The sequence below is a fragment of the Sphaeramia orbicularis genome, chromosome 19 (assembly GCF_902148855.1).
Source record: "Sphaeramia orbicularis chromosome 19, fSphaOr1.1, whole genome shotgun sequence".
In the NCBI taxonomy this organism is placed as follows: Eukaryota; Metazoa; Chordata; class Actinopteri; order Kurtiformes; family Apogonidae; genus Sphaeramia; species Sphaeramia orbicularis.
This window is the reverse complement of record NC_043975.1, coordinates 27,987,789-28,059,877: the sequence shown is the minus strand read 5'-3', so window position 1 is coordinate 28,059,877 and position 72,089 is coordinate 27,987,789. Positions and strand designations below refer to the sequence as shown.

General features: G+C 36.4%; 1 protein-coding gene across 2 annotated transcripts; it reads right to left on the bottom strand.

Annotated features, from left to right (window-relative positions):
• Window positions 1-16,644: 16,644 nt before the first annotated feature.
• On the bottom strand, window positions 16,645-66,195 carry LOC115410400 (SH3 and cysteine-rich domain-containing protein 2-like). 2 transcript variants are annotated; one of them, XM_030122037.1, is made up of 12 exons: window positions 66,016-66,195; window positions 65,743-65,846; window positions 42,456-42,837; window positions 41,205-41,299; window positions 27,349-27,433; window positions 27,032-27,144; window positions 26,855-26,918; window positions 23,445-23,500; window positions 23,181-23,269; window positions 20,346-20,397; window positions 18,903-19,040; window positions 16,645-18,658 (listed from the first exon to the last, which is right to left on the bottom strand). In XM_030122037.1, exons 2-12 carry the CDS (start codon window positions 65,830-65,832, stop codon window positions 18,560-18,562), a joined length of 1,263 nt encoding a protein of 420 aa, XP_029977897.1. In that variant the 5' UTR covers window positions 65,833-65,846; window positions 66,016-66,195; the 3' UTR covers window positions 16,645-18,559. The 2 variants fall into 2 exon arrangements, with proteins under 2 accessions (XP_029977897.1, XP_029977896.1); XM_030122036.1 differs by having other exon boundaries at window positions 65,743-66,195.
• Window positions 66,196-72,089: the final 5,894 nt, after the last annotated feature.

Below are 72,089 nucleotides of genomic sequence, written 5' to 3'. Positions count from 1 at the left end.
TCTTCGTTGGGCCTTGAAGAATTCCTTCTTTTATGATCCCCCGAGAAGGTGTGACTGAAGTGTTGGCAGATGCAGCTGGCTCTAACCAGGACAGACAAGCTGCCGTGTGTGTGTCTGGATATGAAATTGAAAATTACTGGGAATCTTCTCAGCTCACCATAATATATTCAGAAATTCAGATCATTTATGAATGGCACTGTTTTTTAAAGTGACCTGAATTTAAAGAGGCGCTTAAATATGATCGGTGAAACACTGGCTTAAGGTCTGTTTACCTTAAATTTGATGCATATATGAATATGATGCATACTAATAATGTAGGATATTGGAGTCCATTTTTGGATGACTCTAAATAAAAGGGTTGAAGCTCATCTCCCATTATTTTCCCTACAGAGCTGACTTCCCATTCGCTGTTTTAAGTCTACGTTGAAGTAGCTGCTGCTCGTGGATCAAGCACCATCATGCATAAACAATCGGACATCCAAAGCTCTACAGCCTGGCAGTGAAATTTGGGTTTCAAAGGCCTTGAGGAGCTGGGATGAAGGCTTACACAGCATAATGCATCTGCTTACCCAGGCATCCTGATTTAATTTTCATACATGGAAGCTTCACACCCAGCACACTCACTAATATGCCATTTAAATGTATGTAATGATTATTAAATGGATCTGCTGTATATATAGAAAGACAAAACCATCTAGATGAATAAATGTGAGATTAACAGCAAGATGTCACAGGGATTAGTGAAGGAGAAAACAGGCTTTGTGCAGCGAGGCCATTTTGCAGCTTGGTTAATGTATTTCTTCATTACCAGGAGGCACTCCTATTTCCTGAAGCGTGAGTCTTAATGGGATTAGATAAGGAGAGGAATATGAGCAGAAATGAAGCAGCGCTCTTTATTACAGTTGGCCTTCAACCTGAGCAAAACAAATGGACCACACTCAAGAGTTCAAGAGATCTTTACTAACAACTGAGATGGGGAGATGAAAGTCATTAAAAGATTATTCTCAAATTTGAAAACAATTACCTAACATCTAAAAAAGTTAACCCCGCATTTACCAGTTTGATAACATACATTTTATGTTGCGCTGCTGCTTTTTTCAAGGCTCGTAATTAACTGTTGTTCGTCATTCCACCGGGTGCATTAGCCTCGTTTATGACACTTTTTGCCTGAACATGCACAAAATAATTAAGGTCTGCATATTACCAGGTATCATGAGACCTTTTTGGGTTCACATTTTGAATAATGGCCTGTTAAATGTCAAGTGGAATATGAATGAGATGCAGCTGCGGTCTTAACCTAACAAAACAGCCACCTGCGTAAAAACTAACTCTACATCAACCTCCCCTATCATCACCTAGTTGTTTGCTTTATCTCATATTCTTATTCACGTATACTTTTTTTTTAATGTGCATTTCACTAGCGTCTATCAGATTTAATTAAGGTGAGTGAACCGTGCAGTGCATGTGAGGAACGTAGATGTAGTTCCCTCTCTCAGGTTTCTTTCAAGTGATGATTGGAAAAAGGGATTAATAGCGTTCAGTGATAAAGATCATAGAACAAGTGGATAGAGGTCTCTTCTTCATACTTTCATCTAAAACACATCAAGGAAAACATATTAGGTGTTCATATATGAGTCAGCTGAAACAAAGGTTTATATAACTCTTGATTTTATGAACTCCATACAATGTGAATGTGGAGTTTTGTACATAAGGTTATAAGCTGACATGAAATACCTTGGTCAGCTGATGGTCTTAAAAGAGGCAGGTTAAAGGTTCTCATCTATCAGGTCACAGCTCCTTTATTCCACCTCAGGCTACTGTCATTTCTTGTATTGTTCTTCTCTCTTTTCTGCTTGTATGTATATGAAATTTGAAGCTATAGGATAAACTGAAACCAAGATCATACCTAGAGATACTGTCAAATAAAATGATATATCCCACAACATGTAAAGCTTAAGACTTGAGGACAAATGTGTCTTCATGGTGCCCAATTTTCAAATTCACATCTACAGTCACGGAAAAAATTATTAGACCATCAAAAGTCATCAAAATCAATGGTTATGCAATCAAGTACTAACTCCTGTGTGTATCACTTGACTAAAATAGATGGAAAAGAAAACACGGAATGCCTAAAAGCACTGTTTGGACAAATATACTGATAACAACAAAAATAGCTTGTAAGAGTTTAATTTCAGAGCTGATATCTTGATTTGATTTAGTGATTTATTCCGAACATGCAATGAAATTTAACACATATGCACTAGCAAAACATACATAATAATACAAATATCTAGAATTATAACAATCTTAGACAGAAGAAAAGCACAATAGTTCCATTTACATGCCCAAAAAGGGGTGGGAAGAAGTGCAACTTATTTAATCCCACCCCCTCTCCCTTCAATATTATTAATAATATATGTCCCTCTTCCTTTTACATTACTCCTCTATATTTATATATCTAACCATTTTCCATGGTTTTCTTGATAATAACCAAAATCACTTCAGTTCTTACATCAGTAGCTATGGCATTGTACTGACAAAAACAAAAACAGTGAATCATTTTTTCCATGACTATGTCCAAAAAATGATGGAAATAAATGTGACGTTGCATTGGCTTAACAAAACGCTGCTGCAATCAAAGCTAAAGGTGCTGGTGAAATATTAGACTGTGGAGTTTTATATTTTGGCCAGGATGTGTATTATAATCTGCCTGTTGTCACAACCTAATAAAAGCAGCTCCGTAACACAGGCTGCATTAGTGGATTAGATCAGTGAGAGATTTGATCAACAGGTCATTTGTAAAGGCATCTGTCCATTATGTGCTACACCTAGGCCTACATACAGAATATACAAATACTACTCAATAACATGACCTCATTGGATGGTTGTCTGCTTATTAAACACATATCCCCTGTGTTACTGCTACTAACCCACCTGTTGACCTTTTAAGATGTCTGACAACTCCAAAAGAAGACAGAGGGCAAATAAACATAATACTGATTACCTCTAATAACACATGTTTTTATGTTTATTATGCTGCTCTTACAAAATATGAGCTGAAAACTTTCCCTCCTGTGTTGATGTCGGTGTTGGATGACATTTTGCATACTCAGGTGTCCAGTTCAAGGTCAGTAGGAGTTACATGATGCTGACTTAAGTGAAATTTGATGTGGAACTTGTTTTTCATGAAATAATGATATCCCAGCCCTGCGATAAACTGGCGACATATCCGGGCTTTGCCCTGCCTTCGCCTGCTGGTAGCCAGAATAGCACCAGCACCTCTATGACTTTCTTGAGGACTAAGCAGTTCAGAAAATGACAGCAAATGAGACCAAAGATGTTGTATGTGCATGCAGGGCAACTGCAAACAGCTCTGCTACTTAAGAAAAAAAAACAAAACTGTCTTTCTGCATTCAGTGGACAAGGTCAGTGTTCACTTTAACCTTATAGTGGGGGCAGTTGTGGCCTAGATGGTTGGAGAAATAGCTTATGACTGAACGGTTGTTGGCCCAGTTCCCCAGACGACAGAGAAATTGTTGGCTGATGATGATGCCCTTGAGCAAGGCACTCAACCCCCCTTGGCAGCCCACTGCTCCCAGTCTGCAGTGTTGCAGTGCAGTGTTGTGCCCCTGCATGATCAGTAGTGGTAAGTTGAAGGTAGAAATTCAGTTTCAGTGTGTGTTGCAAGTTCAATATGCTGACAAATCTTCTTCTTCTTCTTCTTCTTCTTCTTCTTCTTCTTCTTCTTCTTCTTCTTCTTCTTCTTCTTCTTCTTCTTCTTCTTCTTCTTCTCCTCCTCCTCCTCCTCCTCCTCCTCCATTCTTTAGTCAGGTAGTATAAACCAGGTTCCTCTTTGGATAATGTATCTGTCCTCTTACATTAACAGGTCAGTTCCCCTGTGGCCTGTTAATGCTCTCTCCATTCAGGATTAACATATGAATTTTAGTCCTAAAAGGCTTAGTCTTATATGAATACCGCTGTCAGTTGTGATTTTGAAAGCACCAGCAATTTTTTAAAGGAACAAGCCAGGCTTAATGGCAAACACAGCAAAACAAATCAATACAGCTATATTCAATGCCAGATACAGCAGTAAACGACAGTGAATGCTTCATTTAATAATAAATGAGTCAGCTAGACTCATTCATCAATAACAAATTAAAATGCTAAACGAATCTCTTTCCCCCTGCATGATAAGATGATTCATTTTCTCACTTTTCGCAAAAAAAGTGTGTGAAATTGATTAACATATTCAGTATTTGGATAGAAGATATAGAAGAAATTAAACTGTTTACTGTTATTCTTTTTGTCAGCCATGACTGACTTGTATCTTTTGAAGTTTAATCTTCAGTACACAAGCCCCGAGCATCCCTACTGACGCTCAGGGTTACTTTAACATGCACGTAAAAGAAAAAACAAACAAACAAAAAACTTTGTTTACGTGGTAGATTTCATTCCAGGGTATCTACAGTGCACTCCATCACAAAGTATATAAAAGCATACGTTCTACTTGGAATCAAACGGCAGAGATAAAAAGACATAAAAGTTGCTGGAGAAGGAAGTGTAGGAAAGCGAAAGTTGAAGAAGAGGCCAAGCTCAGGGCTAGATCAGAGAGCTTAAGTTCATGGTTTAGATAAAATACATCATCAAACACATTTATTTGCAGTGTAAAATCAATTTCACCAGCACAGAACAGAAATACAGATACACAGTCTTACTATTTCAGTTAAAATTGAGTTGAGAAATAAACATAAACATCAAAATCACATTTAACCCATACAGACCCACTTCTACATTTGTGGCAGTTCCCAAAGGAATTTTTCTCTAAATTTAACCTTTCTTAAGTGATTTATCACCATTTATTATAATATTATCCTCTGTATTTTGTGTTGTTTTTTTTTCAGTGTAAATCAGATATTTCCCTCTATTTAATTCACTGATCATGTAGATGTTCATGAAAGCTCAGATTAAAGTTGAAGGTTATTATATCAAAAACTGAGAAAACTGAAGAACAAGTGACTTTTTCGGGAAATATATAAATAACTGAACATAAACCAAGTGTCTCCAACCACTGTCACTGATCAAAGTCCATGGGTTTTAATGTTGTAGAACAGGGATGTCAAAGTCATTTTAGTTCAGGGGCCACATTCAGCTAAATTAGATCTGCAGTGGGTCGAACCAGTAAAATAATAATATAGATAATATAGAAATAATGTCAACTCCAAACTTTTCTCTATGTTAAGAGCGAAAAAAGTTAATTTACATTATGAAAAGGTTTACATCTACAAATATCCTTTCAAACAATGAGTAACATTAACAAACTGAAAAAATAAGTGTAATTTTAACAATATTCTGCTTGAGTTTATCATTTGCACATTTACATTATAATATAAAAAATACACAAAACATTTAGTAACAGGCAGAATCTTGTTAAAATTGTTCTTCTCTTAAGACATTTCAGGTTGTTCATATTTGTTCAGGTTATTCAAAATTTTTGTGAAATTATACTTTGTTTTAGTGTAAATACATGAAAATATTTACATTTACAAAGAGAAAAATTTGGAGTTGTCATTATTTATATGTTGTTATGTTAGTATTTTACTGGTCCTGCCCACTGGAGATTGAATTGGTCTGAATGTGGAACCTGAACTAAAAGGATTGTTAACATCTTAGTGTAATTTTTGTATTTTACAAATTCATCCCAAGGGCCGGACTGGACCCTTTGGCGGGCCGGATTTGCCCCCTAGGCCACATATTTGACACCTGTGTTGTAGAAGATTAAGGTGTTTCCATTGTAACTACAGAGCTTCTTAACGTAAAATGGATCTTATCAGACCATGAAAAGATGATAAACTGTATTTTACACCAATTATTTACATGTTTTAAGTTATTAAACATTTTAGATCAGTAGATGGTTTTGGTCGCCGATGGCCATTTGGGTCTTTATGGGTTAAACAACCTGTATTGTACATCATCAGTGTTTTCAGGTAGACCGCAAACTGGATGGACCGCTTCGAGGCCAGATGGGTTTCAAAGTGAAAAATATCAAGCAAGTAAAACCAGTCTGATTCATGGAAGGCCATCTGGTTGACATTTTCTGTTTTTACTTATTAGATGAAACCGCTTTTAATCATTAGCTAACACCAAGACTCATGGAGGTGTAGATTTTAATTGCAATAAAGTGATTTTCTTGAAAGTAATGGCAGCAGGTTCAGGATGAAAAGTGTATTAATGCAGCAGCACTTTCTGTTGTGTCCAGGAGCAGATGGAGAAATAAAACATTCATTTCAGCTGAAGAGGCACTGTGGTCAGGTACAGTCAGTTCTTTTATAGTATTCTCTCTGTATGCTGTGCAGACAGTTTCATCACTGCCCCATATCGATATTTTAACTGTGAGAATAGAACTTTTTTTTTTTTTTAGTCTAATCTTTCTGCTATGTCTTGTTACTGCATCTTTCTTTTTACATCCTCTCCTCCTCTGTGCTTGTTCTCAAATGCTTGCACTTTTCTTTGTGATACCCAACCAGCAAGGCAAGACTTATTACCCACTCCTTCCCTGTCTTGCTGATTCTTCAGTATGTTGAATATTCGGCCTTTTTCATCTCTCTATTCATAACAGAGTTGTTGACTTGGGCAACATGATAAAAAAAAAAGAAAAAAAAAGAAAAAAAGAAATGTCACTTCAGCTGATAGCAAGCAAAGCATCTTTTCCAAAACAGAGCAGACGCAATTATCCTCTAATCCCTGCGCCTTGAAGGCAGAGACCCCAAAGTGTACGACACAGTTCAAGCTGAATAGCTCAGTTTTGCATATCGTCGAGGACATTTGAGAGGGTCCTTTTGTGGGAAAGGAAACAAAAGATGCAAGCACACAGTATGGGCAGTACATATAGGCTGAGAGTCGAGGCAAAACAGCTGAAAAATTAATATCTTCAGATCCACGAATGCCCTGTGATACGAGAGTCGAGGAGCGGGTGTAAAGAAAACCTGTCCTGTGGATTTCAAGTTCTTTTCTTAGCGACTTAATGGATTTCGAAGTACGCTTTCAAGATTTTAGAGCATGTTGGATTCAGGAACTATCTCAGAGTAGGAAGGGATGAGGTGAGGGAAAGATGGCCTGAGGCAACACACTCTGTGATCATGTCTGCCTCAAAGGAAGGATCTGAAAGGATCCAAGAGCAAAGAAACTCTTAACACTTATAAACAGCTTCTGATATATTATAACACATAAAACAGTCAGCAGGTGGTAAAGGATCTTGTCATGTAACCTTAGCCTGTTTTGAGACTAAGTACACAGTATTAAGGAGTAGACTGAGTAAATGTGTAACAAGGAACCGCCAAGTAACCAGGAAACGGGCAAATGTAAGTGACAAAAAGTCTGTTTATTCACAATCAAAAAGATGGAGGCTCTGTCGTTTGGTACACTGAACACTACACTGTAAAAAAAAAAAAAAAAAAAAAAAAAAAGAAACAGTAATATTCCGGCAGCAGGGGTGCTGAAAAATTACTGTAAAATAACGTAAAATAATCATCTCATAAAAATACGGTAATTTTCCATAATTAAAATACAGTTTTTTGCCCTAACTTTACATGAGATTTGGCATATGTTTTTGACTTTTTAATGTTTAATAAAGAATATTTACATGTATTAAAACAATCAAATTACCTGTAAATATATATATAAATAAGTTTCAATGAGACTAAGTTGTACAATCCACTGATAAAAACTGTATTCTGACAGTTTATCAGTGCTTATACATGTTATACATTCACAAAAACATATCTATTCTACATTTTTGTTGTGAAACATCCCGTAATTACACAAGATATTTGTCAATTAACAAACAAGTCTTGTTAAACTTACAGAACAAATACTTCTTTTATGGTTAATTGTCAGTAATTTTATCTCATTTTATTATAATTATTTTTTTTTACAGTATTAAACTTTAAATTAATAGTTTAATCTCATAAATAGAAAAGAAATATTTGTGAAATTATGATACATTTGCAAACTTATTTTAACTGTATTTTTCTGTGGAAAAAGAAAAAAATTCTTTTAAAACATGGAAATTTTATGGTTATTCACAGTTTGAGTTTTTTCATGTTATTTTACATTTGATGTGTAAAATCACAGTCTGTTTTTGTCATTTCATTGATATTTTCCTGTATCTTAAAAATCCAGGAAAAATCTGTACAATAAATGGTAAAAATTCTGTTAAATTACAGATTTTTTTTTTTTACAGTGTAGAGTAAACCGTCTAATCAGAGCAACGGTCAAATCAAGCAGGGGCCGGTACAATAACCCCCCACTCGAGCTAAGAGCCATGTCCTCACGACCTTGCTCTGAACAATAATTGTGCAGCTTGACCTCTCTTAATCTTCCCTTCGCAGTAGAGTCAAGAGGCCAACAATAACATCAAAGATCCATAAAGGCAGAAAGGTTAAAGATGAAGTGGTGAGAGGAGGGACAACATATAGATAGCAGCGGGTGGGGGCTTACAGTCGCAAAGGAGCGCTGTGGACTGAGTAAAAATGAAAGCACAGAGCAGGTGTGGAGGTGTGGTGGATCTGGCTGTGGAGTTTTTCTCAGGTGTCACGGGATTAATTAGGTGAAACATCTGTGATAACCTGCGAAACAGCTGATATCTGGCATTTACAAGATGTAGACATTTACATCAAGTTAAAAGGGTAAAATTTTGTTTCATTAGATCCAATTAGACAACAACGTACATATCCATTTAGTCACTTTTTCAGTTTTCATGTTCAAAATAAATCACATGATTCATATAAATTGGCAGTGGTTTCCTTTGAACAGATGCTGTCATTTGTGGAATAAATGTCCTGTTGTATATTTTTGTTATAACGTGAGAAAAGGGGTTTGTGTTGATTAGGTCCGAAATAGCAATAATCCAAGCTATGACTAATTCAGAATTGCTACTCCAAAGACAACTGTACAGCTATTCCATCAATCACATGATTTAACGCATCACTTAGCTAATTAAAGTTGCAACAAAATTGTGTGTTTTTGAACCAGATCCAGGCTATAAAAACAATATCCCAAAATCATCTGATTTCTGTAATAATTACAGTAATGCTAATCATAATGCAGAAGGAGGCCTGATCTCTTGGTTAAAGAGCTAACTTGGCAGCACCACACACACACAAATTTTCAGTGTCACAGGAAATTATGTTTTGCCTTTTTTACAATTATATAAAATTAACCCATAAAGATCCAGTGCTACTTTTGTGGCAGTTCCCAAATGAAATCTTCTCTATATTTAATCGATCTAAAGTGATTTATTACCATTTATTATGATATTATCCTCTGTATTTTGCATTCTATCAGGATAAATCAGGTATTTTCCTGTGTTTAATTTACTGATCATGTAGATGTTCATAGAAGCTCAGAGAAAATTGCCGAAAAAGTGACTTTTCAGCATAAATATATCATTAACTGAACATAAACCAAGTATTTCCATCCGCTGTCTTTGATCAAACTCCATGGATTTTACTGGTGAGTCAATGTAATAGAATATGATGGTGTTTCCACGGTGACTATGGATTTTCTCAATGTCCAAATGGGTCATACCTGATGACCATGAAAAGATGACAAACTGTGTTTTACACCAATTATTTACATGTATTGATAGGATTAATGGATCTACAGATATTAAACAGTTTAGATCATTAGACACTTTTGGTCGATGATGGGTGTTTGAGTCTTCATGGGTTAAAGCTGAGTGTTTCTTTAACATTACATCAATTCCTAACACTTGGAACCTTTAAAAATTGAATACGCTATATATATCCTGATGGCGTTTCCCTCATTGAGCCATGACATAATAGTGATAATAATAATAATAATAATAATAATAATAATAATAATAATAATAATAATAATAATAATAATAATAATAATAGGCTAAATCATTTGCCAGAGCTCTTGTCTTTTTCAACAGTGTGTATTCTGTCTGCTAAAAGTTACTGACTTAAAGAATGATATTTTGCTCTTTTTTTGGAAAAAAAAAAAAAAAGGGAATTATGCATTTTAAAACATTTCCCTGTGGTCTACATAAACTGCAAATGCTATGCTTGGGTCTGAATTCTTCATTAATTCAACTCCACAGGTCCATCTTCAACCCTATTTCTGAGTAATGACACCAGAAAGGTGGTTTTGAGCGCTGGCCCTTTAAATGCACATGAGCCTCTTCATGCCCCACCCCCTCCAGGTTGTTGGCTGTGCTGCTCTGTCCCATTCAACCAACAACTGAACATTTTAGGTAATCGGCTTGAAGTTTGGACATATTTTCAGTATGGACTACAACCACTGCTGCTGACAAACAATTATGTCGTACTCTGAGAAATGTTCGTCAGAAGTCTTGACCTTATATGTGCAAATGTTGTGATGTAACTAGGTATAGATGTAACAAATTAAACAGGAATTAAAATGGGTTGTAGAAGTCCACTTGATTTTTGCCAAAATGAATATAAAGATAGCTTTGCAGCACCTGGAGGGTTCAAATTCAAACTGTTTGAACTATTAGAGTCCAAATACACAAATAAATGAACCAAAGACTAATAAAAATGGGTTTAGCAAAATATGACCCCTTTAAACTGCCCTGATTGAATCACTCAGTTATGTTTATTTTGATAATATGGAACACTGTATGTTCTCATTCTCAGTGTAGCATGTTTTCAAGAAATTTAAAGACAGTGTCAACCCTGGGGCTTTGTTTTGCCCTACTCAACCTGTAAATTATGGTGATATGCACTGACTTTTAAACTTGAAGCCATAGAAATGAGCATCTCATCTTTTACCCTTGGATGGTGCCATGTTGTGCCTATTTCTTTCACTTAAATTATTCTTGTGCATGCATCATCCTGAGGAAGCAGAGTTAGACTCAGCGGCAGACGATGAGACCATGCATTAAACACTGTGTACCTTCTTCATTTTTAATGGTTCCAGTTGGCCAGGGGTCTAGAAGAATGTAAACATGGCTGCGACTTGAGGAAAGTGACATCAGAAGACGAGGAGGAGGAAAAGACAAGTAGCAGCCTCACCAAATTCTGTTAAAACCCAAAACTCATTTTTGGTCTTCAAAGGCTTAAGGTAGGACTTCCAACAGTGTTAGTGTTTGATTATTCATGAACCATATGGATTAAAGTGTTTTTAATTAACAAGAAACTGCAGACACACTAGTGGCTTTGAAAGTAGTGTTTTCAGCTGAATCAGGACATCAGCGTACTTAAAATAAAAATATTGATGGGTAAGTGAAAAGGTGAAAATGACTGATGACAGAGGTGGAGTTGTCCCTAACCAGAGCTGGACAACATATTCAGATCCAAGTACCAGTCCAGTAAAGTAGGCTACATCACCAAGAAAAATATATTAAACAAAACAACTGGTTTGCTCATACATTTTACATACACCAGTGTCTGTCTGTCACCAGTATCACCAGTTAGATTAGATACAATTAGATTAGACTTTACTGATCCCACAATGAGGAAATGCAATGGTCAAGGCAGCAAAATAATCAAGTGCAAGAAAAAAGTGTACATGCACAAGGATAGTGCCAAAAAAAACCAAGATACTGCAAAAGCAAAAAATGTAAAATAAAAAATAACAAGTGGTGCCAGGCACGACAAACCCTGCCCCTTGCATGTATTGTATCTTATTTTGGTATCAATCTAGCTGATGTCATCATGTCTTTGCATGTGCTGATGTCAGCATAGACACACTAAATTAAGTAAATGGGAAAAAAAAAAGACTTTAAAAATTAAAATTTTTTTTTTAACTTTGACCAACTTTTCCCACATTGTAATTACACATATTCTGAGTCACTAGAAATCTATAAACCCAATTTGGTATGAATTCAACCAATAGTTTTGCTGCTAAAGCGTTAACAATGAAACAAACCGTAGCAAAAACATTACCCTTTGCCTCCCCTATTAGGGGCGGGGTAATAATAGTAATAAAAAAATTATACAGACTATATACATATTTACAACAGAGAGGAAATTGAAAAAAAACAAAAAAAAACAAAAACAGTTGGCTCCTGGTTTCGTGCACACAAATATCTCAGAAACATAAAGGACGAAAATGGCTGAAATGCATCAGTTCCTTGTTCTGCTGCTCTTAAGGAAGATTAAAAAGTATTACATCTTGATTTGCGAGTACTGATAATTGTTTCAACTACTTTTGTAATTTTTGGGTCATCCCCTACTACACTATAGTGGCGGAAAAAATGATTAGACCACCCTTTTTTTCTTCAATTTCTTGTTCATTTTAATGCCTGGTACAACTAAAGGTACATTTGTTTGGACAAATATAATGAAAACAACAAAAATAGCTCATAAGTTTAATTTCAGAGCGGATATCTAGACATTTTCCATGGTTTTCTTGATAATAACCAAAATCACTTCAGTTCTTACATAAATATCCATGGCATTGTACTGACAAAAACAGTGCTTTTAGACATTCCATGTTTTCTTTTCTGTCTGTTTTAGTCACATGATACACACAGGAGTTAGTACTTGATTGCATAACCATTGTTTTGACGACTTTTGATGGTCTAGTAATTTTTTTCATGACTGTATATATGAATTTTGAGATCAGTGTGCTAGTTCATCTGTTTCCATCATCTGTCTGTACATTCACATGAATAATGTATTCCATGTGTGTTGAGACTCAATGTGTGACATTACAATGTATAATCCATGACTGGTAATGATATTTCCCACTCCTGTATGTAATTGTGCACTCAGGTACACAGACTAAAACCCACAGAGAGGAAGTTAATAATAGATTTGTTTTTTCCTTTGAATGTATTTGAAGCAGGGGTCTGTAAGCTTTATCCTCCTCCAGCACTGCTCTCCTCTTCCTCTCCCTGCCTATATAATCAAATACTATTTTGAGCACGGATTTTCTTCCAGGATTTGCATTGTCGCTGCATTCCTGCTGCCTGTTAACGCCCTTTCGCTGTTAACTGTGAATCTGTCCAGCTTTGCCAACACCCTAACCCTCAGCTTTAAAAGACGCAGAGGGGAGTGTGAGGTGTAGACACTGCAGGACAGAGAATGATCGTGTAACAAATCACACATTTAATGAGGCATTTTACTCCATTTTCTGGTGCGGGTATGATATGCTCAAGACTAGTCTCACTGACTCTCACTTAGGATTTTGTTGCCCCAAATTGAACACCTCAGATTCTTGTCATAATGATGATGGATGTAGCGTGAAAGAAGAGGGAAAATAATTTAAGGGAGAGGCAGTTACTCGGCTGTACATTTTTATATTTATCACAGCCTGTTAAGCCACGGAAAGGAAATTTCAGGGGGCTTCAACTTCCTCTGCTTGCTGTCATAAAAAAAGAGGGAGCAGCGGTACAGTAAACGGAGAATGCCACGCTACCCTGAGCACCAAAGTCAGAAATTTTCTAAAATGTACAAGCAGCTTGATGTTCTGCCAGTTGCACACACTTCTGTCTATCTCTATAGAGACAAAAATCACATTTGATCCAATTTGATAACAGAACTGGGTCATGATTTGAGAAATGTTCCTCACACCACAGCAGGCACACACACACACACACACACACGCACGCACGCACGCACGCACGCACGCACACACACACACACACACACACACACACACACACACACACACACATACAGACACACAACACTCTTTTTGCCAGCTTAGTCTATGGCCTGCCAGCAGCTCCTCCGTTGCCAATTAATTTTATTAGGAGTTAATCATATTATTTATGGTCATTAAGAACACGCAGTCTTTTCAGTCTCTGCAATGTCACGTCAAATGAAAGATCTCAGTGTACTCAAATACTGAGGCTGTGAAGGGAGTTATTTTCTGTTTGGATTCAGTGGATTATGAATCTAAGTGTGAAATGACACTGTGGTAATGAGGTTAAAGTGCAGAATTTCCACACTCCAAATTAGTGCTTTCTAGTATAAACCGTCATAGAAAACGGTTCGAGGAAAAAGTGAAAAATATTTTCCCTTAAAATTTCTGGGCATTCGTCAGTCACTGTTATTCTCTGCTGCTGTGTGATTGGTGATGCCCTCATGGAAAACGCTATATTTCACTGTAGGGCCATTATTTAGGTTTATGACTTCCACTAACTGATTAAACACAGTAAAATATGTGCAGTCTTTTAGTAGTTCTCAAAGTGGACTCTTGGGGGTCTGAAAGATTCACAATCTATAGTCAAGGGCTCTGTGAAACAGTTTTTATGGGTTCACTATAATTGCAAATACCGATGGGAACAATTTGAACTACTAAAACTAGGATATTATATCTCCCACCTATATTTGGGCCACTAAAAACTCTGGTAGAACTGTGGCACATCACATTAAGTTGGATCACAACAACCTGCTGTTGCCCAGCTTTAAGTATTAGCTCAATGGTGAGAAATATATGAGTCAGTCCACATCACCATTGGCTAAATAGAAAGGATATGAAGGCAGTTATAAGGTGTTCGGTTTTATTGAGAAAAGCAACAGGAGATTATGTGTGCAGCTCTCTGATAGTTACTTTAATAAGAAACAATACATGCATTATTTTCACTTTTTAGCTGTTTTGTAAACCATAACCCTAAGTGATTAAATAAAAAGTTGGACTCAGTGTGGATTTTTAAAGGCTGGTATTATAATGTTTGTTTAGAGCAGAGAAAAGCCGCTGATTCAGAGGCAGATATGGAAAAAGCACGTCTGAGATGAACTATTTTTCCCTTTATTAGAAAATGGACAACTGCTGAAGTGAACATCCAAGTGAAAGTATTTAGAAAATAAATAAAGCCAGATTTGTCATCATCAAACTCAAAGTAATTAATCACCATATCTGGAACTGAACAAACTGACAACAAAAAATTCTAGACCTTATTTTTGAAAGTTATTGCTTTCCATCAAAGTTGGCTTTACCATTTCATAAGCCTGACTGCTATTAGCATCAAAATATCCAATCAACACCATTTAAATGGCCTATTTCTACTCAGATAAAACCTAAACTATCTCAGTTCAAGTACTGAAATGCAACCCCTACACCAGTCACTCTTAACCCATAAAGACCCAGTGCTACTTCAGTGGTAGTTCCCAAATTAATTTTTCTTTCTATTGACCTCTATTATCTTTTTTTTCAGTGAAATACAGGCTTTTTCTTTATTTATTTTATTAATCATGACTTTAATTATCATGCTGAGATTACATGTGAGGGTTGTCATACCAAAAACAGAGAAAACCTGAGAAAAAGTGACTTTTTCAGTAAAATATATCATTTACTGAACATAAACCAAGTGTCTCCATCCACTGTCATTGATCCAACTCCATGGGTTTTACTGGTATATCAATGTTGTAGAAGATGACGGTGTTTCCATGTTCACCACGGAGCCTCTGAACATAATGGGTCATATCTGATGACCGTGAAAAGATGACAAACTGCATTTTACACCAATTATTTACATGTATTGATAGGATTAGTGGCTCTGAAAGTTATTAAACATTTTATATCAGTTGATGCTTTTGGTCACTGGTGGATATTTTTTGCTTTATGGGCTAAATGTTAAATGGTTTATTATGTGAATCTTGTTACAGGTCATTTATTTTCAATATGTTTATCTGTTTACTGTGATCTGTCAAGTTAGGTCATAACAGAATTTGAATGGATTCAGTAAATAACATGTTTAAAACTATGAAACAGGTCTACAGTATTTTATGTAAGTTTTCAAATAAAATTCTTTCAGACCTGTTGTCCTTTTTAACTTTTAACCTTTTAATATATTTGACTTTTATTGCTCTATTTGTCTTTTTGTTTTAATTGTGGTGTTTTATGCCCTTTTTCATATGGATTATGGATCCAAATTAGAATTTTAGCTATAATCTATCATATTTACGTCTAATGTTGTCTCAGTACAGATGCTCATTAATGTGCACTGTTCAAAGTCTTGTTTGAACACGAGTTAGCAACTAAGTGTAGAGTTTAACCCATAAAGACCCAGTGCTACTTTTGTGACTGTTCCTAAGTTAATTTTTCCCTCTATTCAACCTTTAAGTGATTTCTCACCATTTATTATAATATTATCACCTGTATTTAGTATTTTTTCAGTGTAAATCATGTATTTTCCTATATTTAATTTACTGATCATGTAGAAATTCATTAAAGCTCAGAGTAAATTCAAAGGCCATTAGATCAGAAACAGAAAAAAACTGATGAAAAAGTGATTTTTTTTCCCCTGCAAAGATATCAATAATTGAAGTGTGTCCATTCACTATCATTGATCCAACTCTGTGGGTTTTACTGGTGAATCAATGTTGTAGAAGATGATGGTGTTTCCACATTCACTACAGAGCCCCTGAACGTCCAAATGGGTCATATCTGATGACCATGAAAAGATGACAAACTGTATTTTACACCAATTATTTATGTGTATGGTTAGGATTAGTGGATCAACAGGTATTTAACAGTTTAGATCAGTAGATGGTTTTGGTCGCCAGTGGATGTTTAGGCTTTTTTTATAGGTCAATATAAGCATGGATGACAAGAGCACGCTACATTTTTCTTTAACGAAGATCTCAAGAAACCTGTTCACTACTCTTAAGGAAACCAAAATGTGAGAAGACAACAGGACACGCAGCGTAAGAGTTCATCTGACTTTATTGAGAGATGTGAGCATCACAGGGCAGCTAGCCATGCAGAGAACTAGCCTGGTAGTGTGCATTAAGGTGAGAAAGGGACTTCACCTGGGTATTACTGATCCTGAGCCAATCTTGGTTCTAGTCAGTGAAGGTAATGTTTAGGATTAGCATGGCGCAGACTGATCCAAGATGGGCACTTTGTAACAGCTGCTATATAACCCCAAAGCTGGAGTGCAAGTTTCCATATTTGCTTATGTATACTGCAAAAGCACAGGTACTGTATACGCTGATACATGTGTGACTACACTGGAAATAAGCTGAGTACAAAATAAAGCGAGTGACTAGAACTGTTGTGCATAGTATTTGAAGAGATTTGTGCTGATAGAGCTAGATGTTAATTGACCGAAGAGATGCATACATATGTAAGTGGAACAAGGAACAATAATCTCCTGCACTTGATAACTGTGAAGGTAATGCCCTTAGTTGGCTCATGGATAGCTGCAATCGTCTTGATCTGAGTGCTATTTAGAGCCAAGTGTGTACAGTATCTATTTACAAAAAACTGTCATATTTGTATGTATTTACATTTATTGCCACAACAAAGGCAGTTTGTCACTACTTCGTGGTTTAAAATGACAAAGCTATCGTAAGATGTGAGGTGATTTTGCTTTTCCCATCTCCTTTAAGGATGCAAAACCCTACACATCTGACAGCTGAGTCAGGTGCATGACCTTCTGAGAGACTGTTTTGACAGCAATGATCTCGGATGATTTCTCTGCTTCTCTTTTAACTGGCATAAAATCAAGCACATCAGAAAGTCGAGACAGCGCAATCATCCTCACACCGTGTTACAGGATCAGATATGACAGGGAATATTACGGGACGTTACATACACATAAACGACGCTAAGGATACAGTGACAGGAAGCCATTTCTAGTGGTTCATTTTAGAGTTACATGGAACAGAGCAGTGTATAAAATCTGTGTGTGTGTGTGTGTGTGTGTGTGTAGAGTGTGATTGAAGGGCATACTGAGAAGAAAACTCCCCCGAGGTGCACGCAAACCATTTGTCACATCAGAGCTGTGAAGAGCACAAATGTACCATAATCTAATCACTTGAGAAAAGTCTGAAACACCGAAATCCCAATGTGTGTGTATATTATGACTTTGATTTGACCAGTGTAATGCAGCTGCAAAGACATTATTTCATAGACTGTATAAACACACAATGTAATACCTGATTAACTTTCTAGTTAAAGCGGGAATGACAGATACAGTATGTACAAACAACACAAATTCACACTACAATAGCAGACATGTGTGCTCTGCAGTCAGCACATACGAACATTATGTTTCACCCCCCGCATCAAAATCAAATCAGCAAATCTGTTTTCAAGGCTTTGCAAAGAAAAAAAATCAGCCAATCAAGACATGTACAATGAAATGAAGACAGTTTGCTCACAAGGTCCCTACATTGCCTAAACCTTGGTCACTCTTGACATCATAATAAGGTAGTCCTCTCTCCATTTTTGCAGACAGATGGCCAGTGGAGATGGCTATTGAGGTAGCCAGACTTCCTGCACTCTGCCTTCTTCTTCTTCTACATGTTGCTACATTTTCCATTGTGAGTGTGTATAAAACCACACAAAGTAAAACTGTGCTACAAAGTAGCTCTAAAGAACTCTAAAGAAGCCCCTTGCCTTCTATGCATTTTTCCATTAAAATCTCCTGGTTTAAAGAGCGAATTCGCGGACAGAGCCATAGCTAGACTTTTGTCCGCTCAAGCTGCTAATTCGCTTTTTTGGAGGTGCAGAGGTGGTCGGCTGGCTTCAGTGAGGTGTTGGTTGAACACTCCTGAGTATTCCTCCATCATAGTGAACTTTATCAAAGTGAGGGTCATGGAGAGGTGTGCTGCCATCATATCTCTAGGAGACACTTCACAGGGACCAAGCCTCGTTTTTTCCCGCTGCTCAGTCGGAGGAAACCGTCGGTCTCTTCGTTCTTACCCACACAGATCTGCAGGGGGAGAGCGGGTAAGGGAGGGGAGAGAAAAGAGCATGGAATAGGAGGAGGGGCAAGTGACATTCAGTAATGTGAGACTTTTTTTTTTGGTCTGAGGCTAAAAGTATGCTGCAGTGGAAGCCATAACATGCAGTCCTCTGTAATTTCAGCAGTTTTCTGCATGGATTTGCATATCATTAACTGTACTGTAGTGTATCTGAGAGAGAAACTGCAAGTATTTTTTTTTTTGCATATTCACCTGGGCCTCTTTCACAGTCATCTGGCCTTTGTCTCGGTTGCCATGGAAACCAGTAGTGACCTTCCACACCCTCTCACCAGGGCGGACCCGCTGCACAAAGTTGGCTGGGAAAAATCCCACCTTGTCTTTGCTTTTCCCCTAGTAAATATTGGACACACATACACAAACAGACTGTTAGCCTTTGACAGATAGAAATAGATATTTTCTATATCTTTTCTGAGGTGACAAGAGGAAAAAGGTGTCTAATTACGCTTTGAACCATAGAACAAGGAGGCATCAATTTATCAATCCTATCCTGAGAAGAAAATAATAATGTATATGGAATACTCTGCTGCTCCTGCTGACAAAAAGAAATGACTGGTTTTCAATCCATGTGTCTGCTTGTATTTCTAAACAGACAGCATGTGAGCAAGGATTATTGTCCTTGACAGTCCTTGACACAGCTCATGTGATTAGATTCTTTTGTGTTTTCATTTTGTTTACTTGACCAGTTGCCTAAATATGAAATGCATTTCTTCCACAGTAATAAAATGGATTTCCAACAAACCATTGCAATTAGTAGAAAATGGAAATCAAGTGTTTTCTTCTCTAATTAGCAACATAAATGCTGGACCAAGAAGCGTACTGTATGTATTTGTGGAGCCCTTAATCCTTCTATTCTCTTCAGAGACTATGGCACACAGACGCACAATGCTCATGGGTGTTACAAATCACATGACTTCCTTTTAGCTATTTTGTTCATCTACAGAGGATGGTTCCACCATATTGAACAAAGGCAACTTGCACTGAAGGATCAGTATACAGTGTTTCTGTGTGTTTTCTGACAATTAAAAGTGATCTGAAATAGTTTGACAATGTACATGTACTCAAAAATGACTCTACATTTAGGTACGTGTAGTTTGGATAAGAGGTTGAACTGCTTTTACATCAAACATTTGCAAGTAAATTCTGTTACCTAAAAGTTTTCACAGGTAATTAAATTCAATCTTATTCTTTAGGAAACTTTGTCTGCATACTGCTTAAATGAGCCACTCAGTATTCCGATACAGCTCTTTATACCTTTAATATTATCTCCAGAAATACAGTAACTCTGCATTTTACTCAAGTGGAATATATTCGGATCCTTTTCCCTGGAGTTTCATTTATGTAAAGACCTGTCTGTCCTTTGGCAGGTGAAGGTTAAGATCTTCAGCTGTCTCATTAAATACTGACTGCAATCTATCTTCTCCCTTTTCATGCTAACTAGCTCTGCTAACACCTACACCTGCTGTCCTTCAAACACATCCACCAGCTCTTTATCTTATTGTTACCTGGGAGCTCTACCGTCAATGAAAAACATCCATATCGACTGCTAGCTAAAGGCATGTGCAAGTTACTGTCACTCCCAGAGAATGTGCTGTGGTTTTATGGACTAAACTATGCATTAGTTCCTTTCCTACAAACCTTCCACCAGTCCTCGTTGGAGTCATCGGTGACTTGAATTCTGTCGCCAGGCCTGAAAGTAAATGAAAAAACAAACAAGTATCATGAGTAATACAGCCAGAAAGCCTAAAATGACCTGCAGTATGTTGTTTAAAGCCTAAAACCATGTTTGTATTATGAAAAGATAATTCATCATGTAAAAGCTGAGTATTTGGTAATAGCTTATGGGGGTCCTTGATAAACAAATGCAATGAGAACTGTCTAAGAACTTTTAGATTTTTGTTTGTAAGAAATGTTAAATTTATCATGCAGAAAAAATATTTCCAAGGAAGTATTTGTAATCTCGCTTCATACTACAAATGGCAGTCACATGATAAGCAGAACTGACAGTCACATCCAACGATTTCACAGTAAAGAGAAGTATTTGGCTGATTTATTTGAGGTTGTCAGAACAGATGCTCAAAAAACATAGTGGTATTTCCTCTAAAAACATTTTACTGTGACTTTTATTTACTGCTTTAAACTCTATGATATGCAGCATTTCCGGATTAAAATATCAAAAACAGCAAAGTCTCCATTACATATTTTAAAAATCTGGAAATTTTTCATGTGGTCATTTCCCCTTTACTTTAAATTAACGTTAAAAGTTACTTGCGGTTATTTCATTACAATGACACATCATAGTGAATGTAGATTACAATAGCTATTACAAATTAAAAGAGAGAACAGTGATGGTTAAGCAATAGACTGAAGTGAGTGAACAGCTATAGTGTGAAAACAGCTGTCATGTACAAACAATAGTCTCATTTTCTCAGTCTCAAGACACAAACACACTATTGCAAAACTCTCCAGGAATCTTGGTGTGACTAATTTGCCCAGATTTTTGTCTCTCAGACAGAACTGCACAACACTTTGAGTTGCACAATAAGTGACAGGAGCAGATGTAGTAGCATTGCTTAGCTGTTAATATTCCACCTGTATGTGTTGTGTGACGCAGTTATTGGCTGCAGGTGCGTATTAACTGTCCAACAGTCCACACCAAGATATTTACCAAACACAGCAAAACAAGAGGATGATTGAAAATGCAAGGATGATCTCGGTAGAGGCTCAAAAGTATTGATTAACAATGATTATTACTGTATAAGTCTTTATATTATTTAAGGAAAATGTTACATATTTTGCCTTTAAATATCACATTTAGTAGTTATGGTAATGTGAGAGTCATTTTAATTTATAATTTTTCAAATGGCAGTGGACTGGTCTGGCAAACCCAGTGTCATTAAAGCTGAGTACTTGATTTTTTTTAATGTCAATGAGGAAAAATCTCATCCTTATATTTCAGCATATTGTAATTCAAGTGGTTGGAGAGGACATCTAATGCATCTATTCCTTGTCTGTGTTTTCAGGATGTAAAAAACGGTGCCCATGATGCATTTGTTGGCTAATCACAGGCATTTTCAGACAAGTGGGGGGGTTGAATACATGACTGAGAGCTGTAGTTATTACTGCTCAGATTCTGATAGACACAACCTGGACATAATTCTACTGCTCTGCTCAACACACTAGGGCTGCACAATTTTTGGCCAAAAATAAAATCTCAATTTTTTTCCTCTAAAAACTCGATTTTTGATTTTTGGGTAAAACTACAAAAGACAACAGAAGTTGGCATGTCGTTTTCGTGTGCAGCCTACAACGCAACACACTCCTCCCACTCTGGCGTGTGATGATGTGTGAGGTGCTGAAATAAGTTGGTTGTGCTGCTGTCTTTGACTGATACCGCTTTCAGGCAGAGTTTGCAGCGAGGAATGGTTTGGTCTTCACAGGGGCGCCACTACCAATTGTGGGCCCCATGAAAGGTAAGAATTATTGTGGACTCTTTCATGTATCTTGATGATTTATCAGAGTGCGCCCGGGGGTGGGGGGGGTCACTTAGGCACAACAAAACCAAAACTTAACATACTTTCAACATCCGACTCCCGACTTCTGTGCCTTTCTTATACAGCGGCTCTTACACGAAATTCTCACAACTACTAGCCTGTATCCACTGGACCCCCTCCATTGCTCTATGGGCCCCCCACAAATGCTGGGCCCCATGAATTTGTCACATTTACCTCCCCCTTATTAGTACCTCAGGGTCTTCATCAGAAACTTTGAAGTCGTACCAATTCCATACAACTGACTTGCTCTTGCTGTTTTTAGCCACAAACTTTTCACTCTCCTTGGCAAACGCCATTTTTGTACAGGTGTGTGGAGACCAAAGACTGTGGAGACTGCTCTCACAGTTAGGAGGAGGAGCTGAAGGTAGCCCGGAGGCATGCGGCCTGGAGCACGAGATGAGGTGAAATTCGTTTTGACCCTTTTTTAAACATTGTCCTATTTAAATAATCCAATTTCAGTTTAAAATCGATTAATCGTGCAGCCCTATGACACACAAGCTTAATTTTTCCAAAACAGCCTGAAATGGCATCAGGTCATCTATCTTCGTATTTACTTTTTTGACTTGGACCAAGAGGAGAGAGCTGCATAAGGAATATATTCTCAAATTCATTTTTTTTCTGCCTCATTTCAGCCCCTGCAGCTTTAAGTCCTCTAATTCACTGGTGGATGTCCTACCACACTCAGCAGTTTTCTGCACCTACTGACATATAAAGATTGTGTCTTTCGGTCACACACTCAGCATGGCAGTTTGTCCTTCTCTGCCTCCTAGCGAGCTCACCCCCCCTCCCAACCTGAACACTGCGATCCCCCACTATTATCCCGCTGGGGAAGCAGATGGTGTGTGAGTGTCAGTGAAAATGTGACCACAGGTACTTTACACAAACAAACACAGGACAAAATAAAATGCCCGGGACTCACTGTAGTTCCAAGTCATTTTTCTCCTGAGGCAGGAACTTGTAGAGAGCCACATAGGTGTGGATGGAGTGAACCTCTACTCGCTTTGGAGTCTGCAAATGGAAGAGGATGGAAACGCAGAGCGAAACAGACATATATGTTAAAGTCAAAACTAATATAAACTGAAAAGGATAAGGAAAGGGATACAGAGCTTGAAAGGGGGTGACAGAAATCACTTTAACCAAGAAAAATAAGCTGAAAGGAGAGTAAAAAATGCTGAGTACACACCTTCAGGCTGACCCTGTCTTCTGAATCAGCCTTCTCGCTTTCAGGAGGGGTGAGCACTGGAGAGTAAGATACACAAAGAGACAGGAAGAGGTAAAAGAAAAAGTGATGGAAACATAGCTCATGTAACAAAACAGAGACCGAATTTAATAGTACAGAGTGTAAGAGGAAAAAGGAAAAGAAGAGAAAAGCAGACAGACAGAGAGGTCTCATCACTTTGCGGCACAGGAGGAAGGCTGTATCCAAGGTCATTTACTGTAAAGTGGCAGCAGTACAAACAGATATGATCCCTTCTCCTGGGGATAAAGACAGAGGGAAAAGTACTGCGGAGAGAACAAACATACAGTACTTCTAGTAACCTTAGCTGACTCTGCCCTTTCCCACAATCCCCACAATGAATTCAGGTTTCACTGTAGAGCAAACCTCAAAATGTGCTCTTCAAATAACTGAGGCAAAAATGTATCACTGTTGAATATTTTAGATCCTCTTTTTCTCAGCGCTGTAAATGTCATTTAGTCCTTTGAAGAGAACATTTGGCATAATTTAAACAGTCTATTGATAATGAATCTATTGATAATTCCAGCACCATGGCATTCTTTCGGGTGATGGAAATATGCTATTTCTTTTCTGACAACGCAGGAAAACAAGACAAGACATTGTTTTAGAAACAAAAATAAAAATAAGCTACAGTAAGCTTCAAAAATGTAATGGTATTTGATTAATGTAGTTATTGTGAATTTGATACAGAGTTGTAGATAAACTGCACACAGCTTTTCAGTTCAAATATCATACTATTTAAAGCAAATCCCTACACTACAAAATAACTGAAAAAAGCCAAATACTCAACTTATATATATATATATATATATATATATATATATATATATATATATATATATATATATATATATATATATATATCCCAATGGGGCAAATATACAGTACAGGCCAAAAGTTTGGACACACCTTCTCATTCTTCGCATTTTCTTTATTTTCATGACTATTTACATTGTAGATTCTCACTGAAGGCATCAAAACTATGAATGAACACATGTGGAATTATGTACTTAACAAAAAAGTGTGAAATAACTGAAAACATCTCTTATATTCTAGTTTCTTCAAAGTAGCCACCCTTAGCTCTGATGACTGCCTTGCACACCCTTGGCATTCTCTTGATGAGCATCAAGAGGTAGTCACCTGAAATGGTTTTCACTTCATAGCTGTGCCTTGTCAGGGTTACTTAGTGGAATTTCTTGCCTTATTGATGGGGTTGGGACCATCAGTTGTGTTGTGCAGAAGTCAGGTTGATGCACAGCTGACAGCCCTATTGGACAACTGTTAGAATGCATATTATGGCGAGAACCAATCAGCTAAGTAAAGACAAACGAGTGGCCATCATTACTTTAAGAAATGAAGGTCAGTCAGTCTAGAAAATTTCAAAAACTTTGAATGTGTCCCCAAGTGCAGTCGCAAAAACCATCAAGCGCTACAACGAAACTGGCTCACATGAGGACCGCCCCAGGAAAGGAAGACCAAGAGTCACCTCTGATGCTGAAGATAAGTTCATCTGAGTCACCAGCCTCAGAAATCGCAGATGACCTGGCCTCCACAGTCACCGGACCTGAACCCAATCGAGATGGTTTGGGGTGAGCTGGACCGCAGAGTGAAGGCAAAAGGGCCAACAAGTGCTAAGCATCTCTGGGAACTTCTTCAAGACTGTTAGGAAACCATTTCAGGTGACTACCTCTTGAAGCTCATCAAGAGAATGGCAAGAGCGTGCAAAACAGTCATCAGAGCTAAGGGTGGCTACTTTGAAGAAACTAGAATATAAGATATGTTTTCAGTTATTTCACACTTTTTTGTTAAGTACATAATTCCACATGTGTTCATTCATAGTTTTGATGCCTTCAGTGAGAATCTACAATGTAAATAGTCATGAAAATAAAGAAAATGCAAAGAATGAGAAGGTGTGTCCAAACTTTTGGCCTGTACTGTATTTTACTGGAGTAGTTTTCTTGAAACTAGAATAAAAGTACAGCCACTCAAAAGGAAAACTGAAAAAAGAGAAATGTGAGAAGTTGTTCAACTTCAGCATTTTACTAGTTAAATTCACCTTAAATTAGCCTGGATACATTAAATAAGAAAAAAAAGTCTTGAAAGTGGATTACTGTTCTAATGAAAAACAAGCTTCACAAAAATTTTACTTGCTTCAAATTCCTTTTTTTCAGCATAAAATGACAATACAATTATGAGGTTACAGAGTAAAAACAGCCAAGTAAAATGAAAAACTGAATATAGCAAAAATACCATAAAGGTAAATACTGAATGTAACAAGACACAATAAGGTTCACATTATAGATGTTACAAAGGAAAACTACATTTCACAACAGGATTACCGGTGAATTAAAGAGTGAAAACTTTTAAATTAAAATGAAAAACTTAGTTTTAGTAGTGAATGATTAATACCAGATTTAACCATTTCCACAGAATGCTGGGATTCTGCTCAAGTGATGTACTGGAACATCTATGCAAGTGAGACACAGAGAGTCTCTGAGATCACAAACCCCTGCAAAGCCTGAGATCCACGAAATATAGATAAACAATTACACATATATCAACAAGAATCATTGAGTTGTTGATTTGTATGGAACAGCACAGGCTGAATGAATGCAGCTTTGGTTATAAAGTTGATGTGAGACAACCTGAAATTGTGCAGAAAAAGGATTTGTAACTAGATTTATTTTTTTTACTTTTTATTTTGACATATTTGTAACTAGACTTAGTATTATTACCTGCCTGAGCTAACGTGACCCTCAATTAAAACTGGAAATAAAACTAATGCCTTGTGATGAACTGGTGACACGTTCAGGGTCTACCCCACCTTCACCTGTTGGTAGGTGGGATAGGCTCTGGCACCCCTGCAACACTCTAAAGGACAAAGCAGGTCAGAAAGTTCTAAGAATGTGGAGAAAACTCACCATATAGTCACTGCACTCTGATGCTATAACTACTGACTTTACTTAAAAATACTGAACACGACTGACATTATTCATCTGTATATTCTGCATATTTGACACTGGACTCACTTTTAGTGTGTGTGTGTGTGTGTGTGTGCTTTTTTGTGTTCTGTTTTATACTTACACATTTTTATTCTTGGGTGTATAATTGATATGAGTATTTAATTGCGCACCATTCAGAATGTAAAACCAAATTTTGTTGCACTATACAATACCATTTTACAATGACAATAAAGCTTATTCTATTCTATTCTGTTCTATTCTATTCTATTCTACTCTATAAATACAGTCTCACCATTACCAATAAATGCATTACAACAGATGTGTTAGCATCCTTTTGCCTCTCCATTCTTAAACATTACTAATCATCCGTTGGGTTAAAATGGTTGGACTCACTTCCTGGGAGTGGCTCTTCTTCAGCGATGGGCTGGTTTTCTAGTCTGTCTTGCAGTTTCTCCACCTAAATAAACACAGGAGTGCAGCAAAGTCATTATCCTCATTATCAAATCGGTGTTATTAACGTGCACATGAACTTACATGAATGACTTGTCAGTGTATTTTATTTGCGTGTACCTCGTGACAGGGAGACTCTGAGATACTGCTGAAGCTGGATCGACTCATCTGAGCCAGCGACGTCCCGTAGCGCAGTGCCTCATACACAGGGTCAATGGTACCATTATCTGACTCTACAAGATGAGATAGAGCAACATATGTGCAGTTTTATAGCCGACACTATATAGACATGCATTCGCTGGGCCTTATGGACACACATAGTAGGTCATGTTGTCAGGTTTCAAGGACTGAAGGCCACAAACAGGGTGATTTGTCATTCTGAGGGTCTGCTTGTTTGGTGCTGTGATAAATCAGACAGTGTTTGGTCTATCACTCACCTTGGGCAGCAGGAGCCTCTCTGACCACACCCAGCGGATCAGTGGTTAGCAGAGGAGAGCTGAAGTTTCGCTTAAAAGCTCCTGTCTGACGGGCAGTGAGACAGAAAAGAGGAAGGCAAAGAGAAGCCAAGAAGGAGAAATGTTATTCGAAAGGGAAAAAGTGCACAATGTTTAGTGGTAAGACAATACCAGAGGGGATTTATTTGAGAAAAGGTAGGTTCATGTGGCATGAAAACTCAAAAGCATGGAGTGATATCAGAGCAAAGTTACGGATGTATGCAAAGGAATATAGATTTTAAACATCTTTTTTTTTTTTTTTTGGAGGACAATTTTATTTTTAATTACAGCTTGTGCTTAAGTAACAATCTCAAACTTTACATTCACATTATCACCCATTCTTTGCTAATATACACATACATAGAGGGAGGGCTCATATAGACGAAAGTGTACAGGGACAGGACGAAACAAAGTGACAGATAGACACAAGACAGTAGGACGACCAGCTAAGTTGGAAATATTGATGCTGGTCAGATGTATGGTGTTGGCATGAGTGTGGTGTGTGTGTGTGTGGGGGTGTTACGCTATGTTTTCTTTACAAAAGTTATGAATGGATTCCAGTTGTTCTCAAATTTCAAAGATCTTAACATTCTCATTCAGCATTGTATCAAGTATGGAGTCAGTTCCTTACTGCAATCTGTGCAGTTAAACTAACAAATACTTTAAGTAAAATAAAGTAGTTAGGGAGTCTTCATTGTACCGTTCAATCAAGTTGAATGGAAAGACTTGAATGATGTGTTCACTTACTCTGGTCCTGTGATTTTAAATGTGATTTTAGCTATATACAGTCGCGGAAAATTTTTTTAGACCATCAATAGTCATCAAAAACAATGGTTATGCAATCAAGTACTAACTCCTGTGTGTATCATGTGACTAAAACAGACAGAAAAGAAAACATGGAATGCCTAAAAGCACTGTTTTTTGGCAGTACAATCCCATAGCTATTGATGTAAAAACTGAAGTGATTTTGGTTATTATCAAGAAAACATGGAAAATGTCTAGATATCAGCTCTGAAATTAAACTCTTATGAGCTATTTTTGTTGTTATCATTATATTTGTCCAAACAAATGTACCTTTAGTTGTACCAGGCATTAAAATGAACAAGAAATTGAAGACAACAAGAGTGGTCGAATAATTTTTTCTGAGACTGTATTAACAGCTTTTAATGTCTAAATTATATAATTTTGTATTTTATTTTATGAATGCTGTACATTATTGCATATTGTATTCATATGTAGTATTGATTCTTGTTATATTTTTTGTACAATGGATTTTGACTACTGATGAAAATTAGCCTTCAGCAAACCCAAGTACATTTACATTTGTTGAAATGTTGATTAATGTACACTGTCCCTTCCATATAAACAATAGATAGATAGATAGATAGATAGATAGATAGATAGATAGATAGATAGATAGATAGATAGATAGATAGATAGATAGATAAGATTTATTAGTATAAAGCTGTGTCTCTGTCAAGGAGCTGAAAAAAATATATAAATTAATTCTCCATTAGTTTTTGGATGTAAAATGTAAAAGATGGAACAAGATGAAAATGGTGTAGAAGACAGAACAACAAAAACAATGTAAAATGCGTAACAAGATGAGACTTTCTGATGCTGTTTTAATGCAATTCAATTCACTATATATTTTTGTAAGCATTTTGCAGAAGACAAAGCTGATTTTTTTGTGACTCAAGCTGAAAAGATTTGGCGAGCATTGGGATAAAGGATGTTTTAAGGACATAAGAACACTGAAGTCATCGTTAAATAATAAAAATAAATGCTGACACAGAATAAAAAACCCAGGAAAGGGCAAATACAAATGACCATTTGCCATCTTGACGTCCATGCCTTTGCTTTTTTACTGCAAAAGAATGAATATCACACTCCTGATAATGACATAAAGTCACTCATGCAACAAGAGCAGAAATAATGAATGAGATGAAATTGATTATGGTACAGTATCCCTGACAGTGCTACTTGAGGTAAACACGTTTCAGCGTTGGCAGTATTTCTGAATTATTACACTGACTGTATTATCACTCACTTACTGTCTAGTGCTCATAAAACACTCACTATTCATTTAAACAGTAAGTTTCTCTAAAAAAAAAAAAAAAGAAGTTCCTTAAAGCCCTTTCGTGAACTTAATGGAGTGTGACTACATTTTCCTCTTCTACCTTCAAGTGCATAAATCCCTGAAGTCCAAGTTGAGAGCCAACAAAGGACTGTCACTGTCAAATTATTAAGGAACACACAGAAGATCTACTGTACAGCTCTTGATCTTGGATTTGGGTTCTTTTTTTAGCTGCAGAAATATGTTTAGCTACAGTACATGACTCATTACAAAGTCCTCCTCTTGACAGGTGAGCTGTAATGTTCCCCAAATAGAAACACTCTGTCATAATTGTGTGCTGAAAATAACATGTCATCTAAAAAAAAATTTTAATATTTAATTTTTTATCAGATGCAGAACAATATTGCCATTGTATTTAACAGTTCAACTACTTTACGGTCATAATTCATCTACCCAGACCTTAAAGGAGTGATATTTAGCTTTTTTTAAAATGGAATTCTGCATTTTAAAATGTTTCCCTGTGGTCTACATAAACTGTAAATGCTATGCTTGGGTCTGAATTCATCATTAATTCAACTCCACAGGTCCATCTTCAACCCTATTTCTGAGTAATGACACCAGAAAGGTTGTTTTGAGCGCTGGCCCTTTAAATGCATATGAGCCACTTCATGCCCCACCCCCTCCAGGTTGTTGACTATGCTGCTCTGTCCTGTTCAGCCACTTGTGTTCATTAATACAACCAACAAGTGAACATTTTAGGTAATTGGCTCAAAGTTTTTACATATTTTCGCTGCTGCTGAAAAACAATTATCGTCGGCTTCCTGATAAAACCTGCTAAGTGACATTTTTGGTTGGGAATAAAAACCTGCTATCTCCCCTATTATAGCTTCAAATTTCAGTCTCCTGTGAAAGTTGTTTACATTCCATCATAAGTACCAACATTAAAGGAACAGATATTTTTTTTGGTCATATTTCACAGTTTCCTGTTACAGTCTACTCTCGTTAAACCGCCCGCCGTTATACCGCCATTTTCGCTCACCGCCGACCAAAACCATTGCACAAAAATCCCCAATGCATTATTCCATTAGCTACCGCCATTTCTGCCTATTGCCATCCGCCAGCCCAGTTCCATGCACAAACAACACTTATACCATTGATCCCGACCGTTATACCGCCAGCGTGATTGCCATCGAGTACACATAAATTTTAACAATGCACTGAAACAAATGCGCCAGACGCTGATCGCGACAAGCTATAAGTAGGTCTACGGAACGGCCACCATTCATTTATCGCAGAACACTCAGTAGGTCAGGATGTCGGGAAGAGGACGTGGGATTAAGCCAAAGCCTCAAGATGATGGGTGTCATTTCCTGACACGGTATAATAATGCTTAAAATGTTTCCCCACTTTAAATGATCCCTTACAACATAACAGAATCAAGATTTATTTAGAAACGCAATTAGAATGGGTTAACGGAGGCAGCATAGACATCATATAGTAAAGACATGCACATTATGGACGTAACCCGTTGTAACGCCATTTTCGCTATACCGCCAATTTGGCCGTGAACGGAAGTTGGCGGTATAACGAGAGTAGACTGTATATAAACAGTTTTTTGTTTCTCCTGTAAAATTTGCCAAAAGTCACATAGCAGGTTTTATCAGGAAGCCGACGTTATGTTGTACTCAGAGAAATGTTCATCGGAAGTCTTGTCCTTATATGTGCAAATGTTGTGATGTAACTAGTTATAGATGTAACAGATTAAGCAGGAATTGAAATGGGTTGTAGAAATCCGAATCGAATTTTGCCAAAAATGAATATTCAGATAGCTTTGCAGCACCTGGAGGGTTCAAATTCAAACTTTTGGAACTATTAGGGTCCAAATACACAAATATATGAACCAAAGACTAATAAAAGTAGGTTTAGCAAAATATGACCCCTTTAAGGAAGCATTTTATTAAGTATATAATTGTATTTCCATCTTGACATATTGTATTAAAACATTTCAAGTGAGAGGTTTATTTTATCTGTCAATATATTTAGCAACATTAGATTTCACAAAACCAACAGTGTCACATAGTAAAATTATATATTTATTTACTGACGCTGTTGTTGTTCCCTTATATTTATAAAAGGGAAAGACATCAAAAACCCCTGCCACGACAATCTGACAGATCTTTTATGTGTAGACCTTCTGAAAGGCACAGAAGTCATCCAGAAGTGAAACATTGCTTTAAGGTGCTGCTGTGTTCTGCTGGCTGCACTCAGGACTGACAGACAAGAATTTGCCCAGAATCTCTCTCTCTTTTTTTTTAATCTTCTCCCTTCCAGAGCACAAAACATCTGCCGTAAAATAACCACACAGAACACCTCGACACTGATGATACATCCACACTAAAGCATTTTCATTGTAAAAGATCATTGTAACACACCTTAAATACATACAGTCCCGGGAAAAATTATTAGACCACCCTTGTTTTCTTCAATTTCTTGTTCATTTTAATGCCTGGTACAACTAAAGGTATATTTGTTTGGACAAATATAATGATAAAAACAAAAATAGCCCATAAGAGTTTAATTTCAGAGCTGATATCTATCCATTTTCCATGGTTTTCTTGATAATAACCAAAATCACTTCAGTTCTTACATCAATATCTATGGCATTGTACTGACAAAAACAGTGCTTTTAGACATTCCATGTTTTCTTTTCTGTCTGTTTTAGTCACATGATACACACAGGAGTTAGTACTTGATTGCATAACAATTGTTTTGATGACTTTTGACGGTCAAATAATTTTTTCCCTGACTGTATAGCATGTAATGTGTTATCACCAAATGGAATAACAGCTCACCCGCTGTGTATGTTGTTATTAGTATAATAATAAAATCAGAATTTAACTGCAGAACAGCTGATAGTAGAGACAATAAGTACAGAAATAGCTTTAATTCAGTATTTATGTTCAATGAACCCATAAAGACCCTGTGCTTCTTTTGTGGCAGTTTCTCAAATTATTTTTTCTCTCCATTTAACCTTTCTTAAGCAATTCATCTCTATTTATTATAATGTTATCCTCTGTATTTTGTGTTTTTTCAGTGAAAATCATGTATTTTCCTATATTTGATTCACCGATCATGTAGATGTTCATTAAAACTCAGATCAAAGTTTAAGGTAAAAAACAGAAAACTGAAGAAAAAGTGATTTTTTCAGCGAAATATATCAATATCCTACTATATAATGCACGTTGTCCGATCGATGTTGCAGCACGGGAGGGCGTTTGGGTACAATGCTGCTGTTGCACCACAGGAGGGCGTTTTAGCGTCTCATGCTATCATAAAATGGCACCACGGGTACAATGCCACTAGTCAAAATAATTTTAAAAATGCATCCGTTCACTGTCATTGATCCAACTCCATGGGTTTTACTGGTGAACCAATGTTGTAGAAGATGACGGTGTTTCTACGTTCACTACAGAGCCTCTGAACGTCCAAATGGGTCATATCTAATGACCATGAAAAGATGACAAACTGTATTTTACACCAATTACTTACAGAAATAGAGGTAGAAAAAGGTAGTTTAGTTTAGTTTAGATTTGTTTAGTTTAGTTTAATTTAGTTTAGTTTAGAGCCATAAAAACCAAGATTAGATTCTGGAATAAATCAGAGGAGACTCCCACAAAGTTCTCTGCAGATGAATGTGGAGTTTTCCTGCAGAAGTGATTATTTTGTGCAGTGCTCAGCAGACCTTTTTCTTTAATCAAACTGTTATACATCTTTACATTTAATTAACATCGATTCGCAAAAGTTTGTCAGGATTCCAAAGTAATTTAAGCTGTTTGGTTCAGAGCATATTTTAAAGCAATTGGTCATATACTGTATGGGTGCACTCAGCAAATGGACGACGCATAAGCCAGGGGAAATGCTCTCATCAATATTCTTCTGTTTTTTTTTTTTTTTTTTTGTAATTCACTGCTTTAGATAAACACCAGCTTCTGCATGAGCAAATTTGTTTACTAAATACTTAGATAGCATCCTATTCCTCAGATACTTGACTGGGCTCGATTACAAACAGCCCATTTGTCTCCTCCTTGCACCAACACCACCTCTGCTCTGTCTGGCCTGAAATCATCCTTATAGTCTGACTGGATCTAAAAGTCAATAGATCAACTGTCCTTCACAGTCGCATTGATTACATTTTTTTTCTCCACACTATTTAAGCTTAAGATAAGATACAGAAAAATATCAACACCATAGATTTTCTCTTTTTTCTCTTACATTAAATAAAATCAGTAGTTAATCTAATACAACAAGAACATTGTGTACAACGAAACAAAATATCAGGTTTTAAATTAAGGAATTAAGTTGTAATTTTATCTCAAAATGGATGGATGGATTGGAATATAAATAAATAAATACAATACATTACGACAGCAATAATATTAAAAATGTAAAAAGATAAATAAATACATACAAATAAAAAAATTAAGTAAAAATAATAAATAAATAAGTAAAATTAGATAGGAAAAAAAAATATTCACAGGCATGGCAACTACATCATCTTCAAGCCTTATGTTTTAATTTTGGACATAATCAATGAAAGGTTTCCATATTTTGTCAAACTTGTGTTTTTGATTTAAGTATGTTTGTTATTCTTTGGGAGGAAGGTTTGTTAACATCTGTCTGAAACACTGAGTCACATCTTTTTTTCCACAGTAGTGAAATACTTTTCTTGACTTTGAACAAACTCAGGTCTATGAATATTCTCTCACTTTTACTGAAGTTATGTTTTTCTGGATGCAGACCCAACAAAAACAGTTTAGGGTTCAATACAATTTGTTTTGAAATAATTTTTTCAATTATTATTTTTCTGCATTGCCATAAACAATGAACTAGTGTTCCTTTCCTTTCCATACATTTGTGGTGCAGTGGTTTGCATTGTCGCCTCATGGTAAGAGGGTTCTGTGTGGAGTTTGCATGTTCTTTCTGTGTCTGCATGGGTTCTCTCTGGGTACTCCGGCTTCCTCCCACCATCCAAACACATGCACCTTTACAAGTAAAGTGTTCACTCTAAATCACCCATAGGTGTGAATGTGACAGTGAAGGGTTGTTCGGCTGTATATCTGCATAACCTTGTGATGAACTGGTGACACATCCAGGGTGTACCCCACCTTTGCCCCCATGACCCTCTTGAGGACTACGCAGGTCAGAAAATAAATAAATGAATGAATGGAAGAGTGAAAACCCACTGTTTAGCCAAGTAAAGCAACACTTCCTGTGGTCTGTCCATATTAACCCATAAAGACCCAGTGTGACTTTTGTGGCAGTTTCCAAATTAATTTTCTCTTTTTAACCTTTCTTAAACGATTTATCACCATTTATTATAAAATTATCCTCTGCATTTTGCATTTTTCACAGTAAATCACATATTTTCCTATATTTAATCTAGATGTTCATGAAAATTCAGAGTAAATTCAAAGGTTATTATCAAAACAGAGAAAAGTGAGGAGAAAGTGACTTTTTCAACAAAGATATCATTAATTGAACATAAAACAAGTGTTTCCATCCATTATTATTTATCAAACTCCATGTTTTTACTGGTGAATCAATGTTGTAGAAGATGATTGTGTTTCCTTGGTAACTACGGAGCCTCTGAACGTCCAAATGGGTCATATCTGATGACCATGAAAAGATGACAAACTGTATTTTACACCATTTTTTTTTTTTTTTTTACATATATTGATAGGATTAGTGATTCAGAAGTTATTAAATGTTTTAGATCAGTAGATGGTTTTGGTCGTCGGTGGCTGTTTGGGTCTTTATGGGTTAAATCGGAAATCTTTCCTGGACCAATGGTTACCTACTAACTCATATTTCTTTCTAGACTAAAGTAGAAAATATATTAAAAAAAACTATGCGCAGGTGGAGGTCTATATATGTACATATATTTGTCTATGTGTATATATAGAAATGTATGTCTGTAGTCATTATCTCACATGTGTTGTTTTCTACTTACCTACGCTTCTTTTGTGATTTTATTTGACTGAGTTGGATGACTGGGAACAATATCTTATTTCTGTGCACTGGAATTGTACGCAAACTCTGTGTGAATGACTGCCTTAGAGGACACTTATTTTATCATGTACTTTAATCATCATGCTGAGATTACATTTGAGGGTTATTATATCAAAATCGGAGAAAGCTTTAGGAAAAGTGATTTTTACAGTAAAATATATCATTAACTGAATGTAAAAACAAGTGTGTCCATCCACTGTCAGTGATCCAACTCCATGGGTTTTACTGATGAATCAGTGTTGTAGAAGATGATGTTGTTTCCACGTTCACTATGGAGCCTCTGAACGTCCAAATGGGTCATATCTGATGACCATGAAAAAATGACAAACTGCATTTTATCTGAATTATCTCAACATATTGATAGGTGGGTGGGGTCTAAAGGTCTAAAGTTTTTAAACATTTTATATAAGTAGATGCTTTTGGTCACCGGTGGATAAGCCTTTCAGTGGACAGACATCCCTCAATTTGTACCAATTTATTGTGAAACAGAAACTATGCCGAAATGAGTTATGGACAACGGACTGTCCTATTTTTACATCTTAGATAAAGGCTGATTGTACTGACTTTAAGCTCTTTGTACCTGATCTACAGTTTGGTGTTACTCTTAAAGTCTCTGGGTCTGAATGTCTGGCAGGTTGAGCTGCTGACTCAGCTCTGCTGTGTGCTTCTGTAAATGCAGGTCAGCCAAGCAGTGGACTTTTGTGTTTATGGGGGAAGTCTTTTAAAGCAACTGTGAACTTGGACATGTGTATTTTTTGTTCATGTACCTCCGTGGCTCTAAACGCCTGGAACATTCTACCTACCTCACTTGTACATGGTGGTCATGGCACCTGTCAGTTTTTATTTGATGCTTATATTCATGGATTTAAGCTGAGGTTGAATCCACACTGACCATAAGAGGAACATAACTTCGTTTCCAATAGAGAAGCTTTCCTCAAATAGCAGCATTTTCCTTAACTGACACTTTTTACTAAAGTTTCAATGTCTATCACACACGGAAAAAAAAAAAAAAATCTGGTGATCATTTTTTTTGCATTTCTTTTTGTTCACTCCTCTCTCTCCAAAGGTGAAAGCAAATCCTGTGACTGAAGCCACTTTTCTTATAAAATGAATTCATACTGGAATTTAATCATGTTGATGATTAATATCTATGGAAACTGCATGTATTAAGTGCAGAATGCAGTCATGTTACCCACGAAGCAGGTCACATCAGACAGTGTGTTTTTCTTTTTTCTTTTAAATTACCTCTGATTAAAACTGCCCACTGTAGAATTTTTGAAAGAAAAATTATCTAAAAGTACTAAAATACTTGGAGTTACTTGACGTTCATGAACCCTCACTCTATTTAACCATTTATCCCCATTTATCATAATATTATTCTCTGTATTTTGCATTTTTTCGGTGAAAATCTGGTATTTTCCTATATTTAATTCACAGATTATGTACTTTAATCATTACGCTGAGATTACATTTGAGGGTTATTATTTCAAAATCTGAGAAAGCTTAAGAAAAAGTGACTTTTACAGTAAAATATATCATTAACTGAATGTAAAAACAAGTGTCTCCATCTGCTATCATTTATCAAACTCCATGGTTTTTACTGGTGGATCAATGTTGTCGAAGATGACTACGGAGCCTCTGAACGTCCCAATGGGTCATATCTGATGACCATGAAAACATGACAAACTGCATTTTACCTGAATTATTTCAACATATACAGTTATTAAACACTTAATACCAGTAGATTCTTTGGGTCACCAGTGGACATTTGGGTCTTTATGGGTTAATTATTACACTGTAAGACCAGATAAGTTGAGTTTACTTAAAAAATTTGAGCAAACCGGTTGCCTTAAAAAAACGTAAGTAATGAGTAATGACAACTTGTGTGTATTAAACTTAAATGCTTGATTTGAATGGAATTGCTATTTTAAGTGCAACACATTAAATGCCAAGTTAGTTTAACTTAAGATTTGTTGCAATGTCAAATGCTTTGTATAGTCATTAGACTTAATATCTTCAGTTCATTGTATTCATTTCCAAGTTGATTTAATTATAATCTTTTGCAATATAAAGTTCTTTATGAAATTATTCAACTTAATATATTGTGGTGTGGATGGAAGTTAGGTAGGAAGATAGCTCAGTGTAATTTGTTAATACAAGTACTTTCAAGATGGCAAGGCATAAAGATTCACAACAAACAAAGATGAACAGTAAAGCCAATGTTGGGCCTATGGCTCTGACTCATGGTGCAGCTCTACAAAAATACAAAAACAAACACAAAAAGGCCAATAAACACTGCCATACGCACATTAAGTCAAAGTTAACACTAACACCACAATCCTGCTGAACCCCTGCACATAAAAACATTTTCAACAACATGCCCAATCCCCACAATGCAATGCGGAGATAAAAAGGTGTGGTCATGACTAGGGATGTAACAATTACCGGTGTAACGATAAACCGCGGTAAAACTGCCAACGGTTATTATTACCATTTAAATTCTGATTATCATGATAACTGTGTTTGATTACCGCACTTTTAGGGGAAAAATGCCCATGTATAGATCTGCTTTTACGTCAAATATTTGTGTATAGTTTTAATTTATTACAATTTTTAATTTTCTATACCTGATATTTGGAACCAATATTCACTTCTAAAATCTTTGAAAAGGTTTGTTAAGCATGTTTGTGTGATTTATGCAATAAATGATATACATTTTTCAAATCGGATTTTATATATTTTTGTGTTTTCTAGCCTTTTGTGTTGCTATAGTAGGTTAAAGTGAAAAACATAACAGGCAGATGATATAGATGAAGTTGTGCTGAATAAAAAGTTACCAAACATGGGTATAGTAAACATTTGTTTATATAGTCTATAAAGGCTAACTCAAAAGTACTAAAAAACGGACAAAATAGGCTCAGACCACTAAGGGTTAATATTTGAATGTTTCTGCCAACAGAGAGTACATTGTGCCAATTATTTTATTTGGCTTTGTGTTGTTTTTTTTTTCAAAATACAACTTGGTTAAATTATTTCAGTGTGTGTATCGGTACTTTTTGAACATTCTGAGCACAGTTTCAACAATACAGTGATAATAATGATAACCGTGATAATTTTGGTCACAATAACTGTGATATGAAATTTTCATATTGTTACATCCCTAGTCAGGACTAAAACTTTGTGATTTAATTCCATTCAACTTAAACTTCTTCATACTTTTGACTATGTCTACAAATTAGTGGAATATACTTAACATTTTATAGTAAAGTAATTAAACTTAAACCATTTAAGTACATTGTAATTAAAGCATTTTAGTAAATACAAAGTCCGGGTTTACGGTGTCCATTTTCACAGGATAACTAATAATCTGAACTGTCACTGAACCCATCCATTTTCAAACAAACCATTACATGATGCCATCATTTCATTTTAGCTGATTGTAATAAAAACCTAGGTTCTTAAGTTACGTAGAAGATGAGAAGTAACCTCAAACTCCATCCATTTTCTGTAAAGGCCTAATCCTCGCTTTGATGAGTGTGCAGCGATCGAAAAGGACACCGCCGAAGGCTTGGCGAGAGCCTCCCGTGTCACATCCTCGAGGGATTGTGTGCGCCTCAAACACACTGAATTTCACACTGAATTAGCCAGACCAGCTGGTACAGGGAGATATTGATTTTCCAACACAGTTGAGAGGGGAGGAAGGAAATGTAGCACCCATACAAGAGAGAGGAAGAGACGAGGGTGTTATGTGAGAAGAGCAGCACATGCAAGAGGAAGGACAAAAAGGCTGAGTGAAAAAAATGTCAGGACTTGGCCACTGAAACTTTATCAGTGTCGCTCTTCTCAGCTTTTGTTCCTCTAATTCTATTTATAGTTGGACAGTTTGATCCCGCTGCTACCCTTTAACACATCTCCCCGTGTCTTGGTCTGCTTTGCATAGCTCTAGTCAATCTACATTCCATTTATAACCCCTTCCTTTTTGTCTCTGCTGCTGTGAAAAGGGCTTTATCCTCTTTTAACAAAATGGCTAAGCATATTACCAGGACTAAAGGCTACAGGACATCAACTGAATGACTGAAACAAGTACAGCTTCCAGATGTTAAACTCTGCTGACACAATGCATGCTGTGTCAGCCGTTCCACAAAGAACTCATGCATTTACAATAAAATACAAATAAATAAATAATAAATAGCATCTTTTGCTGTGTAATATCAAACATTTTTCCTACAGCAACTGAGAAAACAGATTAGGGTGGTTGCACTTTGATTTCTGTTATGTTTCAACCAATAAAACCTTAAAAAGCATTAGGAATATTGTTAATGCAAGTTTTATTTTAAGGTTCAAACAATGAACTGGAGGCAAATAAAAAGAGTAAACATTCAATGCTGCCTTGTATCATTTTGTTGTTAATAATCCTTGTTGTTTGAGAGAAACTAGTTATTTAATTACACAGTAAATTTAATTGCATTTCATTATAGTTACACTGAAACTGTGAAAATATATAATTAATCCATAATTCTCTTACTTTGCATCTTTCTGCCAGGCAGATTTCTGGACAATGAGGATCACTGACGGTGTTTGATACAAACTATAGTACAACATACTACAATAGTACATACTACAGAGTGCACTGTCATTAAGGATGGGGATACAAGAAAGTGTCTCTGCAACTAGACAAGATGTGTTCAGATTCTGAGCGCTGTCTAAGATTTGTTCTCTTGTTTGATTTTGCACCGCCTGTTGACTGCCAATCACTGCACATAACAACCAGGAAAACCTTTCACTGCTGGAAATTCAACAACATTTTCCTCTAAATTCATGAATCAGAAGGTTCTGATTTTTATTCAAGTTATATTGAAGCATTTTAATCAATCAAAACAAAAAATCTGTGTTGTACTGTTACTGTTTAACACATATTCACTGCAAAAATCCAAATCTTACCGAGTGTATTTTTGTCATTTCTAGTCAAAATATCTCATCACACTTAAAATAATAAATTCATTATTGTTAATTAATTCAAGATATTTTTTTGCTTAATTCAAGCAAAAAAATCTGCCAATGGAACAAGTGAAAATGATCTTGGTAAGATTTCTTGAAGTAAGATTTTCAAGATCTATTGTCTAAAAATAAGTTCTTACATCTCACTTACAAGTTACTCTTTAGGTGATTATGTCTTATTTTAAGTGTGATGAGATATTTTGACTAGAAATGAGAAAAATACATTTAGTAAGATTTAGATTTTTGCAGTGTTGTTGTGACTTTGCTGTCATATTGCCTAAAAATATTTAAAAAGTAATTAGTTACTTTGATGAAGCATGTATCTACCTTAAATTTCCTATTTAACAGGGCAACTACAGTCTGTTATCCATGACATTTTGAGAGAAATCTTCCCCACACTGTGACTAAAACTGATGTTACATCATGAATACTTACGTCACTAATAAGGTAAATCCAGCAGGAGAATCTGAGACAGATTTTTACACCCCTGTTAGCAGGAGATGAATCAATATCACTTGAGAGCTGGGTGTCATATCTGCGTCAGGCACTCTGTGTGGCCATTTACTTTATGTGGGTATGAAGGCGCAGCTCACAGGTACATAAAGTTGTACAGTGCGTGGCAGATCATCGACAAGTCAGTCTGAAGTGCTCTTACCTTCCCGTTACAAGGCTGCTGGGAGAGCTCTGAAGAGCACCAGAGGTGGGCTGCCATCTTACAGGCTTTACAACGCAGCCCCTGCTTAGAGTTCCCTGTAAAGACACCCACATTTAACATATCACAGTGAGCTAAGACAAGTGTAAGAAGGTAACATATGATACTCAACATGATGCAGTTTAGCTATGATTCATTCAGGTTACATACTCTGGGTATGGAAATAATCTTTTTAGCTTTAACTTTTTAATTTTTAACCCATAAGGACCCAGAGTGACATTTGTGTCCATTCCCAAATACATTTTTTCTCTATATTTAATCATCCTTAAGTGATTTATTGCCACCTATTGTAATATTATCTTCTGTATTTTGTGGGTTTTTTTTGTGAAAATCAGGTATTTTAATAATAATAATAATAATAATAATAATAATAATAATACATTTTATTTGTATAGCGCTTTTCATATAACTCAAAGACACTTTACATGCAGCAGATAAAAACAGAAACAGACATATTAAAAACAGATAAAAGCAGGTGCAAAAGGCAGGTATACGAATATAAAACAGTTAAACATTAAACATTAAGATTAAACATTAAAAGCAATTTTAAATAAATGAGTTTTTAAAAGGGATTTGAAGGTGTTGGGGTCGGAGCAGTGTCGGACAGAGGGTGGGAGGGAGTTCCAGAGGGTTGGAGCTGCGATGGAGAAAGCAAGAAAGCGAGAAAGAGAAATGGAGAAAGGTATTTTCCTACATTTAATTTGCCATTCATGCAGATGTTCAAAAAAGCTGTAATTAAAATTAAGGGTTATTATATCAGAAATAGAGAAAACTGATGAAAAAGTGACTTTTCAACAAAATATCATTAACTAAACATAAACCAGGTGTGTCCATCCACTGTCATTGATCCAACTCCATGGGTTTTACTGGTGAATTAAGGTTGTAGAAGATGATGGTGTTTCCACGGTAACTACGGAGCCTCTGAGCATCCAAATGGGTCATATCTGATGTCCATGAAAAGACAAATAACTGCATGTTATACCAATTATTTACATGGATTAGTGGATCAACAGGGATTAAACAGTTTATATCAGTAGATGATTTTGGTAGATGGTGGATACTTGGGTCTTTATGGGTTAAAGTTAAAATGTGAATGAGAAGAACTGAAGTTAATGTGCAATGAAAGCATTTTTTCTGTGAACACATTTATCATCTATTCAGTGAGACATTCCTACACTAGGATATTTGACCTACCGTGGATCACGTGTGTGCATCGCTGACAGTTGGTAGGCCTACGGAAGACATGTTCCTGGAAACAGTGGGTCTTGACCGGCAGCACCGGTTGGCCCTGAGACTTTGGCTGGGTTTTGGAGGTCAGACATGTTGAAGGGCTGATGGAAGGTGAGTGCGATGACAGCGAGGGATTCGGACTGATAGATGGCGAAAGGGACGGGGAGCGCTCATAGGCCAGAGGGGACTCTGAGATGGGTGGAGGAGGAGATGGTGGGGGCGGTATTGTGGTTATAAGGGCTGACGGAGGGCGGGAATCGCTGTTACTGTTGCGCTGAAAAAAGTTGTCCACGCTCTTGCTGCGGATGACTGACTTCAAGGACAGGGAGCGCTTCAGCCGCTGCAACTGAAAAAGGAAACACAGAAAATACTTTTAGTTGTATTTCTACGACGAGGAATGACAACAGATTACAACCAACACTGAGAAAGATCAAATTTAGATATATGTGGAATGAACATAATTTAAAACATATACACCCTAGCTGAAGAAAAAGTCACACAAAATATTTCTTTGGACCGCCTTTAGCTCAGATTACAGGAAGTATTTGCTGTGAAATTGTTTATTCTATGAAATTTGTTGTTTCCACTCAAATTTGTATTAATATTTTGACCAGATCTTGTATCGGTGAAGGGGGACGCAGACTCTGGACTCTGTGGTGGCTTATCCATGTATGAAAATGAGGTCTCATGGTCCCTCAACCACTCTTTCAGAATCTGATCCTGATGAATTCTGGGATTGTCACCAAAGAATATGCCACTGATGTCCAATCCTGGTCATTCAGTATATTCTATTTTTGGACATAACGTTGCTGAGCCTCGACCTGTCTAAATGAATCAACCGCAGATCATAACACTGCCCCCACAGCCTTGTACTGTAGGGACTAGGCATGATGGGTAATCACTTCATCCGTCGTAATGTGACCATCACTCTGGAGCAGGGTCCATCTGGACTCATCAGTCCGCATGACCTTTTTCCAAAGAAAAACAGTCCAATCTTTATGCTTTTTATCAAACAGATGGTTGTTAAGTAAATGAGAAACTACTCACTGAATCAGATAAAGTTAAAGAACATGTTACCAGTCATCAAATCCTTGCAACTTCTGTTTTGTCAGACGATTATAGTGGTGTAAACTATGTATTGCCACTTCCGAACATAAATGCTTGGTAAGATTTTCATTAAAATAAGCCACTATTTAGCCTAGAAACAGCAACAGCCTTAGGAGCCTGTGATACAGATTAGTGATAAAAAGGTTAAATGAATGCTTTATATGCATTTTATGTGTCAACAGAACATTATACACATAGGAAGGAATAGTCACAACATTAATAGATTGAATTATTACAGTTCATATGTACACTAACGTGATAAGTTGTTGTGCCTTGTCGCACTTGAAAGATGGGCAACTAATGTAAAAGCACAAGACTTAATTACATTTATATATTTGACATTAGGTGGTTATTATATTGTTAAAAAACCACTTTTCCTTTTTTTTTGGACGTTCATGATGGTATGAGGGTAGGCTTTCTGGGTTGAATCAGAACAGAAACAGCAATGTTTTTCACTGCTTGGTCAGTCCTTTGTGGAAATATGTCCAATAATTTGACAACATTAACATCAACAGTTCTTTTGTCCTGAAACACATTGCGTTGAAGTTAACAGCTGGAGTGCACTGAGTGGTTGTTTTTTGCATTAAGTGGATTCTGACAAGGGCAGTCATTGGGATCAACTTGAGCTTCATTCAAAATAATCATACATGATTGCCTTGGCATGTTCTCCACCAGTCTTTCATGTTGCTCTTGGGTGCTTTATGCCACCTCTGTACATAAATACTTGCAGCTTAGCTTTATGAGATGGCTTGTAACCAACTGTCTTTCTCCTAATCTTACTCCAGACATTCTCAGTGGATTTCCAGTCTGGAATTACCTAGGAATGCACTAATATATTGGCCAATATCTATATTGGCATAAAAGGTGTCATTTCACCAAAGGCAGTAGCAGATATTTATCTGTCATGTTATACACTGTTGCCCATAAAGCTCAAATAGAATATATTTTTAACTCTTATGTGATTTATTCTTATTATGTAAAGTGTAACCAGGGCTCCATATGTGATTATCATACCTGGTAAAAGGTGATTACTGATGTGTATAAATAGAAATTAAAAGAGAAATGTATCTGAAAACAAAATTATTCTATATGAGCAGCAGTGTATTTTTAATTTTTTTAATACTAATAGGTAAAACCATAGAACTCTTTCTTGTGAGCGTTTATGCACAATAGAATTAAAGGATGATAAGTTGCAGTGGGAAATGTGCAATACAGTTATGTGTAATAGTAACAGAGGGGTATGTGCAGGATAACAGTGTGCAATAGCGATAAAGGGATATGTGTGATCGCAACAACGGGATATTTGCAATATAATCATGTGTAATGGTGACAATAGGGTATTTATAATATAATCATGTGCAAACCTTAATCAGTTTTTTCTTGGTGGCTGCCTTGGTCCCCTTGTTTTTGTCTGTTTGTGTGCACTATGTGTTGTTGCTTGTTTTTCTTTTTGTATGTCTCAGTTCAGTTATGGTATTATACTATCTGTAAGTTGTTATTTTTTTTGTTTTTTGTTTTACCTGTCAATAGGACTCGAGATGGAAATTAGCCATATGGTTATAATGTCTCGTATTTACGTGTAAATGTTCATTAATACAAACTGTCCCATTTTAAAACTAAATAAATCATTCATTCATTCATAATCGCATACATTTTTGTTATCTTAATCTTTTGTTTTAGCCTGTGATATTTCAAAGGTAATGTGATGAAAAAAGAAACTATTTTCAGTTTTATAATCAAGACAAAATAAAGAAACAAAAAGTATAGGCATCGGCATAGGTGATCAGCTGTCTGCCAAAATGCCATTTTAAGTGTATCAGCCATGAATTCTGCGCCCAGTGCCTCCTTTAATGACGTCCCTTCCACTGAAGTGTTTCATCTCCAGTAGAATCTAGTACAGTTGTTGTGAAACCAGACTGTTTAAATACAGGTTGTTAGCTCTAACCTCTGACTGTCCTTGCCCTGCCACGCTGGCTTTTGATCTTCTGTCTTCAGCTTTTTCCACCCTTTTCTTAGATCACAAATTTGCCATCCCCTGTGAATCCACCTCAGTCAATACCCCTTAAAATTCATGTGTGATTAGTTTTATTGAGCAGCCTGCACCTTCGCATCTGATGCAGTCAGTGATGCACAACCAACACTGTTTGTCTTTGACTCTGCCCACCTCTGTTTCCTGCATGCTTACCATCCAGCGCTCTTGGCAAACAATAAATTGGACTTGATGATGACAAACAATTACAGAGACTTAGGAGCAGTGGGAAACCAATATATGGAAATAATAACTAGTGTGGTCTCATACATCAATTCAGACTGGCCCGAGGAATGAGGGCAAGGCTGTAATAGGTCCCTGAGACTGAAGCGTAACACCTCCATTTACACAGAGCTCATTAGCTGTCTGGGAAAGCGACTCAGTGACAAACATTTTGTTTTGATAACCAGAGTCTTGCCTCTGACTTCAAAGTTGTTTGTATATTTATTTCATTTTGCATTGTATTTTTTTCTTCACTCTGGGGAATAACTTATTCTTCTTTATTTGGGGCCATTAAAATGTTCCTGCTTATGGCATATTTTTCATCTTGTACATAAAATAACAATAAAGTACAATCTTTGTTCAATATTAGGATTTCACTGTGCTTTAAGATGGTTCTCATCAGGTCTATTGCACCTTTGAGGTACTGGTCACTCATCTGCACTCCTCGGTAAATTCAATCAATAACATTGAACAGGTTGCCTTTTTTTCCCCTTCTTAAAGCTACAGATTCACAGATGCCAATTAGTTTGAGTGATGAAAAGAGTCCTCTCTGTTGACCCATTAGTGAGTGCCTCTTGTAAATGTTTTCTACAGGGAGCTGAGTCCTGCTTTCCTTAATGGCCTTTTCTTGGCTCGACTGGTGGCCCATTCAGTAATGGATGTTCCCCCCTATTAGTTTTTTAACTTGTCTGACTTTCTTAATCTTCGCTGTGTTGAAAGAACACCTTTGTTCCAATTTTAAGAGAGAATGAAAAGTTTCTTCAAGCACAAACTAGACACTTGACTGGGTAAATCAATAGTGTGATTTAAATCTTAGAGCTTCTGCGAGTTTGAAAAGACAAAGAGCAGAAATTGATCCCAGAAACATCTGTATTTGTATAATAAAAAATACTGTTTACGCTGAGGCAAGGTTTTTTTTGTAGTAGCTGTGGACAATGTGACAATGTTATATGGTCATTTTGGTGAGATTATGTTATTTTACTATACTCCAGTTTCCAAACTTCAGCTGATAACACTGGTCTACAGTCTTTTTTTGCCTCAGAGATGAAATGTGCTAAATTGTACAGACTTTCATAAGATGAACTGGAAAACAAATGAGGAAAGTGTTGTTTAGCTCATGTTTTCAATGTAAATGAGTGTCATATACACATGTATTGGTTTTATGCACATTTATACAATAGATTTATAATCTTACACTAGAAAGAACCTGTAAAATGACTGTATTATAATGTGCAGACAGTGTTTTAAAGTACATCTGGTTGCTCTGAGACAAACATTCCATTGGAGTAAAACCCATTCTCTCAATTTCTATTCTCAGAATTTCACATTTTGACCCAAGACTGTATCTGGAAATTATAGCCAACCAGCATTTTGGACTTGATTTTGCACTTTTAGTGGCTGAAACTTGGTAAAGTTTCACTATTTTTATTCTGGGTTTTTTTTTACATGAAGACCAGTGCAACAGTAATTCATTAAAGGAGTGATATTTTGCTTTTTTTTTTTTTTTTTTTAAAAAATGGAATTATGCTTTTAAATATGTTTCCCTGTGGTCTACATGAACTATGCTTGGGTCTGAATTCTTCATTGACTAGAAGCACTCGGAGAGCGCAGACCTCCGCCACGGCAGAACAGTGGGCCCCTATACCCCCCCCCCCCCACCCCCACCCCCGATCACCACCAAAATTTAACCATTTGCTCCTTGTGCCATTATCAACATGTCCTGAAATTTTCATCCAAATCTGTCCAGAACTTTTTGAGTTATCTTGCACACAAACAGACAAACAGGCAAACCAACGCCGACAAAAGCATAACCTCCTTGGCGGAGGTAATTCAACTCCACAGGTCCATCTTCAACCCTATTTCTGAGTAATGACACCAGAAAGGTCATTTTGAGCGCTGGCCCTTTACATGCAAATGAGCCTCTTCACACCCCACCTCCTCCAGGTTGTTGGCTGTGCTGCTCTGTCCCGTTCAACCAACAACTGAACATTTTAGGTAAGTGGCTCAAAGTTTGGACATATTTTCAGTATGGACTACAACCGCTGCTGCTGATAAACAATGATGGCGTGCTCGTTGAAAGTCTTGACCTTATATGTGCAAATGTCATGACTTAACTAGTTTTAGACGTAACAAATTAAGCAGGAATTAAAACAGGTTGTAGAAATCCACTCGATTTTTGCCAAAATGAATATAAAGATAGCTTTGCAGCACCTGGAGGGTTCAAATACAAACTTTTTGCAGTATTAGGGTCCCTAAATACACAAATAAATGAACCAAAGACTAATAAAAGAGGATTTAGCAAAATATGACCCCTCTAAGAGCCATATAACCAAGTATACGCCTCTGCTCAATCAATCAATCAATCAAAGTTTATTTACGCTGAATTTCTGCTGAATGGACAAATGACATACATATAACATGATTCAAACTGACTACTTGTGATCATGGTAAAAAAACTGTTACTGCGCATTTTGAGAAGTTAACAACGCATGACCAAGGCAGAAAATGGATTAGAGACACATGATACTTCGCTTAGGACAAGACACTGCTTGAAGTGGTAGAGAACAGGTTTTATAACTGAAATACAGACCCTAGATAAGCAGTTCTGTCTTTTTTACCTGCAGATATCTGGACAAAGATCTCTTTAACCTTTAAAAACAGAGGAGTATTTTTGTGGCAACTCCACATTTAACCTTTCCTAAGTGATATATCATCTGTTATCTTCTGCTTTTTCCATTTTTGAGTGAAAATCAAGTATTTTCCTATATTTAACTTGTGTTGGCTTGTGTTTGCTTTCTGTTACCATCTCTTATGTTAACAGGCTGGTTTTGACCCATGTCTTAAATCAGCTGTAAAATAAACTCAAAACAATTATCTATCATCCAATTTGTTTCTCATCTCTTGGTTACCTTGTTAGACTTCCTTAACCATGAAAATATTGGTTTTCATATATTTGGTGTGAGCCTCTGGGCCTTTTTTGTCAGTATACCCCTCGATGTGGACTCTGCAGTCACCACCTCTATACTGAACTGACCTCACATGTGTGGATAAGCCCGTCTATGCTTGTTTTGTTTTTGTGCAGGTAAACTGGATAACAAGGCAAAATGAGAATCCCCAAACACTCACATAATTGTTAGAGGAGCTGGCTGTCAGTGTGTTGGCTGACAGTGCGCTTATGATTTCAGTTTTGGCTCTAATTATTGCTTTATAATCTTATTTTTATAACTAGGCTGAAACTGACCCTAACAACACAAAGGTCATAATTTCAGTCAGAGCATTTCAAAATTTAGAGAAAAAAAATTTTTTTGGTATTATTTTGTTGAAATAGAGGTTCCTGACAAAGTCAAAAAGCTTTGATGTAATACAAAAAATTTTATGTGTTTTCATTTATGTATTTAAAATCTAAAATGAGCCGGTGCCAACCCTAACACAAGAGGAAGGTTTCTTTATACTGAGCATATAGATGTTCATAAAAACTCAGAGTAAATTCAAATGTTATTGTATCAAAAGAGAGAAAACTGAAGAAAATGTGAGTTTTTATCAAAATATATAATTAACTGAGGATAAAAACATGCATCTACAACCAGTCATTTGTCTACATGGCTTTTACTCGATGTTGTGGAAGATGACGGTGTTTCCACATTCACTACGGAGCCTAAACAGCCTTTTCCCTGAAATATTTACATGTATTGATCGAATTCGTGATTCAACAGTTAATAAACATTTTAGATGAGTTGATGGTTTTGGTTACCGGCAGCTGTTCATGTCTGGTTCACTGACAACTCTGATAAATCTAACTGCAATCCCAAAAAACTAAAAATGTGCATGTGTGAATTAGACACTGCTTCCTGCTTATTATCTTCATCAATACTAAAGAAATAACAAATCAGTCTGTTTTTAGGTGATGAAGCTTGTGCAGTTTATGGTCACATGATGATTTGGTGTGTAAACCAGGTGAAGTGGATGCCAAGGAGAAGGATAACACTTAACAGGTGGGCAAAAAAATAAACATGACCTCCACAGTGGCAAAGAGAAATAGTGTGTAAAACATGCAGGGAGCAATAATTTTTTTTTTTTTTAATGCTGGTTTATCGTCATATGTTTGGACTGAAATACAAAAACACACACATTAATATCACATTATATACATTTCAGCAGACAGTGTTTTTAACAGCCAATGGCAGTTAAAAGCAGGAAACAACAATGTCTGTTTAATCAACTGATCTCAACCCCCTCCTGAAATTTGCCACCAAAAGTGCATGATGCATCTGGAATGGATGATAGGAAGCTTTTAGTAGGTGTGGCAGGTCCGTAACTATGGGGATGATAACACCTACTAATGCCTATTCAATGTTCTGGGTGTCTGAAATGTAGTGACAGACTGGTTAAGCAGAACATTTAAGCCGAAGTATTAAACACCTAAATAAATCTGAACTACTGAACATCAAACTTAGTCTTTTATCAATAAATGTGGAGCTGAACATCAAACTAACCATAAAAAATTTAGATAGTAGCCATTTTTTGGGCTCCTACTGTCACTCCCCGTGTTTCCAGAACCTTTGTGTAGTAGCCATCCGCCACTATCGGATGCAATTTCTACTGCTGTGGTTTTCTAATTAATGCACTACTGTGATTTAAATGTGAAAACGGAGAAATCTGCTGTTTCCAATCTGTCTGCACAGTACATTACAAAAGTGAGATAAAGAACCACAACTCAAATCATGGATTATGATTGTGACTAAAAACACCCTGATAGGATCTACTGCTCCTCAAAACTACCATATAAACATTACTGGCTATTTAAGTGTTTACATTAATCCCTGTATGCTTATGATCTGTGTATTCAAACCAACTATATGCATAAAGTGGTAAATCAGGGGTGTCAAGCTCATTCTAGTTCAGGGGCCACATTCACCCTAACATGATCTCAAATGGGCCAGACCAGTAAAATAATAACAGTGAAAAAAGTAAAATTACATTATGATGTTTACATCTACAACATTTCCTTAAAAATCCGAATAACATGAACAACTTGAAACCTTGAAAACAAGTGCAATTTTAACAATATTCTGCCTCAGTTTATCATTTATACATGTGCGTTACAACTTAAATTACAATTACAAATACACAAAATATATAGTACCAGGTATAATATTGGTAAAATTGCATTTACTTCTCTTAAGACATTTGAGGTTGTTTATATTTGTTCAGGCTATTTATATTTTTTGTAAAAGGACAGTTTGTTAATGTAAACATTTTCATGTAATTTTACTTTTTTTCACTAAAACAAAGATAAAATCTGCAGTTGTCATTATTTATAAGTTATTATGACACTATTTTACTCATCTGACCCAATTGAGATCTAATTGGTCTGTATGTGGAACCTGAATTAAAATGATTTTTACACCATTGATAGTTAATATCTTCAGTGTACTTTTTGCATTATACTAATTCATCCTACAGGCCAGATTGGACCCTTTTGCGAGCCAGATTTGGCCCCCGGGCTGCATGTTTTACACCTGTGTGGTAAATAAAAGGTGCATAGACATAACGGTTTGATAGTTTGATACAGAGCTGCACACCACTACACGGTCTAACCATTTCACATTAGGACCATGAAGAGTTCTCTTTTATAAATGTTTTAGTCTTTAACACGCTCAGTAAAATCACACTGTATTTTGCAAGGACTGCATAATAAACCATTGACCAATTCTAAAGGGACTTGGCAGTTTCAGGGTCCAAGTCAGTATGCAGCACATTTGACTTTACTGCAGTGAGTGGTAAAGTCTGCAGACATTTATTACTCAGGATAGACTGATTACTGGCCATGACTGACTGTCAGAGGTAATACTTATAATTTTATGGGTATTGGAATTTTTAAAAATCCAACATGTGATAAAAAAAAAAAAAATAATAATAATAAAAAAGAAGTTTGTGTCATGCCAGTCTCACCTTTAGCAATAAATATCACAATTAACGGTCTATCAACACCAAAAACAGAAAAGAACATAATTTTTTTCTCATTTTGTAGCACCTTGAGATTCTGTGGCATGAAAAGTGCTTTATAAATGCAATTTATTATTATCATTACTTATTCAAGGCTTAAACTATCATTCTAGTTTATTAAATTTTGCTTTATTGGATTTGATGCTCAGCTTAAAAGCATTTCAACAAACTCTATTTAGTCATAAATAAAACATATATCAGCTGTAAATATAACTTACTAATAATCAGTTTTGTAACAGTGCTGAAAAATGGTAAATATCGCTTGAGTTTTTCATTAATTTTAGGGATCTCGTGTCCTTTAGGGTCACATTTTAAAGCCGTAGGAGCTGAAATCAGGGGTAAAAGGCAGAATTTGACAACATACACCCTCCCTTCTCAGTCCAAATGAAAAAACTAAATGTAAAAATAGATGACCTGACACTCTACCCCGAGCAGTAGAGTCACCTCCAGGTTGTGTCTGACTGAATCTGGTCAGCGATTGGTAATTACAGCTGTTAATCACATATTTATCCCTCCTACTTGTCTGAAAATTCCTGTGATTACACAAAAACCTGCATCTAGACTAGATTTTCTCCTGCCTGAATATGCAAAGACGTAGATGCAGAAGTCTTGTGTCTCTCAGACCACTTGAATTACAATATGCTGAAAGGTAATTATGGATTTTTTTGCCCAGTGACACACACACACACACACACACACACACACACAAAAAAAAACCTATCCAGAGCTGCAGCTTTAATGTGTGATCTAATTTTATAAGCCGGTGTGAGTACCTGTTGTTTGAAGCAGGGAATGTGCTCATAAATATGAAGAAGAAAAAAAAAAAACAAAAAAAAAACAGCTGTACTTTGTTTTCTTGTGTCCCATAGCATCCTCTGGAAACAGAACAGAATCAGAAACAGAATCCAAATGAATGCAAATCTCAATATTCCTCCATGACTCTCTTGTGTCTCTCTTTAAGATTTAAGAAGTCTATTTATGGAACACACTACTAGGAACGCATCACGCTCTGAACTACTGACAGCAATTAGTTCATCATAGTGAGAACAGACTGTCGCTTGAGGAAGAAAAGACTAAAGAAATGTACGAGGGCAGTCAAAGAAAGCGGCGAGAAGAATCGGGAAACAAGGGAGTGAATTAATAGATGCTGTACAGTGGAAAAAAACCACATCACCACTATATAACCCCGACAATGCACGGATGCCTTCCTTTATGAACCCTCTTAGAGTGGAGAGGCGGCGGAGACGTCTGGGCCTTGTTCTTCGGCCGTTTGAAAATGAGCACAGAGCGCTCACGGTGAGATGTTTGGTGAAAGCTTCTATAAATAGGCTGTTGTGAAGAACGCCTGGATAAATTAATGATTACGAAGTGGGGAGTGGGTGTTCACACAAGATGCCTGCTGCCACTATGATGATGTTGCTGCTCTCCTGTGTTTTTCTACGCTGGCATTTTGACAACAGAGAGGTGATGCAGTGAGGTGACTGTCGAGGAACATCATAACAAGAAAAGTGCAAGGGAAAAAAAAAAAAAAAAAAAAGATAGAGCTTGGCATCGTTCATGCTGTGACCTGAGGTTTACGGTAAAGGCGACCTCATTAGGCGTTGTTCCAACTCTGCCTTGTTAGATCACCGTGTACCAAAGACAAAAGACCTTTTGTCCGGATAAAAAGTTACAGGTTTTAAGATGTTCCTTTTATTACACATTTACAGAATATCGATAGCCAGAATACAAAACCTCCTATCTGAAAAAATCCCTTTTTTCAGGAAACAAACAAAAAAAAAAAAACGTGGATCCTGGAGGATTCTGTTGGGTTTCTGTAAATTGGCTTAGAGTCTGGTTTTGACCAACTCTATACGCAAAGTGTCATGAGATAACTTTTGTTAGGATTTGGCACTATATAAATAAAATTTGATTGATTGATTGATGGTTTAGTTTTATTATAGTATGGTCTTTGTTGTTGTTGTCAGGTGACCTTCATGTCATACGAAAGGGCGGGATTATCTTGCAGATAGACTAAAAATGTGGAGTCATCCTTGTTCTCACCATTTAATGTGAAAACTCAAAATCTAAAAATTTGCAGATAGGAGGTTTTGTTTTTTGGCCATAAGTCTTTTTATGCAGTTTCTATTAATTCAGCTATAATGCATTCATGTCAGTTACCTCACTGCCAGCCACATGCATCTACTGATCTAAAATGTTTAATAACTTCTGAACCAATAATCCTCTCAGAATGTTAAAATATTCCAGTAAAATGCAGCTTTTCAGCAACATCAGATACATCTTGACCTTCAGAGGTTCCATATTGAATGTGGAAACACTGTCATCTTCTGGGACATCGATTCATCAATAAAACCCATGTAGTTTGACAAATGACAGTGGTTGTAGATGTATGTGTTAATCCTCATTTAATTATATATTTTTCTGAAAAATTCACTTGTTTTGTGAGTTATGATTTAGTGATCTATTCCGAACATGCAATGAAATTTAACATAAATGCCAACAAGCAAACATAAATAATAACACATTTATCAAAAATCATAACCGTCCGTTCCAGGAATGGATGATGAAAAAGTAGCAGCATATGAAAGAATGTCATAAAGGATGCAGAACAAGACAGAAACATATCATCTGAAATGGAGCAAACAACTGGAATCTTTAGATCACAGACTAAAGGCTAGGAGGATTCACACTGAAAAGACAATGATTACATACCTTATGTATGTATGTGTGTATATTATGATTAGACACCTCTGTGGAGATATTTATGGTGTATGTATATATTATATACATGGAAACACAAAGTTGATGTGTGTGGGATAAAAGCCACAATATCGATATGAAGACTCCTTCTGGTTACAGGTGGGCAGCAGGGTGGGTAACTTACCAATGCTCTGATATGGAATGATGTGATGTGTTTGGAAAAAGTTAAGAAAAAATGCAAGTCATTTAAAAAAAACAAACAATCATAACAATCTTAGACAGAAGAGCAGCACAATAGTTCCATTTACATGCCCGAAAAGGGGTGGGAAGAAGTGCAACTTATTTAATCCCACCCCGTCTCCATAAAATATTACTAATAATATATATCCCTCTTCCTTTTTGTTCTTCAGTTATCTCAGTTTTTATAAGATAAACTTTGAATTTACTTCAAGCTTTTATGAACATCTACATGACCAATATATTAGGTATAGGAAAATACCTGATTTTCACTCAAAAATAGAGCATAACATTATAAAAACTGATGATAAATCACTTAGAAAAGGTTAAATGTGGAGTTGCCACAAAAATGTCTCGATCTTTAAGGGTTAAAGAAGCATTTGTCCAGAAATCTTGTCAGCACTTGGCCTGAAGGTAGAAAAGACAGAACTGCTTATCTTGGCTCTTTATCAACATTATAAAACCTGTTCTCTACTACTTCAGGCAGTGGCTTCTTTTCTGTACCATTTCTGTTAACTTCAGCTATAATGTGTTCATGTCACTGTGACCTAAACAGCAACAGACAACCAAATGCATCTACTGATCTAAAAATTTTTTTGTAACTTTTGAACCACCAATCTGACCAGAACATAAATAATTCCAGTAAAAATGCAGTTTTACAGCTTTTCTCGACGACATCAGAGAGGGTTCCATAGTGAATGTGGAGGCAAAATCATCTCCTGCAACAATGATTCATCAATAAATCAAATATTTGACAAATGGCAGTGGTTGTTGATGCTTGTTTTCACATTCAGTCAATGGAGTATTTTGCTGGTTATCCTGATATAATGGTTAGGGTTATATGGTTCTCGACCGGAAAAAGGTGGTTTGCCCTCTCCAGGTTGGTGGGGAGTCTTTGCCCCAAGTGGAGGAGTTCAAGTATCTTGGGGTCTTGTTCACGAGTGAGGGAAGAATGGAGCGTGAGATTGACAGACGGATCGGTGCAGCGTCTGCAGTGATGCAGTCACTGTACCAGTCGGTTGTGGTGAAGAAGGAGCTGAGCGGAGAGCCGAGCTCTCGATTTACCGGTCAATCTACGTTCCTACCCTCACATATGGTCATGAGCTTTGGGTCATGACCGAAAGGACAAGATCCCGGATACAAGTGGTCGAAATGAGTTTCCTCCGCAGGGTGGTTGGGCGCACCCTTAGGGATAGGGTGAGGAGCTCAGTCACCAGGGAGGAGCTCGGAGTAGAGCCGCTGCTCCTCCGCGTCGAGAGGGGCCAGTTGAGGTGACTCAGGCAACTGTTGCGGATGCCTCCTGGACGCCTCCCTGGGGAGGTGTTCCGGGCATGTCCCACTAGGAGGAGACCTCAGGGAAGACCCAGGACACATTGGAGAGACTATGTCTCTCGGCTGGCCTGGGAACGCCTCGGGATCCCCCCGGAAGAGCTGGAAGAGATGTCGGGGGAGAGGGAAGTCTGGGCATCCCTGCTTAGACTGTTACCCCCGCGACCCGGCCCCGGATAAGCGGTGGATAATGGATGGATGGATCCTGATATAATAACCTTTGGAGTTTTTATTAACATCTACATTATCAGTAAATTAAAATATGGGAAAATACCTGATTTTCACTCAAAAATGCAAAATGCAGAGAATAATATTACAGTAAAATGGTCAAAAATAACTCAGGAAACATCAGATGTACAGAATGTCATTTGGGGTTCTTTAAGGTATGTCTTTAAAGGGGTCATATTTTGCTAAACCCACTTTTATTAGTCTTTGGTTCATTTATTTGTGTATTTGGACCCTAATAGTTCGAAAAGTTTGAATTTGAACCCTCCAGGTGATGCAAAGTTATCTTTATATTCAATTTGGCAAAAATCAAATAGATTTTTTTCGACCTGTTTTAATTTCTGCTTAATTTGTTACATCTTATGACTAATTACGTCACGACATTTGCACATATAAGGTCAAAACTTCTGACAAACATTCTCATACTTGTTTGTCAGCAGCAGCGGTTGTAGTCCATACTGAAAATATGTCCAAACTTCGAGCCGATTACCTAAAATGTTCAGTTGTTGGTTGTATTCACAAACGCAAGTGGCTGAACGGGACAGAGCAGCACAGCCAACAACCTGGAGGGGGTGGGGCATGGAGTGGCTCATTTGCATTTAAAGGGCCAGCGCTCAAAACGACCTTTCTGGTGTCATTACTCAGAAATAGGGTTAAAGATGGACCTGTGGATTTGAATTAATGAAGAATTCAGAGCCAAGCAGAGCATTTACAGTTTATGTAGACCACAGGGAAATGTTTTAAAATGCATAATTCCATTTAAAAAAGCAAAATATCACTCCTTTAAGGTTTAACAGATTTTTAAAAAATGTTTTAAAACCTGTTAGGATAAAGTTTGAGTGAAAACACAGCTTTCCGATATGTCGTAGGCTCAAAGTTTTAATGTCTCACAGCACAATGCATGTGAATTACAGCTATTTTCATCCTCCTTTCCTCGTGGCATTCACAGCTCTCTGTGTGTGGCTCTAAAATATGCTCCTGTTGTTTAAAGGACTGTTTCCTGGTGATGCACGAGCCTCCTGATCACAAAAACTCTCTGGCTCACGAGCTGCCTGCTTGAAAAGGAGCTTGCATTTCCAAATCCAGCCGTTTAAAAGGCTTAACCGCACAATAAGCTTTTCGCATTAGGTGACTGTCACAACACCTCTTTGATGTTTGTGTACCAGTGAAAAGGATGACACACGCACTCAGACCCACGTGGTCGGGTTCTTGTGGTAACATTTATCAGAGCCATCCTTTAATCAAAAAATATGGATTTGTTGCCCATAAAGATGGAATAAAATATTTTTATGTCTTCTCATGAAATGATTGTGACAATGTGATTTATTACTGATATATAAAGTGTAATTGTGACTCAAAGATGATTATTGATGTGTATAAATAGGAATAAAGAGGAACGTGTCTGAAAACAAAATTATTCCAACTTTATGGGCAACAGTGTATTAAAACTACTTGTTTACTAAATCTGGTATGTAATATCTATCACAGAAGACTTCAATATTATTGTTTCTTCTAGTTTTTCTTGCTGTAGACAAGGTTATAATAGTTTTGGATTTTTCTTTACAGTTTAGTTTTATTTAGTTTTGACTTTTTTTTCTCTAATTCAGTTAGTTTTAATTCATTTTAGAGCAGGTTTGCTAGTTTTTATTAGTTTAAAGTTTTTTTCTAAATGCTTAGTTTTAGTTTAGTTTTAGTATTAATTTTAGTTTTGTCGTATCTTTAATCTTCCTCGCCGTCATATTCCCATAAATCCCAGACAGGACTCTGCTGCTTTCTCCCAACTTTAGTCTTCGTGTTTCCAGGTAGAGTGGGGACGAGAAGACGACTCTAAACCACAAGTGATGAGAAGTTACAGACCGTGAAGTGTCGTATGGTGCCGCTAGCTAAAATTGCTAGAGCAACATAAATCGATTTCAAATCAATCCAACATTAACAAAGACGAAAACGAAGGGAATTTCACCCATAATTTTTATACGTTTGAGTTAGTTTTGTGAGCACACAATACGGTTTCAGTTATCGTTTTTTCTTTTAATTATAGTTTTTATTTATCTCAGTTAATGAAAATGTTTTTTCTATTCTAGTTTTGGTCATTTCGTTAATTTTCATTAACGATAATAACCTTGGCTGTAGATAAATAAGCTCAAAGCCTGTAGACGTACCAGTATTTTCCAGCTTTTCATGGTAACACTACAATTCCAAGCTGATGATGGTAATAAGACTTGAGTTCAAACCTGACATTTTTCTTTACTGTTAGATCACAAGCTTTGCCTTTCAAAGAGAGGATAACCTCAGAAGTTCACTGTCACTAAAGTAGCGAACTGAGGTCAGTACTGAACAAAGGATAAAATAAAGTCCACACTGATTCCCAGTGGACTGTGCTCCTACCCTGACACTGCACGTGAGCACATGCTGGATCAGCAGCATTTTAGAGCTCAATCAAGGGCAGTAATTCAATGACTTCATCATTAATCAAAACAATGCTGGGTCAACACTGGGCACATGAGAAGACTACTGGTCAAGCTGTAAAGAACACAGAGTTCTCTTCAGGAGCTTGTATTTTTTCCACAGTACAGATGTTCTACTCTTCGTATATTTTGTGTTGTTGTAAATATCCCTCGATCCTGTTGTGTATCTGTGCTTCTCCTCATCAGTTTTCTGTGCAGACTGCATTAAGTTTCAAAGATCAACAGTCCAGTCAATCATTCTGACAGGAGAAACAAACACAAATCATGGTCTGTCAGAAGTTAGATGAGTGATGCATCCTCCTTCTAACAATGATGTGGAAGAAACAGATGCAGAGAGGGAGAAGACACTTCAGAAATATCTTGTACATACAGCACACTGCATGAACAGTGGACATGAATTAAAGAACAAAGTCTTCGCAGCTTTGCCAAAAAAAAAAAAAAAAGAAAAAGCAGCCCGCGCTCTAATATTTGATTAAAGTACATTTAACATGCATTTAGTTTTAGTAAGCAAATGCACTCACAACATTCATTTCCATCTATTTTTGACACTTAATGTTGCTGAAACCATACCTGACCAAATGAATCAACCCCAGAGCATAACCCTAACCCCACAGGCTTGTATTGCAGGTGCTAGACATTAAAGGGATTTAATCACTTCATCTTTTCTCTTCCCACTCTGATGCTGCCCATTCTTATGGAACAGGGTCAGTCTGGACTAATCAGACCATATAACCTTTTCCATTGAAACACAGTCCAATCTTTATGCTCTCTATCAAACTGATTGGACCAGCTGAAGGAACGAGAACCTAAACACTGCAGGTTAAAGACCTTGTTGCAGCCCTTTGCGCTCAGTTAATTCCAGGTAGGAACTTTATTTTGGCCAGGCTGCATATTTACTGAGACACATTTTAAAGTGTACCTGTACTGGTCATGCTTACGGCATTAATTGTGCTTTGAGTATTACTTATAAGCAAGAGAGGCACAAATTCAGCCAAAAAACTCACCATAAATGCATCACACTGGACCTTTTTACTACATGAATTATGGGCGAGGGCAGAACCTATGGGGGGCAGCCATTGCCGGCCATAAATTAGAATCAGAATCAGAAATACCTTATTAATCCCAGGGGGAATATTTATGCATTACAGTTGTTCCAACACAGTTAAAGTACAGAAAGAAAGCAATTCAAGAGCAAGGAGAGAAAAAAAAAGTAAACAATAAACAATGCTACGCAGTTATGTACTAGAAATGTAGAGAAATGTACAAGAAATTTACAAGGGAGGTACAATATTTCTGTTAGAATGTGCCATTATATTGAAAATAAAAATACATCTGTAAATTACGTGCCATCGTTGATTCTGAGTGATCGAGTGAAGGTAAACAAACAGCAGGCAGTGAGCAACATTGACTAGATTTGTCGGATTTCTGCGCTTGTTGTTTGTGCAGCCGTAAGTTTTGCACAGTCAAGGAAAAAATTATTAGACCATCAAAGTCATCAAAAACTCGTTATACAATTAAATACTAACTCCAGTGTGTATCATGTGACTAAAACAGACAGAAAAGAAAACATGGAATGTCTAAAAGCACTGTTTTTGTCAGTACAATGCCACAGATATTGATGTAAGAACTTACGTGATTTTGGTTATTATCAAGAAAAACCATGGAAAATGTCTAGATGTCAGCTCTGAAATTAAACTCTTATGAGCTATTTTTGTTGTTATCATTATATTTGTCCAAACAAATGTACCTTTAGTTGTACCAGGCATTAAAATGAACAAGAAATTGAAGAAAAAAAGGGTCATCTAATATTTTTTTCTGTGACTGTAAGTGATCTTTTAAAATAGCTAGCAAATGAAAACTCACCACAGGTACCCTTTAAGACTCAAACACAGGGTTGGGAGCCAAACTGGGTCAAATAGCTGTTTATAAAGGGTCACCAGTTGTAAGTAAAAATAATGTACGTCAATAGAATAAGATTTTTTTAGTTATAGTAGAGAGGAGTGACTGAAAGAGTTTATAAATGTTGACATATGTGGAAATGCATTGGAGATAAGAGGTGCAACTAAACCACGCAAGACTAGATGTAAAACACAAAATGAGCAATAAATGACGTAAGATGTAAAATATCAAACAAAATGCAAAAGATATAATAAGGTGAAAAATAGGCAAAAGTCAAAACAATAAGAAAATTATTTTAAAGAGATTTTAAAACAGAAATAATGTATAAGAAGTTACCAACACATGAAAGAGAAAGGAGAAACTTTCCTATTGTTTTGACTACAGAGTCAGTAAAATTATAGTGATTACAGCAAATCATGATGTATGAGAATGTGTGTGAATCACTGGGTTAAGTTACTGAAAAAGTCCCTGTAAAAAGGAAAAGCAGCATCATTCTCCAAATTACTATGATTAGTTTGTTCATAATGCTTTGTTTTGTGAGCTGTAATAATGACACAAACTGTCTATATTTGCATATGGAGTAATTAGAAAGGTGTAAAATGACAAAATCTAATCAACAAATGCAATTTCCCACTGACTGATTTCAACTGTTTTCAACTTTGATGTAATTTTTGGGTAAATAAATAAGAATATGAACAATAATAACAGTTATCTATTGACAGTCACAGCATCTTTTTCATTTGATATGACTTACTGGTTGTTAATCCGGTGTTATCTTCACTTTTGCTTCTTATTTCCCCATCCCTACTTTTTAAAACCATTTACGTATTCTTACATTAATCTTATGCTCTAACAAAATTTGCCAAAACAAGCAATTCAGTCACTTCAGAAAAATAAAAGCAAAGGTACCACAATAAAAAATTTATAAGAGTGGTTTAAAATGGGCAAAGAGTACAGAATACTTTCACTTATTTACAGTCACGGAAAAAATTTTAGACCACCCCTTTTTTTCTTCAATTTGTTGTTCATTTTAATGCCTGGTACAACAAAATGTACATTTGTTTGGACAAATATAATGATAACAACAAAAATAGCTCATAAGAGTTTAATTTCAGAACTGATATCTAACCATTTTCCATGGTTTTCTTGATAATAACCAAAATCACTTCAGTTCTTACATCAATATCTATGGCGTTGTACTGACAAAAACAGTGCTTTTAGGCATTCCATGTTTTCTTTTCTGTCTGTTTTAGTCACATGATACATACAGGAGTTAGTACTTGATTGCATAACCATTGTTTTTGATGACTTTTGATGATCTGATCATTTTTTACACGACTGTATTTGCAATACTGCTTCTCCTTCTTACAGGGACTTTTTCAATAACTTAAACCAGTGATTCACACACCTTCTCATACATCATGATTTGCTGTAATCTCTATAATTTTACTGACTCTGTAGTCAAAACAATAGGAAAGTTTCTCCTTTCTCTTGCATGTGTTGGTAACTTCTTATACATTATTTCTGTTTTAAAATCTCTTTAAAATAATTTTCTTATTGTTTTGACTTTTGCCTATTTTTCACCTTATTATATCTTTTGCATTTTGTTTCTTACGTCATTTATTGCTCAATTTTTGTTTTACATCTAGTCTTGTCTGGTCTTGTTGCACCTCTTATCTCCAATGCATTTCCACATATGTCAACATTTATAAACTCTTTCAGACACTCCTCTCTACTTTAACTAAAAAAAACTTTTTCTATTGACGTACATTATTTTTACTTACAACTGATGACCCTTTATAAACAGCTATTTGACCCAGTTTGGCTCCCAACCCTGTGTTTGAGTCTTAAAGGGTACCTGTGGTGAGTTTTCATTTGCTAGCTATTTTAAAAGATCACTTACAGTCACAGAAAAAAATATTAGACGACTCTTGTTTTCTTCAATTTCTTGTTCATTTTAATGCCTGGTACAACTAAAGGTACATTTGTTTGGACAAATATAATGACAACAACAAAAATAGCACATAAGAGTTTAATTTTAGAGCTGATATCTAACCATTTTCCATGGTTTTCTTGACAATAACCAAAATCACTTCAGTACGTACATCAATATCTATGTCATTGTACTGCCAAAAACAGTGTTTTTAGGCATTCTATGTTTTCTTTTCTGTCTGTTTCAGTCACATGATACACACAGGAGTTAATACTTGATTGCATAACTATTGTTTTTGATGACTTTTGACAGTCTAATAATCTTTTCTGCAACTATATTTGCAATATTTAGTAAGCGATAAATGAATTAAACGAGAAGAAAGGAAGCAGGCTGATGAGTAAGTTAGAAGAACAACAACGACAAGAGGAGGGGAAGAGTCTTGGGTAAGTGAAAGGCCAAATAGACTGAAACCTTTGCCATGGTTTTGACTCATAAAAGTGTCTTTGTCTTGGCCGAGGATGCGATTGGCCGAGCCTGGGCCCTGCGGACCGTGGCTCAGCACCACCTTGCATGATCAGCATTTACACCTCGCGCCATCAGTGAAAATGAAACTTGATGTAGCAGCTAATATGAGCACAGCTTGCATTTCCCGCACTGCTAAGTACTATAGAGTTTAACCATTGCTCTGTTTCTCCTAAGAGTACTGTACCCCGCTTGACGCATGATACTTGAACAGCGTCTGCACTAAGAAGTGATTGGTGGGTAATAATAATGTTTTTGGAGCTATCACCTTGCCCGTAGGTGGAGGAGGTTTAATAGCTATTTGTTCCACTGTCACAGCCTCTATTAGAAGCCCTCTTGACAGCTGGTAGGAGCTGTAATAAATACTCTAAGGGACAGTAGAGAGGCAGAGTGAGAGATGAAGGAAAGCTGATGATGAGATGAGAAAAACTGCAGAGAGGGGTGATAAGTGAACCGAGAAAGACAAGGAGAAACATAGAGAGTGGTGAGAGGAAACAAAAAAAAAAAAAGTTGCAAGTGTAGCAAGTGGAGCTCTTGAGCAGACCATTCCAAAAAGAGCATTTCACAACCCTTAGAGGTAACACACGTTTAATCTCCCCCCACTTGCCTTTTCTCCTTTCATTCTTCTGTCTTTTGTAGGATGCGGTGTGATCTGGGCTGCCAGCGGGGGCTTGGCAAACACAGAGCTACGTGGCTGACGCAGCTCGGAGGATTGTTTCCTCCCAGTTCTGTTTTGTTTGGATGGCCATTTGTGTGAATTATGAGCCAGCCCCTAGCTAGCCACAGCAAACATCTGCTATCTGATTGGCTCATAAATTCACGCAGCACCTCAACGCCCACCATCTATTTGTGTTGTCTGTGGTCAAATAGAAACAGCAAGTAAAAGCCTGTTTGGTTGCAGGTCCCTATGGTGATGGCAGACAAAAGAAAGTGGTGGATTGTAATCAAAGCTCAATTAGAAGAGTTCATGTAGATTTATACATTTTTTTTAAATAAAAACTCCTATTTATATGAAGAGAACAACTAATTAAAATGTTCTCTAGGAATGTACAAAAGCCTAAGAGTTTAACTTTCTTTATTTAATAGTGATTTCTTGAACAGATTTACTGTCAGAATGTGTGTTTATTTATTTTGAATATTGCAATAAAATCAAACAACAACAGAATTATATAAAAAAGAAAGTAGGCGCGAGATGAAGTTTAATTTATAATTTCCCATCCCCTTTTACTCCATCCTTCACCTACCTTAACCCTTTCATGCATGAATTATGAGAACCATAGCTGAGTTTGTGTTGTTTTTTTTTTTTGAGTGTTTTTATTCCTTCTTAGGCATGAAAAAAACAATGCGATTGAGGTTTTTTTTTTTCATAGATTTACAAAAATGTCCACTCAGCTACACCATGAATTTTATTCTTGAAGCAAAGAAACATGTATTTAAAACCCAATATCATAAAGTGATACGAAAACAGTGAAATGAAACCATGTTTAATGCAGCTAATCTGATGCTTTCTCACATTTTAACATATTCTAATACTAGTTATTACTCACTTCATGGAGATAATATGCAAAAAATAACAATTGATTTCCACTCAAGAACCAATCAAGAACAGCAAAGTTACAGTAATGGTATGAATTGCAGTGAGATGAGATGATGAGATGATGCATAAGCGTCCACTGTGTTAGCTGATATGGAACTAAAACAACTAAACTCATGAATATACAAGAGAACAGCTGCAGAATAACTGTCCACTGTAGTGACCAGTATGCATGGAAGGGTTAAATTCCTGTGTCAGATTCCCTAAATAACTCAAAAATCCTCACACATCAAACTAAATTCTGACTATGCATAAAACACAAAATTGTTATACATATCAAAGATAGAATGCATTGCATCAGTGAATATTCTTGAATTAACCCATAAATGTTGGGTTAGATCAGAGAAAACACTTAAAGCTGTAATTTTTTTGGGATGGATTTGAAGAGGAAAGTAGGTTTGATAAAAGAATGCTGTGTTTTTACTATGTCTTGTTGTGTTTCTGAGGCACATACTCACACATGCAGGTACTATTTTGGACTAGTCTATGTGTTATTTACCTCCTTTTCCTTCATCAGCATCTTATTCATTAAAGAATGTTGGGTTAGATCAGAGAAAACACTTAAAGCTGTAAATTTTTTGGATGGATTTGAAGAGGAAAGTAGGTTTGATAAAAGAATGCTGTGTTTTTACTATGTGTTGTTGTGTTTCTGAGGCACATACTCACACATGCAGGTGCTATTTTGGACTAGCCTGTGTGTTATTTACCTCCTTTTCCTTCATCAGCATCTGATTCATTAAAGTATGGCATTTTTCCAGTGCAGCCTTTGCTTGAAGAAGTGTCTCTATGTTCAGATTCACTCCAAACACACACCTTGTGCTCTCTAAGGTTCGTGCAGTTACAAGAATTAAGAGGATTACAGTTGTTATGCAAGACGCAGCCGCAGGAGTCACAGGAGTACAACTACTTAGCACTAGACACAATAAAAAAACAAAAAACACTGGTTAAGAATCAGTATGCAAACACAGGTGTGTGGACTTTACCTTAGATTCAGGCTGAATGGGAACCGTAGCCTGCGGACGGTGCAAGTCCCGGTTTTGTGGATCATTTTCCTTCTCACTCATTTCCGTCATCTCGAAAATTGACCCTTCAACAGCAAAATAATAATAATAACAATAATAATAATAATAAAAAAGCAGATAAGTCCACGGTGAGTGAGGCTTTGGATGAACTATGCAAACACAGATCTAAACATCGCTCCAGTGTCTGAGGAGGTAGGAGCAGGTCCAGTCATCTGTCATCCGCACAATCCATACCATAATAACCTGGAATAAACACACGCGGATATTCCACACACAGGGGTTTATTGTGTGTTCAATCGTGGCCCCTTGAGTTAAATAAAGATGCGTTTGGTGGAGAGGATCCAGCTCCACTTCTCTCCGCAGCTTTCCCCCTTCCTCTCTCTCTTTCTCTCTCTCTGTCTCCTCCACCGGCCAGTTTTCGCTCCCCTCGCTCGTACCCGCTCTTAGAACAACTTTGATTTCGCCGTGACACCCTGCACGGCGCGTCCTGATTGGTCCAATAGGCTTAAAATCCGCCAAAGCGACCGGTGGGAGCGCTGTGATTGGCTGAGACGTGATGACGCAAACAAAGGTGGGGAATATAAGTCCCAGGTGGACCAACTGCTGTTTTCCCCTGTATGTTGACATGGTTATTTATTCATTTATATCCAGAAAATATGTTAATAGAAAACACAGAAAAGGATAAAAATAAAACTACACCTGAAGATGGAATAATTCTGTTGTATTCCTATGTTTACAGATGTTTAACCCTTTTATGCATAGTGGTCAGTACAGTGGACAGATATTCTACAGCTGTTCTTTTGTATATTCATGGGTTTTGTTGTTTTTGTTCCATATCGATGGCCAGAATACAAAACCTCCTATCTGAAAAAATCACTTTTTTCAGGAAACAAAAAAAAAAAAAAAGTTTAGTTTTATAATAGTATGGTCTTTGTTAAATATATCCAAGCATATTCTACTGTTCTCAGACTCTCCTATATTATGTGTTAACAATACATACTAGGTATACATACATACATACATACATACATACATACATACATACATACATACATACATACAAACAATACATATTAGGTATACATACATACATACATACATACATACATACATACATACATACATACATACTAGGTGTACATACATACATACATACATACATACATACATACAATACATACAATACATACAATACATACTAGGTACTGTGCCTAAAGTCAGGAAAAAGACTGTTGGTGAGCGAGCCTTTTCTTTCCGTGCGCCAACACTTTGGAACAGTCTTCCTCTGGACATAAGGCAGACATGCTCTGTGGATGTTTTTAAAACAAAGCGCAAGACCGTCTTGTTTACTCTGTGTTATGTCTTGATTTGTTTTTACTGTGTTAATGTTTTTAGTTTTTATGTTTTATTGTGATTGATTTTATATCTGTACAACACTTTGATTGAAAGTGCTTTACAAATAAATTATTATTATTATTATTATTATTATTATTATTATTATTATTATTATTATTATTATTATTATTATTATTATTAGGTATTTATGCCTCCCAAAGTGCAGTCCATTTAATGTGAAAACTCAAAATCTAAAAATTTGCAGATAGGAGGTTTTGTTTTTTGGCCATCAATATCAGCCAACACAGTGGACACTTATGTACCATCTCATACACTGTAATGCAGACCATTACTGTAACTTTGCTGTTTTTGATAAACCTGGTCTGCACTAACATGTTTTAGTGTAAATCAATTGCTAATTGTTATTAGACTGTAATTAACAGTTTTCTGGAAAAAAAAAGTGTTTTTTTTTTTTTTTTTTCATATCCTCCTTGAAACCCAGCAATGCATTTTGTCCTCTGTAGGGGATGAAAGTTTGACAGCTTTACTTTAAAAATGCTGTGCATTGCAAAGGACATTCCATTAAAAAATCAATTAATAAACAAAAATAATTTAAAAAAAAAAATGTATCTGAAAAAACTGTTGCATTATGCAGTTTCCAATCAAGACCATTTTTTAATGTAAAAAAGCTAAAACTGTCAATTTCCTGGGTCTCAGGAGGATATTATCTCCATAAAATGGGTAATAACTAATATTAGAGAATGATAAAATGTGAGAAAACAGTAGCAATTTAGCAATTAGCGGCATTAAAAATGTTTTTATTTCATAGTTTTCACACAGTATATCACTTTCTGATGATGATTTTTTAAATAAATGTTTCTTTGCTTCAAAACTTAAATGCATGGTGTCCAGCTGAGTGGACATTTTTGTAACTCCACAAAAAATAGGTTTATAAAAAAAAAGGAAAAAAAAAGAGAAAAAAATCAATTGCATTGTTTTTTTCATGCCTAACAAGGAATAAAAACACTCAAGAAAAAAATATTGACTAAGGTTCTCATAATTCATGCATGAAAGGGTTAATCACCTTTAACCAGGTACAATGATTTCTTACAGAGTCCCAGTTTTACTTTGTCTATCAAGAATAACACAGTGTGACAATAATGTCAGATTAAAAATATTTTATTCAAAATTTCTGGGCAGCAGTGTATAATTTGCATTTACATTTACATTTATGCATTTGGCAGATGCTTTTTTCCAAAGCGACTTACAGGGGGAAAAAAAACTAAATTAAAGAATAAAACACAAGAATAGTTTAAAGACATAAAAACTGCTGTACAATTTAAAACAGTATCGTACAGAAGAATCAAAAAGCAAAATGATAGACTAAAATACAAGAATAAATTAAAAAGACATAAAAACAGCTGCACAATTAAAAGCAGTGAAATAAAAATCTCAAGTAAAACAATAGAATAAACATAGTAATACATTTAAAATGGAATGTTTGAAAGTGCTAGGACAGGAGGTCCTACATAAATATACTACATAAAACTATGAACACAATAAAACACCGTAAAATATATATGCAGTCAAAAGTTGGGGTCATTTTAGTTCAGTGGCCACATACAGACCAATTTGACCTCAAACCAGTAAAATAATAACAGAATAACTTTTAAATAATAAGTTTTTCTCTGTATTTTAGTGCAAAAATATACAATTACATTATAAAAAAAAAATCTGAATGACCTGAACATCCACAAACAACCTGAAATTTCTTAGGAACAATAAGTGCAATTTTAACAATATTATGTATCAGCTGATCATTTACACATGTGCATTGGATCTACAAAGGCACAAAACATAAGTAACAGGTATCTGGAACAGAAAAATATAGTATTTAACTTTAAGATCAAAACAACATGTCAAGACTCAGTGAAATATTAGACTGTTAATGTTTCCTGTGTAATTTTTGCTTTTTGCAAATTTATCCCATTGGCCGGACTGGAGACTATGGAGGAGGTTTTGGCCTGTGGGCTGTATGTTTGACACCCCTGGTATGTAAGTATGATACAAGTGAAGATATCTTAGAAAATATAATATACAAAATGCCAGATAAGATATATACAAATATAAATATAAAGGGTTACAGAAGAAAAAACTACACTGGTGCAAAAGTGGACATGGTGATTTAAATTAGCCAAAATAGTGCATATAAATGTTAACTATTCAATTGTACTATTTTACACACTTTACATTTGTGTCCTTAAAACTGTACGTGTAGAAATAAACAGTCAACATGCTCCAAAAAATATTGAAACAAACACTGAACCAACCACAAATGACTTAAAGGTGCTTCATTCTTCTGCTTCACTACAACTTAGAGGCAACTGATGCAATAATGTACAGAGCAGATGTTTTGGAATAGAGTCATTTTGCTATGAATACAAGCAGGACAGTTTACTTTTGTTTGGGCACTGGTCTTGTTTTGGCTTAAGTGCACTTGGAACACTTTGATACAGGGCAACATAGAGCAAAAAAAACATATTTTTGTGGATATTTTGTTGAATCCATTTACACACATACTCCCAAAATACCATCCTCTTATGCATCCTGTGAAAGCCTCTTGCCACCACTTTTTCACCACATAACATTGTCTAAATCTGCTGCTGAGTCACAGATAGGTAGAAAGTCTGCCTCTACTTCAATAAAAGATCATCCTCATTTTGGTGCTTTTTTGCTACTTATATGCTAATGCACTTAGGAAATCTTTAAGAAGACACAGGATATGATGAAACATAAACATTGTGAAACATATGATAAGGCAGCTAACATTTGCAGAGAGAGCTTAATTCTTCTCTCACCACCAAACAGATTCATCATCACATATTTAATTAAATGTGTATTTTCACCATCTGTACCCCTTGAAGATCACCTTGGAGGAGCAATACAGTGGCATAGGGAATATATTCGCACAGAGTGATAAGGAAAATGCTGGAAGTTAATACAGAATTCGGTAAAACTGCAGTGTAATATTTTACAAAGAAACACTGCAGATGTAACACAATGTCTGAGAGCTACAGGGAAGTAGACAGACATAACAGTGTACAGAGAACCGATAGCCAAGCATGGGTGGCTGATTCAGCACCAAGGACAGCTCCTTTCTGCCTGAGTCTGAGTATCTCACTAATTAACCAACCAACCGTCCCTGCGTGAAAAAACTATGCAAATTTAGTTTATTTTCAATGTACATATAGAAACGTCCTCATCAAGACAGCTCAGTTTTGCTTGTTGCTTTAACTGTGAACAATATATTCTGAATACCACCGCTCTGAGCTAAAGATAGCCGGGAAGAACAAAGACATGGCACTGACTACTAATGATTTCCGCTCCTTGTCCAAGCGGACGCATAAAGTTAACAGGACAGTTGTGGGGGGGATAATTAGTAAGCCACAACTCTGATATGTAAATCTGATTAAATATTCCCTTTGGTACTGAATGTCATTAATCTATGTATAACTTTGAATCCAAAAAAGTGGGGACATTGTGTAAAATGTAAATAAAAACAGGATGCAATGATATCTATCTATCTATCTATCTATCTATCTATCTATCTATCTATCTATCTATCTATCTATCTATCTATCTATCTATCTATCTATCTATCTATCTATCTATCTATCTATCTATCTATCTATCTATCTATCTATCTATCTAGATTTTTCTTTTTCTGCTGAGCAAGATATATTCTCAGAGGCAGCCTAACTCTGTACACCATGTCCCAGTTTTTTGTGGCAGTTGTCTGAAACAGTCATGGCTAGCCTTAAGCAGCTCAACAGTGCACTGAAAGTTGTTGCCACTCTTCATCATTGAAACAACATTACCCTGTGTTACAGAAGGTAATTATGCAAATGAGAGACTATATTATTTTATCATAAATGTGTAAAAAAAAAAAAAAAAAAAGCTGATGAGGACTTCTCAAGGGCTCCTCACTTTGATATATCAGAAAGACAAAGTATCAGTTTTAAAACTTCACTGTGTGGCTATGACCTTCCTACATATATGCGTCACAATACTTAGATGTTTTGTTAAACCCCAGAGCAGGTTTTTTTTAAATATTTTTTATATGGGTTCGTTTTGCATCGCTGGTTGTATGACATTGTCAGAAACTGGGACAAAAACACATAGAGTCTAAGTGTTGGTACATGTTTTACATTGAAACAGAGACTCCACGTGATCATTTGTACATTATATATATGTGAATTTAATAACTACTGGCCAAACACCTGCTTAAATATTTCACAAGACAACAAACAACAAGACAAATAACACAAGGAAAACAGACATATCCCTTGCTGTAGAGTTATGTCAGAGCTGTAGCTGGTATCCATTTTGCAGCATCATCTTTTATTAAATGCTTTGGGGAACTTTTTTCGCTCTACTTGCTATACACTAGCCCCACTCTGTCTCTCCCTCTCGTAAACACACTCATGCTCAAATGTAGACAAATAAGATGCACATTATCTGTTCTGATTAGGAGAACAGTTTTCAGAAAAGGCATTATTGTTTTAAACTTGTGTCTTCTTGTTTAGTTTCACCAGTATTTTTTCTTTCCCCTGCAGCTCCAGGTGTCTTACTGCATTTTCACCACTGTCACCCAAAATATACACTGCACCAGTCACAGTGCACCATGCATAGGAATGTGCATTGGGTGTTTTCAATAATATGTGTGTCAGTTGGAGCTGCAAGGAGCAGGAAGGGGGATTAGGGTCCTGCTCTGGAAGGCAGGCGACCTTATATGACTCGATTTAATATCCCCATCCACTCAAATTAGCATAATCCCATTCTCTGTGTTTCTTCTTTTCCTGTCTCATTTTGAAAACTGTCACTCTACACCCTCCATCTTGTTTGGTTATTATCGTTTCCCATCCATGCCAATTTTGTTTCTCATCTATTTCCAGGAGAAAGGGAGCCATCTC

Excerpts from the sequence above, each read along its gene's own strand:
- LOC115410400 (XM_030122036.1), bottom strand. The coding sequence starts at position 65,832 with ATGACGGAAATGAGTGAGAAGGAAAATGATCCACAAAACCGGGACTTG. Across the intron at positions 42,838-65,742 it reads CCATTCAGCCTGAATCTAAG|TTGCAGCGGCTGAAGCGCTC; the intron begins GTAAAGTCCACA and ends TTCCTTTTTCAG. Across the intron at positions 18,659-18,902 it reads TGACTGTGAAAGAGGCCCAG|ATCTGTGTGGGTAAGAACGA; the intron begins GTGAATATGCAA and ends CTCCCCCTGCAG.